This window comes from Mytilus galloprovincialis, chromosome 6, assembly GCF_965363235.1.
Source record: "Mytilus galloprovincialis chromosome 6, xbMytGall1.hap1.1, whole genome shotgun sequence".
Classification (NCBI taxonomy): Eukaryota; Metazoa; Mollusca; class Bivalvia; order Mytilida; family Mytilidae; genus Mytilus; species Mytilus galloprovincialis.
Window position 1 is genome coordinate 70,869,969 of NC_134843.1, and position 72,089 is coordinate 70,942,057.

Sequence of the window (72,089 nt, forward strand, 5' to 3'; positions counted from 1 at the left end):
TTTCTGTATACTTTGAACATACATATACTACGAATAAAGTGTATTTTCAGAATTCTATCTGCTATCATTTTCAAGTTTACTATCCACGGTGGTCACAGAGTTTATTAAATAGGGAGGGTCTGTATACTATATCAATGACCACCATGGATCGATTAGAAAACTTAGAATTGAAAGTAAATACACTTTATTTATATGATAGATGGGCCTTTTTCAAAAAATGTGGATTTTCTTGTACAATCAATATTTCTAAAAAAGTGTAAATATTTTTATCCAATTTTTAGATACACAATTTAGTTTTTGGTGTGTGTAACAAGTTCCAGCAAATTCAAGATGAAATTTAGCTAGAGAAATTGCTTTTGGTGGGTTTCAAAGGGTCCAAAAAACCCAAAATTGCTTGTACGAAATTAAAAAAACTAGTCTTTTTTAAATGCTGGTTTTAATACCAAGCGGAAATTATTAATTTTTTTTGTTATTATAAATATATAGGTATCACTGCAGGTATGTATACATAAATACAGGGAATTATTAGATTTTATTAGCATTTATTTTTACTTTTCATTTCGTACTTAAAAAAAAGTCAACTACATAACACAAATGAAATAGTGTTGCCAATAAACAACTGATTATATCCCTTGTAACTAAGGAAGTGCTCTCTACTAACTCTCCATCCTCTGATGACGTGCTTAAATTTACAGGATGACATCATGAAATCGTTTCATTGCAGATTAGTTTTGGTGAGTACAAATTACTCCGTAATTTTATTCTATGTCAACTTTGTAACGGCAAAAACATTGATAAATGTTTGCATAAATATTTTTTTTTTACATAAATCATTCAAAGTCTATAATACTGACTCTATTTCAATAAAAACCATTTATCTGGTAGTATTAGGGGCAAGAAAAACATCCGAAAACCACAAATAGGTCAACTACATAACGGTCAACTACATAACGCCTCGAACCGTTATGTAGTTGACAGAAAGCGTTATGTAGTTGACAATGCTGAATTAAATTCACTTAAGGTCACCTTGTCGGGCTAATCATCGAACCTTATACTGTGATTTAGCATCCATAATTTGAACTTGTTTATCTATTTGCTTTCTTAAAAAGAATATTTGTTTTAAAACATGTTATGGTGTTTCCAAAGGTAGCGTTTTATCGTATTTTGTATCCGGTAGCCTTTACCACAAGAATTGGTTGCTTGGTGGCTTTTATATACCGTGATTTTATAATGCCGTGAAATATACCTTTAAATAACTGTAACAGGTAGCATTTTATCGCATTTTGTATCCGGTAGCCCTGTACCACTAGAATTGGTTGCTTGGTGGCTTTTATATACCGTGATTTTATAATGCCGTGAAATATACCTTTAAATAACTATAACAGTTAACACCAATCGTCTGTGTGATTGATGTAGGCATCAGTTTGTAAATATAATGATTGTTTATTGATTTTCTGTCAATCAGTAATAAAGTTTATGTATGCGTTATTTCAGAATTCTCGCTACTTGAATTTAGGATAACTGCGTGTTAAATGTTTGCGTGTGTTTTACCAATCAGCGAAAATAATACACAGCGAAAATTTAACATGCCCATTTTGCCATTAAATCGCGAAATAAACCCGACGCGAAAAAAAACGGATATATATACGGTATATATAAAACACGGTTTAATTTTTCTGCATTGTTTTGATTAATGTAATGTAAAAATATCTTACCTTAATAAATGCATGATAAGAAACAAAAACCAATGTGAAATAGTAAATTCATCTTTTTCACAAAAATCTGTAATTTTTATTCTTTATCATTCCAGCTGTAATACAAACTAGCTACGACAGGTAAAATGGGTCTAACAGTGAAAGAAAGACAACAACGTTTTAGGGACAAATTAAAAGGAGACCCAGACAGATTAGAGGCATTCAGGGCAAAGGAAAGAAAGCGGTATCATGACTACAAAGAAATTGGTATGGTTAAACCTATAAACGAGATGTCTGAAAGATCGAAAAGAAGTAAAAGAAGGCGATGGAGGTTATCAAAGAAAAAAGAAAGACAACAAAAAAAAAGACCTTGAAAACGACCTAACTCCACCAGCATCACCAGCTCATATATATAGAAATGGAAATTCCACAACCACCCACATGTTCCCGTCAAAAAATCCAAAGTAAGAAAAAGAGAAACAGATATCAAGCAAAATGCTATAGAGATAAAGCTATATTAGAGAAAAAGTTGGAAAACACAAAAAGGACAGCTGAATTGTACAGACTACGTATACATAGAATGAAAACAGAGAGAAGAAATGCAGATTCTCCAAGATCAAAGACAAAAAAACTGCTCAGAAACACTGTAAAGTGAGAAAAGCTTTAAACTTTCATCATGCACTCCTCAAGCAGCTAAGCGAGAAGTACAAATTAAATTTAGCTAAAAGACACCTATCTGAAGCAATTGTGGGTAGAGTTATAAAAAAATACAAATTTGTTTCTGAAGCTAGACGTACAATTGGAGTACGAGGTGGAAAAGTTAGAAGACAAAAGAAAGGTTCAAAGTCTGTGAACATGAAGAAAGCAGTCAAAGAGTATTTTGAGCGTGACGACAATTCACGAATGTCGACAGGAATAAGACAAACAGTTACTAAAAACAAAGAGAAACGCCAAAAAAGATTCATGCTTGATACCCTTCAACATTTGTACAGGAAATTCAAAGCAGAGAGATATGAAACATGTAAAAGTATCAGTTTTACTACTTTCTGGAGACTGAAACCATTCTGGGTTAAATGTCCCACAGAAAAGGAACGAGAAACATGTTTATGTAAAACATGTGAAAACTTATCATATATGGCTAAAGAGCTTTACAGAAATGATGTGATATCAACAAAAGATATTTCTGTTCTAGTGGAACAGGTTGCATGTTCAACGGACAGTATGAATTGTATGTTTGGAAACTGTAAGATGTGCAAGGAAAAACAGATAGATCTCAAAGAGTTTGACCAAAACAAACTAGTAACTTGGACTCAATGGGTTACAGAAAAAGAAAAAAGAGAGATAAAAGGAGACATCAAAGATGTAACAATAACTAAAAGAAAAGAAGAAGAGATAACCGCAGGCGACTTACTTGACAAAGTCCATGATGAACTTTGGCTCAAGTATAGGAGACATTCGTTTATGATTGATAACCAAATGAACCATTACAAAAATGTTAAAGGGACATTGAAACCATCAGAATGTTTTTTGCACATTGATTTCGCTGAAAACTACATCGCAAAATTGGCAAGAGAAATTCAAAGTAAACACTTTGGTGCATCTCAGGTACAAATTTCTCTTCATACTGGGTATTTCGTTACAGGAACAATGACTTCTTTAAAGTCATTCTGTGGCGTGTCAGATTCCTTACAACATGATCCCATCTCAGTTTGGGCATACTTGAAACCAATATTGATGCAAATTAGATCTGAATATCCAGAGGTAGATACACTGCATTTTTACAGTGACGGGCCATCCTCCCAGTACAAGCAGAAGATGAACTTTTATTTATTTAGCACAGAAGTATTTGACCATGGCTTCAAGCAAGCATCATGGAATTTTCATGCTGCAGGCCATGGAAAGGAATTCCAGATGGAATAGGTGCATCCGTCAAAAGGTCGGCAGATCTAAAAGTGAAACATGGAGTAGATATTGTAAATGCAATTGATCTCTGTAAACAGATTTGGGAAGCTAACAGTTCTGTTAATGTTTATCTCATCAAAGAGAAGGACATTTTAGACATTGAGTCAAAAGTGAGGTCCAGCAACCTGAAAACAATACCAGGAACCATGAAGATCCACCAGTTATTTACAGAGAAGACGGGTAGTGTCAGGTATCGATCTGTAAGTTGTGAATGTTATGAAAAAGTTTGCGATGGCCATGACCTGCAATCATTCACCTTTTCCTCGATTTGTACTGAAAAAAACATTCGTTAATCGAACAAAGCAGATTGAAACGTCAGAAAATGAAACGAAACCCAAGGACGAACCTAAGAAAACAAGAATCGAAAATGATACTGTTGATGAGGACAGGACTGAAGGGAGAAGAAGAGAAGGCAAATACAGGAGATTTCTGAAATTATTGCAAGCATGTGAAACATTTGATGAACTGCAACTGAAGTGTGTTGAAATTCATGAGAAAATAGAAGAGGTGAGTGGGTCTGCAAGAAACAATGAACATTATTCGACAGATATTTTGTCCGTTGCATTTCTCCCAACAGATTACAAAACAAAGGAGGATGTACCCGTGACAGTGAGAGCAGATGGTGATTGCTTGCCAGCCTCTGGCAGTATGTTTGTATTTGGTAATGACAAACACCCATCAGAAATTCGAACCCGAATTATCATAGAACAGGTGATGAATGCAGAGTACTATCTAAATGAAGATAATCTTTTGAAAGGCTATGATAGAAGCAATTTCAAAACAGGCACATTGATAAAAGGATACACCATGTATTCAGAAGAATACATGCATGGCAATCACATCACAGACACAGTGATAAAGGAAATCTATTCTTAAGAAGTTCTAAAAATAACAAAAGAAAGAACATATATGGGCATATGGCAGATCCATAGTCTTTCTTCAGTCATTGGGATGATGATTGATTCTATCTATCCTGAGAAAGGCAATCCGTCAGTCAGAAAACATCTTTGTAGACATATATATCCAAGAGAGGTACGTTCATCAATGCCAGCCCAAATTATGTGGACCACAACTAGGCTTGATACGAATAACAATAACTGGGTGCCCAATCATTTCGTACCAGTCTTGCCAAAGAAATCGTCTGATCCTATCACATTTGAAAATGTTAGAATAAAAAATGCGTACAAAGAACTGTTGATTTCGAGATCTCAAAAGCAACAAAACAAAGATAGCAGCAGGATTGAAGACAATACAGTAACCATTGATGCCTGTATTGGAAGTCATGTGCTTGTATTGTATTATGGTCAAGCATATCCTGGTCTGGTTGAAAATGTTGACATGGAGTCCCAGATGGTTTTCGTAGAATGCATGCACACAGTTGGGAAAAAAATAACAACTGTTTTTCGTGGCCACGAAAGATGCGTGATAGAAACTGGTATGATATTGATGACATTATCAGAACAATTCCACCTCCTGAGGCTGTGAAAGGGAATGATTCACATTTGAAAGTCAATGATTCAGACTGGAGAGAAGTCATGGTATCGCTGGGTATAAAGGACTTTGTTTAATTGATCGATCATCTGAAGATAGACTCTTTTATTAACTTTTGTTGTTGTTTGAATATATGTTGTTATCAGTCGTCAGTTCCATTGTCAGAAGTTTCAAGTTTACTTTACTCTTGATAGTATTGTCCTGCATATGCTATATGTGTTTGCTATCTGACTCTTTTCAATGAAGGTCAATTTTTGTTCTTGTTAATCTGAGATTCGATTCGAGATGGAGTTCAAGGTTCATTGTTATTTTTTTTATTTTCTAGTCAATTAACAGCAAGAAATGCTATTTAGTCAACCACATAATGATGATGTCAACTACATAACACATATGTCAACTACATAACACTTGTCAAATGTTGGTGTTTGTGCCTTATACTACTTGATATAATCTATTGTTAAAATAGTTGTCAATATTACAATTGTCATTTATTTCAATTTTATGGTAATTCAATTATAAAAATATTATTTTGGTGCAATCTATACTGAGTTTTATAGTTGATTTACACAAGTTTTCTGACCCTTCCATTAAAAATCAGCATAATGTTAAAAATATGTTTCTAAAAAGTGTTATTTTAACTGTTTTGAAAAAAGTGTGATGGTTTTTATGGAAATATATATCAAGCAAAATGTAAATATTATTAAAAAAAATTAGGGACCGAAACTAAATCCATTATGTAGTTGACATTTGTCCCATACTTGTTTCTATTTTATTTTTTTAAATATGTTTGTAGTAGCATTTAAGATTGCATATTTTTATTTCAGGTTGTATTGTTGTTAATCTATTCAAATTCATTTATTAAAGTTGAAAATTGAATATTTTTTGTATTGTTATTTCACAACTGAAATATTCACATTTTTTGAAAATGACCCAGATACAGATAAGCGCTAAAATTATTCATGTGCACTTTTGATACCTTTTCTGAAATTCTCCAGTCATTAAATCTTTTACAAAATTCATTGATTACAAAAAAAGGAAGATCTGGTATGATTGACATGTTGACAACTCTCCACAAGAGAACAAAATGACACAGAAATTAACAACTATAGGTCATCGTTGCCTTCAACAACGAGCAAATACCATACCGCATACTCAGCTTTAAAAGGCACCGAGATGACAATGTAAAACAATTCAAACGAGAAAACTAGCGGCCTTCAACAACGAGCAATTACCATACCGCATACTCAGCTTTAAAAGGCACCGAAATGACAATGTAAAACAATTCAAACGAGAAAACTAGCGGCCTTATTTATGTACAAAAAATGAACGAAAAACAAATATGTAACACATAAACAAACGACAACCACTGAATTACAGGCTCCTCACTTAAATGTTCATAACATACTAAATATATATTCATATTGAAATTGATAGAAAACCACAAATTGGGAATTTTGGATCTAAAGGAGGAGGGATTAAAAAAAAAACATTTTCCTGTCCCCAATAACCTATGATTTATGATACTTTTGCTGAAATTCTCCAGTCATTCAATATTTCACAAAATTCTTCAAACAACACTTTACATACTTTAAACTACGCTCTGAATGCCCGCGATTTCGCGGGTGTGTTCTAGTAATGCTGAAAATTCCATTGATAAAAATTGGAATTATTTTTTAACCATTTTAAAAGAACTAGAGAGCAGATTTGTACCAACAAAAACTATGACACAAATAGGAAAAAAGAGAAATGTTTTCCCAATAGACAAAAAAAAAAACGAGAGAGTTAATTAGAAGGAAAAATATTCTATCCAAAAAAATTATAACTAAACAAGATCCAGAAACAAGAGCTGAATACAATAAAGTCAGAAACCAGGCCAAAACATCAGTCAATAAACAAAAGAAATTATTCGAAAAAGGATTATCTGAAAATGCCAAAAGAAACCCAAAGGCTATATTGAGCTACATAAAATCCAAATCAAAGACCAGGGAAGGTATAGGTGACCTACATGTAGATACAGAAGATGTAAAATCCGAAAAAAACAGATGACAATAAACAAAAGGCTGAGATACTACCAGAGTATTTTACAAGCGTATTCACTAATGAACCACAAGGCAATATTCCAGAGCCTAAGCATATTCCATTAGATAAAAAATAGAGGAATTAAATATTGGCACTGATTTGGTTTTGAAACACCTACAGAAAATAAAAACGGATAAATCACCTGGCCCTGATGATCTACACCCAAGACTGCTGTTTGAAGTCAAAGAAGGTATAGCTGAACCACTTGGCATCATTTTTAGCCAATCTTTAACACAAAAAGTAGTTCCAAAGGACTGGAAAGGCGCCCTAGTGAGTGCAATATTCAAAAAAGGGAATAAATCACAAGCTAAAAATTATAGACCAATAAGTCTCACATCAGTCGTCTGTAAAATAATGGAGAAAATTATAAGAGAACATATAATTAGTTACATAAAAGAAAATAAACTATTTTCAAACAAACAATACGGTTTTATCTCTGGGAGATCGACATCACTACAACTATTAGAGGTAATAGATAAATGGACAGAAGCTACTAGTATAGACAATGGCTATAAGATTGACTGCATATATACAGACTTCATGAAAGCCTTTGATACAGTACCCCACAGACGACTCGTTAAGAAAATCGAAAATTTTGGGATAACTAATCCATTCCTAGAGTGGATTACAGATTTTCTATCGTATAGAAAACAACGAGTATCAGTTAATGGGGAAACATCAGAGTGGAAAGATGTAACATCAGGAATTCCACAAGGCTCAGTATTAGGTCCCCTGTTATTTGTTCTATACATAAATGATTTGCCAGATTTCGTGACATCAGATGCCTACTTATTCGCGGATGACACAAAACTCTTCAGAATTATTGAAAGCAAATCAGATCAAATTATATTGCAAGATGATCTAAAAAATCTCGAGAAATGGAGTGATACATGGCTGTTGAAGTTCCATCCTGAAAAATGCAAACACATAAATATAAGTAGAGGGGTAAGAGAAGATAAGACAAGTTACAAACTATTAGGTCATGATATAAGCAAATGTATAGAAGAGAAATATATTGGAGTAGTAATTGATGAAGATTTAACCTTTGAAAGACACATATGCGAAAAAGTGAACAAAACAAAACATTAGTGCGAACACACTTAGACTATGCTAGTTCTGTATGGGCACCTTTTAAAAAGAAATCCATTGACAAAATCGAAAATGTACAAAAAAGGGCAACACGACAGATACCAGGATTCAATAAACTGAGCTACCCGGAAAAACTGAAAAAACTTAAGCTGCAAACATTGTCATATAGAAGGGTCCGGGGGGACATGATTGAGACATACAAGATACTTAATGGTAATTACGATCCAGAAACGAGTTCATTCCTTAAATTAATTTCAAGCACTGAAAATAGACATAGCACAAGAGTAAACAGTAATAAAATCATTCACCAACGATTCAAAACAAGTCTGAGGAAAAACAGTTTTTCTGTAAGAATAGCCAAATTATGGAACAGGTTACCGGATAAAGTAACTAAAGCGCCATCTATAAACTCATTCAAAAATAGACTAGATAGATACTGGGAATACGAAGAAATCTATTATTCTGATTATCAAGCTGAATCAACCGGAAGCAGCATCAGAAATAATGGAGACAATAATCAATTATATAAGTCTGGTGAAGAGGAACCCTGAGGATCCTGTACCGGAAAACATCATTAAGTAAATATAATGTCCGTGGGTCTATAATTTTTATATGTCGGTTATCAAACCAAAACTAATTATATATGCATATCTGACATATCTATAAATAGAAAATTAGGCGATGGCAAAACACCCGAGGCCCTCACGGTCCTCTGATGTAAAAAGGAAATAAAATCAGACCTTTTATTGTCAGTGATGATACATAAATAGACCCTCAAATCTGCACATATAGTCATTTAAGGCATAAAAAATGTTTAAATCAGTGTATCAGTTTGTATTCATGCACAATTACAGATTTTTTTCTCGATATAATGATCTATAATCTCAATATTTGGTTGAAGTTGTAGCAAGAGTTTTATGTCGATTAACACTATATATAGTAAATGCATTAATACGTTTCGTTTTATTTATATTCACCCAAATGTTAATTACTAGGGGAATGATAGATTATGTGGTCAACGTGTTGTTTTCGTGATTTCAATGATTGTACGTACTATTGTAAATGTCACACTTTTTCTTATTACTAGTATTTTAAATAATTTAGTAGGTCCAGTAAGACCCCTTTTTGGCCCCAAAATATAGCAGTTTTACAAAATTGTTAAAATGTAAACTTTTAGTTATTTATTGGACAGTAGAATGCTTCTGCTACATGAATACGGGCTGTTTTTGACAATACAATGCACATATATCGGGTACTAGCACCATTAAGTCATGCTAAATTACTGAAATCTTCACAATTCTAGCATTTTAGTTAAATTTAAGACGGTTTTCGTGTGAAACGAAAGTGGCCGCATTCGTGTTCATCCTTAATATTGAAAAGGTTAAGGATGAACACGGATGCGGCCACTTTCATTTTTGACAAAAACCATCTGAAAAGTGACATTTTCGGCATATTTGGTAGATTTGTCATATTTGAGTTTGAATCGGGTCGTTTTTAATGACTAAATCAGTTAAAATCTTTCACATAAATTAATTGATTCAAAGGAAATAGATCTTTCGTAAGATGAACCTGAAATTTGAGGCCAAAATCGGTCCTTATCGGACCTACTCCTTTGGCTCATGTCACGATGCTATGATTGTAAAGCAATACAAAAAATAGTTAGCTTATATATATATATATATATATGAGACTAAATTGACTTCATTTTACTATTTACATTTCATGGCAATTGTCTACTTAAACGTAGAAATCATACACTTAAATAGCAGTCTTATTTTAGAAAGAAACCGGCACAACTTTTATGATTATTTTGATATGACTTGATTTATTTAAAGTTTAAGATAGAGAAAAAATTATCGAAATTGACATATGAGTTGTTTTATTTCGTTCCTATTGTACCTAAAATAACATATTAGAAATTCTCCTTTATTCGAAGATATTTATTAGAATGTTGACATTGTAGAACAGTGAACATGATTATCCTTCCATATTTACTACTATACAGATACGCTGAAGTTAGGTTTCGAACTCAAAACCCCTGGAAAAGTAAGCTGCCTCTCTACTTAAGCTCAGTTGGTAGAGCGGTTGTTTGTTATGCCATGGGTCCACGTTCAAACCGATGCAGGTACATTAGAAGGATAAGCATGCGTTGTTGTTACATTTGATGTACAACTGATAAACCCATGGAAGAGTGTTTAGTTTATGATGGATTCAGTCATTATTTTTTACATAATATACATACTCTTGAGGTGCATGGTAGGTATACTACAGGCGCTCCACATATTTATAATACCCCCCCCCCCATTACCTGGGCCAGCGGAGTATACCCCTATCTTAGTTTTATAGAGCCATGGCTAACTGTTCCAGTGATCTATGGTTCCTACCTCAGTTGATACAGTGGTGGACAAATCATAATTGACTGTTGCACTTGTTTTTCTTGTGGTTAGTTTAGATTTGTAAATGAAATCAAGTGTTTGATTTTTTAATCTTTTATTTTGTATGTGGTCTAGCTAAAAATCGGAAGGTGTTGAATGTGCCTATTTTTGTTGAAAAGAGGGCAACAGATATCAGAGGAGCATTTATACCCATAAATCGTTTATAAACTCAAGACACCATGGCTTAAAAAGAAAAGACAAAAACAAACAATAGTACACAAAACACAACATAAAAAATTAAAGACTAAGCAACATGAACCCCACAAAAACAGGTTTGATCTCAGGTACTCCAGAAAGATAAGCAGATCCTGCTCCACATGTGGCACTAGTCGTGTTGCTCATGTTAGTACAAACCTAGTGACGAGTCTAATCTGGTAGTTCACATTCATGAAAAAGGGGCGGGATTGTAGTTACGACATTAGGAACATATCTGCTATCATCTGTGAAGGGAAATATCAAAACGGTCAACCAACTTGTGATGGCCTCCGTAAAATTTACGCAGGGATGATTTGAACTTCACCATTTAGAACTCTTGGTTGACTAGCTTCCTTGTGAGCAGCAACCCTCTATCAAAGATATCATGATAAGAAATATCAATTGGGAGATATACTCTGTATGCAGATGCTGCTACATAGAAATGGAAAGTTCACAATTGCAAACTTCTATGTCATTTGGTTTCTGGTGGACAGTTGGTTCCTCATTCCTTAGTAATCCTACCACATCTTCTTGTTTTAAAATAAATTGAAAACTTTTTTTCATTTGACAATTTATTGACATAAAAACAGTAATAAATATCAATATAAATAAGTTAATAAATATTATTCTTTATATTTACAATTACATAATTGGACGGACATTCATATTATAAACTACTGGCACAAAGCTTAAAAATATGTCTAATATCTAGCAGAGTCAACTAGTACCTTTCTGTTTTAAAAAATAAAACATGCAACTGCAGATAATTGCATGCATATATTTACCTACTACCTGAAAGTAAGCAAGACTGTATACAAATTTATATAGGTAAATAAATCAAAGACTGCAAAAACCTCATGGGTAGTCAAGGTCCACCCTCATCATAGACGAATAGCTCTTGTCTTCATTCTCATGAATATATATTCAAAGAAACAAAAAATATTGCAAGATATATAATACAGTTATTAATATTTCTTTTGCATAAATAAATCTAGTTAATGCTGTTGGTACTAATATATATTTTTCTATTGATTATTTCACAAAATTAAGCATAAATAATATATTTCTATCAAACGCTGTTTGAATATAAAGTGAATATAAATGTGAAATGAGGTCAGTTTTATTGAGAATCAGCCCCTATGTTCATCCTTAGCTTTATCTGTTTTTCTGTAATGATAACCCTTAATTTATAGACAGAAAAAAGGGGGGGGTGTTAAATATCAGAACAGAAAATAAAAGGGACTGTTCACAGATTTTTGTTATCAAGGTATTGTGTCTTCGGTTAGGATTTAAAAGGATAGACATGCAATATTAGGAGCATAAACTGCATTCTGAAGTTATGAAATTTAATTCTAAAGTTATGAAAATACATACCACATTGAGTAAAATAATTGATTAAAATAATAAAAGATTGACTTTTTTCTAGAATTTAAGCCACATTCATACTTATGTAAAGACTGTAGATTAATTTATTTCTGTGGCTTACCATTTTTAAGGGATTGCAAAAACAGCTAGATTTTGTTGTTTTTCCCAAACTCAACATACAAGACTAAATAACATGTACTTCATTCAACATTTAGATTTGTGGCTTATCTATCTTTATTCAAGAAATCCGTGAAAATTGGTATCCAACAATAATAATTAATCTATCTATATAATCAAAATGATCTCATTTACATAAGACTTAAAATACAGACTAAAACTTCTTTCGATCTTTTGGTGGAAATAAACAACAGATCTGACAAGTTTTCCATTAAATCAGTACTGTACTAAAAGAAATACAACTATCTAAATTTCTATCATGACAGAGACTAGAACTATAACATTACTGATGCTTTGGTGATATATTACATGATAAAATGAAAAATAAATTATTATATAACAAAAACAATAATCACAGTCTTGATTTAGCACAAAAACAGCACGTTAATTATATGACCATAAAACATGTAGGTTAATGCAAAAGATGCACTTTGGCACAACATATAAGATGATAGTCAATGACAAAAAAAATGTGAAATATACTCAAGAAACTAGACATCACTGAGATGGGAGCAATCTCTGTGGGCCTCTCTGTAAATAACATGTGGAAAAAATTGGTATCTTTACCATATGGACATGATAATGTCAACTGAAAGTCTGAAACCAGTTTTGACCTTGACTTTTGGCCTAGGAGTTTGAGCATACGTTATGACACACCCTCTGGTGTTAGTTCATATGTTTAGTGTAAACTTTAAAATCATAACAGTTCTCAAGATATAGAGCAGACACAATCTTAACCATTGGACATGGTGTTGTCAACTGAAACCAAAATTTTTGACCTTGACCTTTGACCTAGGAGTTTGTACATATGTTATGAGACATCCTGTGGTGTTGGTTTTTATACAGTTCAAGTATAAAGTATGGTTTCTCTAGATTTCTCTTCAAAGTGTCGTTGTACAAAACAAAGGAAGCGTGCTGGTGTATAACAATATTATAATGAATTATGTCATTAAAATGTGCCAAAGAAAAAGGCTTGAAATAGTTTTCCCAACATTACTTTAAGCACAAAAATTAACAAATATATGAAATATTAAGGCCTGCAAATAGTCAAAATATGTAATTAAGATATCCATGGGGCTACAGTGCCTGGAACTTGTGTGTAATTGCATCATATATGGGTAATTATAGGGCCACAGGCATAATGTAGAAAGACATCAATAGGACCAAAACATATTTAATTTAAGGCATCAAAAGGGTCAAAATCATATGTAATTGTGTCAACTATAAGTGCCAAAATTACTATTTATAATTTTGAGAAAAGTTTGACTAAAATATTCATTGAACAAACGAAAGAACAAGGTGAATGCAAAATAGCCTCCACTCCTAGAGTGGAATATAATTAACAGACTTATGAAATAGCTACACACAAAAATATAGTAACATGAAAATCTGGTGAAAATATCACATGACACAAATATGGCAGATTGATAAAAGTACAACAAATAAGATTGCAAAGATGAATAAAAACAACAAATAAATAATATGAAAGTATAACAATTTATAACCCTTTCACTAAACTATGAAATATCAACAAAATTTAACTTTTTCATTCAAATTGGCAAAATCAACAATAACCAATGCAGTCAGCTACTTTAAAACTTAATAAAATCTGAGAAATATATTAATCATTATATTTAGAGCACTTTATTTGGTCAGATACACAACCATTAGGTAAAAATAAGATAGAGCTAGTGCAGTTCGGTGATAAATTATTCCAGTAGGATAATTCTAATGATTGGGCCTTAAAAAAGATTATTTTTGTTTGTCTTAATCCTACCTACCCCAAAAATTGCATATCTTTGTTGCAAAAAAAATTTTTTTTTAAATTAAAAATATGCCCACCTACCTACCTGCTGTTTCAACCTTAGGGTAGGGTTTGGACAAAACCAAAATATTTTTAAGTGTGGCCTTACGAGATAAGATTGTAAGTGAAATTAATATCTTATAACTAATACTATTCACCAATATTCATGCAAATGGGATGGATGAATATAATGCTTTCCCAAATGAACATCCTATCCACTATAATTTGTTAACTTTAATCTATAGAGATCTGAGAACAATACCCCCTTAAAAAGATAGGGTGCATAGTAAGATTTCAAACATTTCCCTTGTGCAAGGTAGATTTAAAATTAACGCATTTTTTTGTTTTTTGTTCTTCATTTTCATGTTTGATTTAAAACGGATTTCATGCATGGTAGATTTACAAGTAATACATTATTTTTCAAATCAATTATAATAGATTTTTACCTATTAATACTAAAAAAAGTAATAATCAACAATTGTCACTGAGATTCTATATCCAAGTCAGGTCTGGATCAAAATATTTTAAGACAAACTAATCACATGACTGCTTAATAATACCACATGACAGACATGTGACAATCACAGTGATACAATATTAAAGCTATATATTTGTCAATATCAATGTTTTAGGACTAGGAATTCATAATACAATGATAAAAAGATTAAAACCACAAACCCTTGTACCTATTAATCAAAAACTTGAACTGAACAAAAAGAAAGAAAAAGGAAAATTTGTTAGGCACCAAAAACATATTATGCTCATCTCTACGTTCAAAAGAGGATATCTTGATTTTCTTTTATAGGAAAAAGTAATGGATATGCAGATTTGAAGCTTTTTGAAAAAATTAGAGACAAACATTTCATCAAATGAGCTGATTTCACAATTTTACTTACATATATTTATCTAGACCTATATTCACAAAAATTGAAGAAAAAAATTCCATAAATCTAATGAATAATCATTTAGCAATGAAAAAACTCCCTGGATTGTAAATTTATGAAATATAGAAACATCTGATATGATAATTGAGTTAACATTTGTTTGATCCAGTATATTGTAGTCGAGTAATCACCAGACTTTGTCTATCCAGTATTTTCTAGTCGAGTTATCACCAGTCTTTGGTTGATCCAGTATATTCTAGACTTTGTTTAATCAATTAATTACTATTCTGTTTTTGATCCAGTAATTACCATTCTGTCTTTGATCCAGTGATTACCATTTTGCTTTTGATCGAGTAATCTCTAGCTGATTTTGATCGAGTTATAATTACCAGTCTTTATTTGATCAGTATTCACTAGCGTTTGTTTGAATGAGTAATCGCTAGTCTTTTTATATTTTTTAGTGCAGTAAATCTATAGATTTGGAATATTTTGGTTATGAAATTAACAACAAAGACAAGCCTACATCTACCAATCCAGTAAACCTTTAATTAAAGACTTTTCTCTGCTTTCTAATTTCTTAACTTCTAATGTAAAACTGTCATTTGAACCTGAAATGACAAATTATAGTAGGTCTTTCAGTGTAATACAATAAATGAGGTTAAAATCAATAAGGCAGTGAACAACAATATCACTTATGTAACCTTTACATCCAGAGGTCAACCTATAGTCAAGGTTAGACGACACCTGTCAGATAAACAGAGGTCAACCTAAAGTAAAGGTTAGATGACACCTGTCAGATTAACAGTTAGGTCTCATTGATTATGAAATTCCATCTGAGACATCTCATTTCAAAGTTCACTAATAGTCTATTTTATTGTTAAATCTTCGGTTATTTCTCATTTGTACATATCAGTGATGTACAATTCAGTGGTTGTCGTTTGTTCATGTATATCATTATTACCATATAGCTGGTTATTTTTGCTGGTGTAATATTTCGCGATTTCATTCAATAAGGTATACAAATATTTTGAGGGTTATTACTTTGGCGGACTTAAAACTTTTATTAAGACCATGCATGTGCACTTTTAAATTGGCAGATTTATTTTGGCGATTTTGTTCAATTTGCAAAAATAAGTTAAAATTTACACCCCCTGAAAATAATCTCCTAAACGGTAATTGTTTTTCTTTTCTTGTTTTGTACATTACTTAGGCCATTATTTTTTCGGTTTAAATTATTTTTACATCCATTATTTCAGGCCCTTTAATAGCTTACTATGTGCAGTGTTCATTTGGAGACTTTGGTAAAAAAAGGTTTGCAAAGTCATTTTTTATTTTCTTTCAAGTGGAAGGCCGTCGTACATAGCTAGTAACCAAGTCGAAAGTCCAACTGCAAAAGTGGAAGGTCGCGGAAGTCAGACAACCGCTAATTTGAAACCCCTGCCTCCAAATTGAAAAGATACGAAAATTTTGTCTTCTAATTTGAAATTGCCGCCAACAGCGCAGCAACTTAATGCAACGGAAATATTTCATTCAGATATAGTAAACCAGTCGATCATGTGATACGAAGTGAAAAATAAGTGGGAAATTTGAAAAAATTACGAAAAAAAATATAGCGACGTGCTTGCGTTGGATAGCACTGTGGTCAGCGCAATAGAACAGCGGGAAATTGTGATAGCGCTGAAAACGGCCTTGGGAAAACACTGATGTGGTATGGATTTTGCTCAATGTTGAAGGTAGTACAGTGACCTATAGTTGTTTTAACTTCAATGCCATTTGGTTTCTGGTGGAGAGTTGTCTTATTGGCAACCAAACCACATCTAATTTTTGTATTTGTGCAAAGCTTTAGTGAAACATATGAGTACTTTTGCTTACAATGTTCAACCCTTCTAGAAAGATGCTTTATACTTGATATATGAATTGGATATTAAAGTAATTAATTTTCTTATTAATATTTGTACATGAGATCAGCATTTATTGATGATATTGAGTTAATAATACTCAGTAAAAGTATATGTTCTCCTTTCTATATTATACCTGAACTGCAAATCTTTTTCAGTTTCTGCAGAAAATCGAAGAAGGTCTCATTTAATGCAGAATGTCCCTAGAAAAAAATAATTCTTTATAAAATTTTAGTAAAAACAGTACATTACCATGATTACATAGCAATTATAAAAGTGTACTTTTTTCTATTGATTTTGCTAATAAAGTATTTACACTTTTGGTATTTAGCTGTATTTTGCCTCTGATTGACCTTAGATCTACTCCAAATCACCTTTTTGAAGTCAAGCAACAATCACGTTTTAATTGTGTTGTCAAATGTTGTGAATTATGAAGTCAAAGTTTATGGGAATCTTTGTGATTTTACATAATTGCAGACAAATTTGCATACAAGTGTAAATACCTCTATTAAAGACATTTGTACATACATTATACATTTCAGGGGCCGTATGCATAAAACATCTTAACTTAAGTATTCCTTAAACTTAGATTTCACTAAGAATTTCCTTAGTTAAGTAAAATTCTTAAGTGGTATGCATAAACTTACTTAAGTCTTCACTTAACTAAGGCATACTTAAATCGGAACCTTTCTCTAATTACCGTATGATATATACTAGCTCATCACATGTACTCACCCGTGTAAAAGTTTGTTATGATTATTTAAATTTGTTGATCAATGCATGCTTTTATTTTAAAGAGCTGGGGTTAAATTGATATTGGTATACATGTAAAACAATTCAATAGAACCATAACATAGTATAATGATCAACAATTGGCGCATATAAGACAAAGCTTTTTAAGGTTGATGTTTTGACGGATGAGCATTGGAGGAGAATATTTCGGTAATCCAAGACTTTCCTCTTCTAAATCTTTAATCATCTTTTAATAGGTGTAATATTTTCTGGATACAACAATATGTTTTAAACTCTAACAATACATGATCAAGGTTTCAGTGGCGTAGCACAAGACTAAGAGTATCATTGTAAGCAAATCATTTTACAAAACAAATCATTATACACTTTTTTCAATAAAATGTTTACTATAATAGTTCAGCTTATTATGCGCTGACATCTCTCTTTCCAGACCCCTTGCTTACATTTGCTTATGGTTTGAAAAAATCTATTTTGATGTGAAATTCACATTTTTATCACTTCCCTTTTACAACAAAAAAGGGTGAGGGTAGAATTTTTTTCCAGGAATCCATATACAAACTAGGGCATTTTTCAAAAGTCCTACAATCTTTACTAAACCAAATTATTACAGTAAGTATATTCTCAACATATTAACGTACTTAGCAATATTTTCGATGCCGCAATATATCTCATTGAATATATAAGGAAATATAAAAAGATAATTTGATACGAGTAAGCCGGGTATCATAAATAACTTATATGATCTTATATAAATTTCGAATTCCATAGGGGTGTAGGAGTGTGGACTTCTGACTGCCGTAACAGTGGTTCCATAAACAATTAACTTATTGTTTAAACAAAATGGAGGTCCATGTCCACATCCGCCTCCCTTTTTTATGAAAGAAAATCTACCCTGGGTAGGTCTTAAAACTTTTTGATTTTGTTCCTGTAAAGTGAAAAAAAAAATAGGGTATGCCCTACATCTTTAAAATAAAACTAAATTGAAAATTCAAATGATCCCCCACCCCCCCCCCAAAAAAAAACAACCCACAAACACATGATATAAAAAATGTGGCTTTGCATGCCCTCTCTTCATTCCTTAATTTTGTTTTAACTTACGGTTACAAATGATCCCCCAGCGGTTCATTAAAAAAAAATTAAAACGTGCACGTAGAACCATGAATTACATGAGTATAAAACTGAGTACTTTGCGGTATAACACGAGATATGGGAAATTGTATATAACTACCCACTGTTATCTCTTGATTTGTTGATTATACGTGATTTGAAGAAAATTACGATGATCGTTAATATTTAGCAATACATGAACGAATAATTAGTATTTCATTACTGATATAGTTATTAATCAATTTAATTGTAGGTAACCTATTAATGTTCTGCAAAAAACGCATACTTTCGATTGATCTTTAACTATTTTTGAAAATTTAAGGAAGCTCTATAGGTACCTTAGACTTAAGTGTTATCTTAGGCGTTTCCTTAGTATAAGGAGTTTTATGCATACCACTTAAGTTTTGTGGGCGTGACTTAAAACAACTAAGATTTTACTTAGGAAATACTTAGTTTAAGATTTTTTATGCATACCACTTAGATAAAAAGGGCGGAGTTTCTTTAACTTAAGTGTTTACTAAGGAAAATCTTAACTTAAGTAGCTTTATGCATACGGGCCCAGATCCTTTATTTCAGTAAGCATCCAGATTGAAACTTAAAATTTCTTCTCCAATAGCCATTTATTTCCATATGATATAAAACATAAAAGATTATCAGTAAGCTTTGTACCTCAGGTTCCTCATCCCAGCTGTCCCAATCAGAACTCTCGTTCTCACTATCACTGTCAGCTGGAGATTTATTACCTCCCCTGTCACTATGCTGACTGAGGGCGCTGAGTCTCCCTGATGGTAAACTACCACTGTTGTTACTCAAGTTTAAAGTCAAACATTCAGGAAAAGTACCAGGACTGTTTGCTGAAATAAAATAATTTTATCTATATTAAGATGTTACATAAAATGTTAACAGTTTTTGCTCATTAAATATGAAATAGTAGTTTCTTTTTTGTACATGTCAGTCTGATTAGGTTTTGCAGTCATAAAAATTTCAACACTCAGAATTCAACCAATTAAAATACTGGTATTGGATTTGGTGTTACGAGCACAATTTGTACTCCCAAGTACTGAGTAAATTTTGATGACTGAGTGTCCATGTCTTGTTGTTTAGCTCTATATACACAGGGGTATAGACAACCACCTTTTCAATTTTAATCATTTTACAATTAAATAGTTTTTGATTTAAGGTCTTAGTTTACATAATTTGTAACAAATCCCATTGTAACTGCAGTTTAATTTTTGGGATCCTTCTGAAATATTTATATAATATTTGGTTCTAGAAAGGAAATCATGTTTCAAACTTGAAAAGATTTTCAGACTTGCCAAACTTGCTGGAGTTGTTAAATATTCAACTATCATGAGCACTTGTCATGATAACAGACTGTTTTCTGTCTTTTAGAGTATGAAAAAACGTTCAGATTTTTTTGTGCTGCTTTAATTTTCTGGATAATTTAAAAGAAACATTAAGTAACTTCCTAAGATTAAAAATCTACAGGTTTAAAGTATTGTATTCACCCATAATAGCTGTGTCTTCACCGTCCCACTCATCAATACAGTCAGGACTACCAGACATTGGGATATCATTAGATAACAGGTTAAAGTCATCATCCTGTCGTGGGGAATGCTCCATGTTAAAATACACATTCTGTAATAAAAAAAAAAAAAAAACATTAAATAACTGTTAATGTAATGAAATGTTACATGACATAAATATAATTGTTCATGCCTTGAGGATCTACAGCTGCATGCCTCTTCTTTATATTATATGTAAACAACACAAAAGAAAACTAATACACAATATTTAAGATAATTTACTACATGTTTTACATTATAACTCTGAGGCTACAAAAACACATTCTACTAATCATCAATAATCTGTCGAAGGATGTCAAAGGGTGACATGAATGTATTCTCACAAACAATGAAAAACATATCAGTATATCAGTAGTTTTATTTATATAATCAATGGCAACAACTATTCATTGTTTAAAGCAATGTTTTATTTTGACCAAAGCTTTAGTTAAAAGCTACAGTTTGAAGGTTTGATTGATTGGTTGATTTTTTGCATGCAGAGTAGGAAATATTTAATGCATTTTCAGTATGAGTTTGTGTATTGTCCACTGAATTCTATTTTTTGTCCTGCTTAAAAGGGAGTTTGGTATAATTTACCTTATATTCATAAAGTGAAGATAATTGTATACTTACATCACTGACTCTAGAACATATAGCCACCAGTATAATCCTAAGATGTCTGGTAGGATTAATGACTTTACACAGAACTAAATAAGCTGAGAGTATCTTTTGTACCATATGTAGGTCTGCAGTCTTCAAATAAAAAAATTAACAAATTTTATATAGTAGAAAAAAGTAGGAACTCCATACATAAATATAATATCTTTAGTACAGTTATCAGGTTGAGAGGTAGTGGATTTTGTTGCAATTTAGCCAAGGACATTAAAATAGTAAAATATGGTTCTTTTCTTCTAAGCCACATATTTTCAAGACCATCAAAAAAGTTTGGTCCACCAAGATCCAGAATAATTTCAAGCATATAAAAAAGAATTACTTGTTTTGAATAGTCACTTCTACCTATAAAACAATCTTAATAGGCACTTCTACCTATAAAACAATCTTAAGGTGGGGAGTCCAGTAGTCCTACACATAATACTATAACTTTCTAGGATTATCTCTGTCGTTTTCTTCTAATGTATCAAGTTTTGTCAATATCAATCAAGGCAACTGGATAGAATGACAGAGAGGCTGATAGACATACAGGGTGGTTCCTTTATAACCCAAAACTCAGGGTATATTTACCTTCATTGTAATAATAGCTGCTAGTTCCTTCAGTGTCAGATGAATACACTTTAGACAACCTTGCATCTGTTGTTGATCAGTCAGACCACTCACAAAATCTGTTATCTTTGAACCCAAGGTATTCAAACTGTAAAAATAAAAAAATCGTGTTTAATTCTGACTTCCACAGAGATGTCATAAAAATAACTTCATAAGAAAGATTTTAAAGCTTCTTTGCAGAAAAGTCTTATTTCTGGAATATTCTTGCTACCTTAATATAAAGAATAAGCTTCATCCAAAATAAATTCTAGCAAGTGAATAGAAAAATACAAATACCTGGAGTGGATCTAGAATTTAAAAAAAAAGGGGGAATGGGGGCTTGCAAGCCAACAAGTGATACTTATAAAAGTATTATTCATTTCTTAATGTGGCATATAAATATTTGCATATGCCCAGAGTAAATTATGTTTCCATACATGTAGATCTTTTGATTTCGATCCTTTCTTCTTCAAAATAAAAATTCACTGATGATATTGACATGTTTATTTTACATTCAACATGTTCAAGGTATCCTTGATTGTACCTGATATTCATATGATGAAGACATAATCTTTCAATCAGTTTAATTGAGGTCTGGAGCTGGCATGTCAGTTAACTGCTAGTAGTCTGTTGTTATTTATGTATTATTGTCATTTTATTTATTTTCTTTTGTTACATCTTTTGACATCAGACTCGGACTTCTCTTGAACTGAATTTTAATGTGTGTATTGTTATTCTTTTACTTTTCTACATTGGCTAGAGGTATAGGGGGAGGGTTGAGATCTCATAAACATGTTTAACCCCGCCGCAATTTTGCGCCTGTCCCAAGTCAGGAGCCTCTGGCCTTTGTTAGTCTTGTATGATTTTAAATTTTAGTTTCTTGTGTATAATTCGGAGTTTAGTATGACGTCCATTATCACTGTACTATTATGCATATTTTAGGGGCCAGCTGAAGGACACCTACGGGTGCGGGAATTCTCGCTACATTGAAGACCCATTGGTTGCCTTCGTCTGTTGTTTGCTCTATGGTCGGGTGGTTGTCGCTTTGACATATTCACCATTTCCTTTCTCAATTTTATTTTTATGTTATTCAATAGAATTATCTATTTTTCTGATTGAACATTTTCATAGTTGTAGATTTATTCAGAGTTTTGGAGACCATCATGTACAGAACTGTCATAATTTATCATTAAACTGATCAGTGAAATTTCTCATCCCACATTGCTTTTAGTTTTATTTATGCATTATTGAGACAAACTTTATGTTTGTATGAGCATAGCGAGGGAGAACATAATCATTTATCACATATATTAAGCTCCATAAGTCTCACAAATCACTTTAAGGCTCACATACATGTACATAAGTTTTATCTATCTTTAAAAGGTAGAAATCCTGTAAAACTCACCAATCACACATAGTTTTACAGACATGATTATTATCTATAAATAGTCCAGTATAATGTGCAATAACAGGTAACATAAGGGAGGAACTCTCTACAGGTAAACTCAGAAGGAATGGCTTGATCCCATGGTGGACCTCTGTCACAAAAAACTTCTCTACCTGTTTGGCACACTGTAGTTTTGTCTCTGGTTTCACCAGACAACAGCTGAAAATACACATACATATTTTTATTATATACTTAGTAGTAAATACAGATAAATTGTATGTGTAATACAATAAATGGCAAGCATGCTGTATCAGCCACCCGTGATGATATCGATATCAGCACGGTTGCAAAAGCTTTATCACACCTTTAAACTGTATGATGTCACGTCATCGATTGCAGTCACTGGCAAAGGCTTTATCGAAACCCTAATCTGTATGACGTCATGCCAAACCTATAATCTGTATGACGTCATTTCAATACTCCTTATCTGTATGACGTCTTGTCACAAAAAAACATCTACGTGAGGTATATGTATATAATAAAGTGTATATGATATGGCTTTTTCAATATCACACAACGTATCAACCCTCAACCAATATAATCCCTCGAGCAGAGCTCTTGGGATTATATTGGTGTCTCGGGTTGATACGGATGCGATATTGAAAAAGCCATATGATATTCTCTATGTATTATACAGACATAGTCGTATTCAGTCTTATCGTGCTATATTACTTATACTACAACATATGGTTACAACAGAAAGATGACTAATGACATTTTTTTAAGTTAACATGTTTCCTTTAAGAATCATCTAATGTCTAAAATACTGTAGATAAAAAATTCATACTTATGTTTGTTCAAGGTTATTGTTGTTTTTTTGACATTGTTTAACATCTCACAGCCTGAATACTACTGTTGCCCTATTTATTCACCCCTTATTTTATTGATTTTGTAATTACATTGTATCATAGATCAAATTTATTTGTTCAGTGTATGTTCATTAGTATTAACATGTCTTTTGATTGAGTTAAGCCATTTCAATTGATATTTTATTGTGTTTTTTCTATGTTGGGATGTTACAGTTTAGTTTCAGATAATGGTGAAGGTTTGTACCTATCAAAATGTTTAATCCTGCTGCATTGTTTGCACCTGTCCTATACCAGCAACCTAATGTAAAATAGTTGTCTTTTGTTTATGTAGTTCCTAAGTGTTTCTTGTTTCTCCTTTTTTATATAGATTAGACTAGATTAGATAGATTATCTGGGCCTTTTATAGCTGACTATGCGGTATGGGCTTTGCTCATTGTTGAAGGCAGTACGGTGACCTATAGTTGTTAATGTCTGTGTCATTTTGGTCTCTTGTGGACAGTTGTCTCATTGGCAATCATACCACATCTTCTTTTTTATATAGACTGTTGGTTTTCCCATTTGAATGGTTTTACTCTGGTCATTTTTGGCACACTTAATGACTTTATAGCTTGCTGTTTGGTGTGAGCCAAGGCTCTGTGTTGAAGACCAAACTTTGACCTTTAATGGTTTACTTTTACAAATTGTGACTTGGATGGAGAGTTGTCTCATTGGCACTCATATCACATCTAATATCTAAAAACAATATCATATTTCAGTGTCGTAGGCAGATTCAGACTTTTTCTTTTTCAGGGGGAAAAAAATCACGTTTTCAATTGAAAATTGAATGGCCTCTTCTGTATTGGGCTGATAAAAGAAATTGTTATTTGTTGTCAATAAAAAGTTGTCATTTCTAAGTATAACTTTAATAGAGTCATATGGTTTTCTGATAGTTTTCTGTTAATGGTGAATTCCACTTCATTCCTAGCAAAATTCAGAACCGTGCCACATCTATATCTGTCAGTCCCAAGTCAGGAATCTGTAATTCAGTGGTTGTCATTGGTGGCTGTCTGTCTTTTTTTATTATTGTTTTGTCATAAATCAGGCAGTTGCTTTTGTTTTGTTTTACATTTTGTCATAGTGAGGCCTTTTAAAGCTGGCTATACTGTATGTATTTTGTTCATTGTTGAAGTCCATAAATAGCCTATAGCTGCTTAAATCCACTTTATTTAGACTGTTAGATAGTTGTGTCATTGGCAATCATACACTATCCTTTTTTTATACTGTTTATTGAGATTTACATTAGTTGACTTTACCTGAGGTATCCTTCAAAAGGTGAGGAGAAGAGTCGTATATCTGCTCCCTGTAGTAACTCTTTGGAAATTCTAGTATTAGGGTGAGAAAAACAAAACAGTAACTTCCAGAAAGACAACAGGGTAGCTATCTGACTAAATCTCTGAAAATAAAAATTAATATTTGATTTTGACAAGACATGTATAAGGTAAAAATAATTGATCACTTTTTACTAACTTGTTAAATAAGTGTTACAAGTCTTTTTAATGGATTTTTGAAATAGGCTACTTTTGATTTCAAATATCCTGCTAATAAGTGATTATTTAATTGAATCATTGAAAGCAAATAATTCATAACATTGAATTAATTTTCAAGGGAGAGAATTTGCTATTAAATTGTTGAAAGTAATTATTTGATTAAATGGGAACAATATTTTGCTTTGGATTGTTGATGGTAATTTGCTTGATTAACTTGTTGATGAGTGAAACATTTGTGAACTAACCTGGTCATTTGGAATGTTGAAGTAACTGTGAGCTGCTATAATGGTGCTTGCAGATACCACTGATAATCTGTCAAACACTGGTCGTTGTAATAATATGTCAATGTAGGGGAGGTAACTCTGTATATTTACTGTAACACTGGAGACTATTTTGGAAATAACTCTTTTACACATGTCATGGTCCTACAAAATATTCATAATAAATAAATGCTATACATTTGTACTCATCGATAAAGAATTCACACAAATCATTTATTTAATAGACCACTTTCGAGTTCATCCGTCACCGGAAAAAACTCGTCAATTATACACGCCTTTATGACGTCATTTACCAGATCGAGGGGCTCGCCTGTATCCCTGCACTATTTACGTTCATCAAGCGTCTTAGTGATCGTCACTGTGAAGGATAAACTAGAAATAATGGTTGTTCTGTAGGTACTTATTGCCAATTCCCTAATGACAGCAGTGCTGGTTGTCAATTTTGAGAATTCAATTTGCCGAATAATTCGTACAATATAGAATTATAGTTTTCCAACCACTCGCTCAACATTGGAATGGAAGTGACGACGCCCCTAAACGCACAAATGACGGTGATAAAGGCGCGTATAATTAACGAGTTTTTTCCGGTGACGGATGAACTCGAAAGTGGTCTATAGATACAGAACGTATTGATTATAGTTCATCATAGAGGGTGGTTAAGGGATATTTTCATGCAACGTGTTTTGACATTTTCATTTCACTACAGCCATGAAAAAGGTTCTTTATTCATTGTGTTTCATGAAATCTGTAAAAAAATCAAAGTGCAAGAAATTTTTTATTGTTCGTCCATCCTGAAATAGCAATTTATTTTGCATTCTTTTGTGCAGATACCCCCCTTTACACCACTCATTATATAGTCAATAATCATTCTTCTGAAGAAGATATATAATGTAAATGATTATGATAAAGCAATTTTGTAAAGCTAACAATTTGCTCCTAAAATTCGCTTTAAATATGCATGGTCATGATGGTTACCAATGACAAACCAAGAATTATTTTCACTTTTTTAATATAACAAAGTTTAATCATTCTTCCAAGATAACACAAAAGTTTATAAACTTTCTCTCTACTAATCACTTGTAATCAAATTATTCAAAAATATTGGGTATACACTCAAACTTTGTTAACTAGAAAAGTTTGTATCAATTTCTTGAGCAAAAACATTTGTCATTGGATGTGAATGATATCCATATCACCATATCAAACATTTTTGGAGTGATTTGACAGATATCGTATTCTATAAATATATAAATTAAAACTAGTATTTTCAACTCAATTTACACTTTAATAAAATTGAGAATGGAAATGGGGAATGTGCCAAAGAGACAACAACCCGACACTAGAAAAAAACAACAGCAGAAGGTCACCAACAGGTCTTCAATGTAGCGAATACTTTAAGTAATCTAATAATTTTAATCTAAAGCTAATACATTTTTCTGGAACAATTTGCCATCAGGCATAAAACAATCTTCTTGAAACAAAGACAATAATCTATCACCTCCCAAGTTTCTGTGATAATTGAATTAGATTGTGACATACAGTAACAGATTAAAATAACAAGGGAGACAACTTATTTGCTATACTGCATCAAGGGAGATAATTTATCTGCCATGCATTAAGTGGTTTCTGTATCAAGGGAGATAACTTACCTGCCATGCATTAGGAGGTTTCTGTAACAAGGGAAGTACCTTGGGTGCTATAAACAGTTTCGTATAAAAAACTAGGGGTTATTCCCCGACTAAAAATAACCATGGTGGGAAACCCCTGTTTATTTACTCAATTGGTGAAAAAGTATCATGTTTTTTGTATTTGATTGTAAAAATTAGTTAATTAGCTTTGAATTAAAACAGGTTGAATGATTGAAATAATTTTAAAAATTATATTAACTTTACATGTTTAGAGGGGAGACAACACTGTAAACAACCTGTTTTTTTGGCAGTGAAAATTGAAAACTTATTTGCAGCCACTGTAGCTCTTTTCGGAGCAGGAAACCGTACCCTGAAACAAGATTTTTTTGAAAGGCCAGGTAAAAACCTACAAATTTCATACAGTTTTGATTATGTAAAATGTGCATGAATCATGTCTTCATGGGTGTGCACATGACCAGGTTTCAAGTTTTTTATGTTCAAATTAGACCTTTTTTCCCCCATGTTCATTGGATGGAATATTTTTAATATATTAAAAGTACACATTATTTTTATTGCATTATAAACTAGAGAACATTCTGATTCCAGTGATATCTAGTTTTATACAAGTATCTTTATTAATCAGTCCACCACTAAGGGTCACTTATGCATGGTCCCTCAAAATGTGACGTCATAGAAAAAAACTGTTGATTGCACCCTTAAAGGGACAAATATATATTATAGTGATGTTTTCGCATAGAAATGTGTACGTGAATGGAGTTAAACAATTCTGAAAAATATTGTACGGCACGTATACTTTAATTTAAAAGCATCAGTTTGGTATATTTAATGCAAATATTACAGATTTGTACATAGCAACCAGAAATAAGAAAACCAGACTCTGCGCGAATATTGAAGTTTTTTTCAACTTTTTGTGACGTCATATTTTATTCAATCTCTCATATATTTGGAACCAAAAGTTGCACATGCAAAGTGTAGATTTTTTCTACTTTGACCTGTATTTCTGATCAGTGTGACATAAATTTTAATTCATTATAATATATATTTGGTACTTTTTAAAGTCATAAAGGTACAAGTGCCATCCCTAAGAAAAGCACTATTTCCATATTTTTCTCAACTCAGCTATAACTTAGTTCACATAATACTAGGGACAAAATATATTTAAAGTAACTTTAGTCATGCTTATTTCAAAGTTTTTATTCTATTTATTCAAAAGAAACCCTATTTTATGATTTACTTTCTTTGTAAAACTGATGAAAATGAGATACAGGAAATGTTTGGAGTTTGCTGGTTAAACTGTTTGCCACTGGCCAATATGCCAGTACTACGCGACATGAAAAAAGAGCTGTATTTTCACTATTCGTGGTCACAATCCTTAAAGTCAGACATCATTTTAATCGGTATAGTGTACAGATTCAGAAAAGCTAAGAAATTTTAATATATCGCATATAAAGTTTTGCCTTAAGGGTGCTATAAACAGTTTCGTATAAAAAACTAGGGGTTATTCCCCGACTAAAAATAACCATGGTGGGAAACCCCTGTTTATTTACTCAATTGGTGAAAAAGTATCATGTTTTTTGTATTTGATTGTAAAAATTAGTTAATTAGCTTTGAATTAAAACAGGTTGAATGATTGAAATAATTTTAAAAATTATATTAACTTTACATGTTTAGAGGGGAGACAACACTGTAAACAACCTGTTTTTTTGGCAGTGAAAATTGAAAACTTATTTGCAGCCACTGTAGCTCTTTTCGGAGCAGGAAACCGTACCCTGAAACAAGATTTTTTTGAAAGGCCAGGTAAAAACCTACAAATTTCATACAGTTTTGATTATGTAAAATGTGCATGGATCATGTCTTCATGGGTGTGCACATGACCAGGTTTCAAGTTTTTTATGTTCAAATTAGACCTTTTTTCCCCCATGTTCATTGGATGGAATATTTTTAATAGATTAAAAGTACACATTATTTTTATTTCATTATAAACTAGAGAACATTCTGATTCCAGTGATATCTAGTTTTATACAAGTATCTTTATTAATCAGTCCACCACTAAGGGTCACTTATGCATGGTCCCTCAAAATGTGACGTCATAGAAAAAAACTGTTGATTGCACCCTTGTCACAATGCACTACTGTTTCCTATAACAAGGGAGGCTACTTACCTGCCATGCATTAGGAGGTTTCTGTAACAAGGGAAGTAACTTGTCACAATGCACTACTGACTCCTATAACAAGGGAGGCTACTTACCTGCCATGCATTAGGAGGTTTCTGTAACAAAGGAAGTAACTTGACACAATGCACTACTGATTCCTTTAACATGACAGAAGCAGCATATGTCAACAGGCAAGTTTTCTTTGGCAAATAAGCTTTCCATATGTTTTCTAAAATATTGATGTCATACCATCGTATCACCTCTGCTAAACATGGTAAAACCTGGAAAAAGCATCATATGGATATTTTTATGTACTGACTATGGCTTGAATATATAGTGATTTTACCACGGGTTGGCCCTTTATGACAAATATTTTACCCTGTAAAATACCCTGTAAAATATCGGCATAAAGGGACAACCCGTGGTAAAATCACGAAATATTCAAGCCCCCATTAATTATTTCGATTCTAATAGGCCAAATAAGGCAATTCTTTTTGATCAAAGTTCTCTAGGTGGAGGCAAATATTTGCCGTTGCCATAAATAAACGCACTTTAACCCTTTACTTCATGGATATTTTTTTTTTAAATACTTGATTCGCATAGGATTTTTTCAGTAAAAAAATCATCAGGTTTAAAGTGTTAATGCATTGTGAAAACTAATATTTCATCAATGAAATTCAAGTCAGATATTCTCATGAATCTCCTTTTCATATTGGATACAATTTTTTTTAAGTCTGATGCAGACATTTTGGAGACATAGCGTTTCAACTGAGGTACTACACAGGCGTCAAAAGGTGTCATTATGGAGTAAAGGGTTAAACTGAATTATTGACATGCTTAAACTATTTACAATGACGTATTTAGATAGTTTTGGCTGAATTTAAATGATAGTTTACTTATAAATCTTAAATATATAAAAAATTTTGACTTATACCACATTTTAGCATTGTTTGTTTATGTTTCCTTGTTGTGATGATTTTCGGTTTCTCAAGTGTGTATTTTCCTGTAAAATGCTTATATTCTTGCGTCAACGTTCTATGGCGTTGGGTACCTCATTCATAAAAAAGCATATGACTTGGGAGTATAATCGGAACAGCCCTGGCAATATATATTCATATTTTACCACGGGTGTATACTCAAAGTGTTTGAAGGACATCCTAGAATAACTAGTTTAGACATACATGCAAGTCCCAGTTGTTTTAGACTAACCTGTTTAGACATCCGTTTGAGTTCCCACTGATTGTCTGACATACACTGCAATGTCTGATGAAGAATTGTTATTAAGATATTGCTGAGAAAATCCACATCTACCACATGTACATCTTTTTTTAGGAGTTCTTCAATCTTAGAATTATTCTGTTGACTGTAAAAAAAGATTTTGTTTTATAAACTTCACAAAAACTACATTCACAAAATACATACGTGTTGCATCAAACTATTCAGAAGTAATTTAGCATACTCAGTGGAGTGTTGAATTAACAGATCGTTAAAAGGGAGTATTGATTGTTCTATGAAAATCAATTATCAAGACTTTTTTCAATTTCGAAATAAATATATTTGAAACATTTTTTTTTTACAAAATTTCAATTTTTCCCTTATGAGTGAATCTTATACTTGGTATCAAGTTTAAATTTTATGTTAATTTCAAGCATGATGGGTATAAAACTGTTGGTACTAAACATTTAAACCAAATCTATTTTTACTCTATACAAGCTTAACTTGGAAATTCAAAATCTGCTTAAATATTTTTTTTAATGAACCACATGTATAACTCTACTTATGCAGACAAAACTCATGATTTAGCCGTAGTCTTTTTTGTATATTTATTTATTTCAAAGTCTTAATGAAATAAATTGACAGAACTAACCTATTTTTGAGTAATTTCTCCACCTCCTCTAAAGATGTACTATGCATATAATGCTGACAATTCTTTTGATTTTTCTGTAAAAAAACCAAAAAGGTTATACAAACATTTAAGTGGGTTCTACACTGTTCTCCAAGCTCTCAAGTCAGTCTTAGTCAAGAAATATATAGGTATAATCATAAACCCTCACCAATGTATTCAATTTTAAACTGGTGTTGTCAGCTCTTTTGTGGATAAGAAGATGCATATTCGTTTGAAAAAGGTAAATAATGGCCAATCAACATGTTATTTTCTGTGCCCATGTTTTGTTTTATCTTTTTAGACCCTGTAGATTTCAATTTCTTCTGTATTTTACAATCAGTGTGATCTTTTCATTAATTATATCTTATCTAGACGAAACCTTATTTATCATCTTTTTCACTTAATCCAGTTCCTTTATTTCAGTTTATATTTCATCTATATCTAACCTTTGAATTCAATCTTTCTGGAAATTTTCTTTTCTTTTCATTTCACCTAGCTTTTACCTTATGTCTTTTGTGCACCTTTACTTTTTATTTCACCTTTAAATTACCTTTTTATTTGATCTTTCTGGCACCTGTATTTTTTATTTATTTCACCTGTAATTTAACTTTTTATTTGATCTTTCGGGCACCTGTATTTCTTTTAAAAATTTCACCCATATTGTACCTTTTTATTTGATCTTTCTAGCACCTGTATTTGCATCAGTATTGAGTATGTTGTATCAAGCTGGCTTGGTCCATTATGGAACACTTCCTCTGACCCATGATTACAAGAGGATTCTATAGGCGTACTGGACCCATTAACATTATAAGGAGATTCTAAACTCTCAGACAGGGAATGAGTATGTCTACAATGAAATAAATAAATAATTGATAGGTTTTACTTTTAAGAACAATTAATTTCTAATAAACTAATTTACGAACCCTCATTTACAATTGTCATCTACCTTTATAAGTGCTTTATAAATCTCATCTATAAATGCTGTTAATCCACTATTGTCTAAATTTAAGGACTTGCCTTTACCAAGTCAACATTATGACAGTTGTTTTCTATTTGTTTTATGTGTTTGAGATTTTGATTTTGCTATTTGATAAGGGACTTTCTGTTATGAAGTTTACTTGGTGTTCAGTATTTTTGTTATTTTACTGTTTTTATGATGTTTATATATATTTTTTTAATCTCTATTCTTCTGTTCAAACAAAACCTGAATACAACACTATTGACAAATTACATTTCTTAGGTCAAACTTTGTAAGACAAAATAAGTCAATTTTACATTTGATCTTTATTAATAAACAAATGATTTGATAAGACTGACCTATGAGACCTCTCCACTGTACCATTCTGATGCTGTGATCCATACTGGAAAAACAAGATATCATTTCTTTAATAAAATTACAGACAAAGCATAAGTATGTTCAGGTAATGACATAATTGTCATAAAGACAGACACATCTACAAGAATAAGAATAAAAGGACAAATAAAAGTCCCCAAAACACTACACAGAATATATATGGCAATGTATGGTTTTTGGTGCAACGAAGCGCAATGGAGGTCTTTTTCTTGGGCATATTTCTGTCAATAAAACAGACAATTGTAATAAGTACATGTCAACAAATCACCACATATAGAGGCCAAGGTACACAAGCAATATATGTATGTATTACTATCTTTATTTTACCTTTTTCTTCTATCAATTTCTAAAGAAGTAAAAGATTTTTATATCTTTAAAAAAACACTTAAATTAGAAAAAGTGATTGGTTATAATTTAAAGACACATGATGATACACAAATTTTCCAATGGATAAGGAATAAACTTTTTCACAAGAATCCACCAAATAGGAAATATTCTTCAAGATTATAAAACACTTATGTTTTAAATCATCTTAATTATCTGTACAGCATAAAGCAGCAAGTGAATGCAGTGAGGCACATCTATGCCATTGGAACACAAAGTGGTGAATGAAAATGCTTCAAACTAGATTCAAATTGGAGACATATCAACAATAGCATTTCATTGTTACAGCCATTCGTATTGGGTGACATGCTGATTTTACAACAAGTTTATTTCATCAACCATTAAATTTTGGCCAAAAAGTATATACTTATTCCTAGCCTAAATAAATAAGTATCAAGGTAAAAAGATTAATAATATCTTTTACATAGACTATATAGGTATGTTTTGGACTTAAACAGTGCTAAACAAAAGATCTCTGAATTAAACCAGGCCTAAAACGACAATTGCTTATAACTATTTTAGGGTATTTAGGGCAGACAGAGAGGCAGTAAACACAACTTAATTTTAGATTTACCTTACCAATCAAGTCTAATTAGACGGCTACTGACATTAACACCCAAGTTTGATTTACAGCTATTGACATTATAAAACAATTGTATTAAGAATACTGTACATAATTGAATGTAATATATCCTTTTGATTGCAATGAAGCATGCAGCATAAACCATTCATGTATCTACCAAATTTCTTGCAAGTGGTCCATTCTGTTAAGTTTTCTTCAAGAAGTTTTAATGTTTTAAGATCATTCAGGATATGAACTCATCAAGAAAAAAATATCTTTATATGCTAAATTTCAACTGAAAACAATTGTATCAGAGAGTTGATTGATTGATGGTGTTTAATGCCACTTTCAACACTTATGTCTATCTGGCATGGCAGCCAGTTTTATTGACGGAGGAAGTCTAGTGCCTTGTAAGAACCATAAGACTTTCTGCAATGAAGGGGCCTAGACTTTCTCAATCAAAGGGGATTAGACCCATTGTGACAAATTTGGTTACAATATGAATGGTTTATGCTTGAAAGACACTTTGAGAAAATATTGAGAAGTGAAGATTGAAGACTTCTTTTCTTTTCATGCCAGAAACATCCATGCATGGTAGTGTTACCTGTCTCAAACTATAAAGTCTTCTTTTGTGCTGTCAGTAGTATATAAACAGATAAGGATTATTTTTAGATACAAATTTCAAATCCATGTGGTTTTTACATAATATTACAGTTAGTTTATACAATATATTACAGTTAAAGAGTATTTTAAAAACTGTCTTTATCTAGGTTGACCTCCATTTAAGTAAATGTATAAAAAAATAAAAATGTCTTAAACTCTAATCAAAGAAAAGTAAATTGTACATATATGTGATAGGGTAAGACTGCATTGTAAGTTCCATTTATTTTTTTGATTCAAGCATCACTGATGAGTCTATATAGCTACACATTTCAACTCCATGTGGTCTTTATATAACATCATATTTGAAGAGTGGAAACGTTATTTTAGAAACTGCCTTTGGTAAAGTTTTCTTTCATAATAACATATCAATAAAAAGAAAAATTTCTAACAACCCTCAAAGTGCAGTAGGAACAGCCTACATTTGAGAGTTCAATTTACCTTATATCTCTATAAAAAAAAACATTTTAAACAATAATCCCAAGTTTTCTTACAAAGAGAAAGAGGAGATATTTTCAATACTGGTATCATATTTGGAATTGACTTAAAATTATTTATCTACTGGTAGTCTGGTACACCTTTTTTTTTAAATTCTGGATCAATGAATTGACCTATTCAACTAAACATTTTCACTTAAACTCAATCAAAAATCAAAATATCTACATATATCTAACTACAAATAATATGTTAAAAATAATCTGTGTATCGTGAAGTCTACAGATTAAATTTTTCCCCCATATATAATTACAACATATTATAAAAAATGAACTAAAATCTTAAAAACAGGGAACATGTATCTTGTATCTCGTATCCTTTCTAAAATATGACTATACACATTCTTGAAATAGATGTAAACGAGTAGGTCCGGTAAGGACTCATTTTGGCCTCAAATTTCAGTTTCATCTGACGAAAGATTTTGACCACTTTTTAAAGACTTAAGTGTCTATTTCACTTGATTTAACTAGTATAAGTGAAAGATTTTAACTGATTTAGTCATTAAAAAAGATCCGATTCAAGCTCAAATATGAAAAATCTCTCAAATATGCCAAAAAACGTCACTTTTCAGATGGTTTTTGTCAAAAATGAAAGTGGTCGCATCCGTGTTCATCCACAACCTTTATATATGTTATGTATTATCATAAAATACAACTTACATTTCAATATTAAGGATGAACACAAATGCGGCCACTTTCGTTTTACAAGGAAACCGTCTAAAATTTAACTAAAATGATAGAATTTTGAAGATTTCAGTAATTTAGCATGACTTAATGGTGCTACAACCCGATATATGTGCATTGTATTGTCAAAAACAGCCCATATTTATGTAGCAGAAGCATTCTACTGTCCAATAAATAACTAAAAGTTTACATTTTAACAATTTTGTAAAACTGTTATATTTTGGGGCCAAAAAGGGGTCTTACCGGACCTACTCCTTTATCTGAAAATAAAATAAAATCTGGCATTCAAAATATCTTTACTCGTCATTTTCTGTAAGCAATAAAATGTTTGCTTAAAAAGTCATATCTTGTTGCTTTAGAAGATTCCAGACTTAAACGAATCACATGATCACTAAAGCAGTTTTTGATGTAATTGTCATGCTTAAAGGGTTAGAAGTGAGGAGTGTACAAATATTTTTTTCCCCCACAGTTTTACACAATGATTGGCTTTCAATAACAATACAAAAGGATGACCTTTTCAATGACATCTAGTTTAAGAGATTCTAGGATCAAAGATAAATTGAAGCCATGCTTATCACTAATATCATGTGCATTCTATACAAACATGATTTTTTATTCATCTTTGTTGAATTATATTTACTGGAGATTAAATTTAAAGTTCAACTTTCCATAGGTACATGCAAAATCATTCACCTTAAAATTCTTAGACAAAAAAAATATTTCCTTAGGTATATATCATTATATATACAATTAGAAGAAACAAATTTCAAGATGAAACAAAAGCTGAGAGTAATTATATCACACTTTTTCTGCTCACAAGCAAGCAGAAATCTGAAAGCCTGTTCTCATAGGACCACAGCATGTACCAAAATTCCATTCTCAATTTTACTCATACATTTGTAAATCCATCATTCTGACAAGGCCTAATCCATACATCCTCATAGAACTGACAGCCTTGCCACAGCAGTCATGTAAACAAAGCATTAAGAAAACATCATTCTGTTAACAAGCCAAAATCTGAGAGCCTTCCCTCAAAGGAATGACAGTCCTGCCAAAGCATGCATGTACTCAAAGCATTCAATAGCTTCATCTCATTAACAAGCCAAAATCTGAGAGCCTATCATTATAATACAGACAGTCCTGCCAAAGTATGCATGAACTCAAAGCATTTAAAAAACCTCACTCTATAAACAAGCCAAAATCTGAGAGCCTGTTCGCATAGTACTGATGACAACCTTGCCACTGCATGCATGTTCTCAAGAAATTCAAAAGTGGTGTTCGTTTCAAGTACATCTTTAAATTTCAGGAAAATCTGCATACAAATACATGTTTCGGATATCAGAATGTGAGTTCTTATTTTTACATTTAATTGAAACAAGTCGCAATATTCCCATTAATAAAAATCGCGCAATAATTTCAGAATTTACAGTAAGAAAAGAAAACATTTTAAAGTGAGGCAAGGCCGTTTTGAACTATAATAACATTCTACTGTAGTTTAAAGGGACTAAGTATAAGTTTTCCAAAACAAAACTTGAAAACAAATTTTAAGAAATATATATTAAGAGAGTTTACAAGATTTTTGAGATTATGTTACCACAGGGCCAGAAAACTGATGAGAGAAATCAATTCAAACTGATGACATCATAGAGTAATCATGTATCATCCTTTTGTTGATACAAAATAAATAATACAGTGCAAAAAGGTGAAAGTAAAAACAGCAGGAGCTAAATGTAGGTGTGGACTATACTTACAAACATAGATTTTTCTGATTTAGAATACTGAAGTTTCCTTGAAATACTCTGAAAACATTCTCACAAAATTCAACTTTTTTTCTACACACTTTAAAAAAATGAAACTTACAAAAAAAAACAAGATAAAATGTATTATTTCTTTCACTGTACCTTTCTCGTTTATACTGGGATCATTAATCTATGCAGCTGACATAATATCAGACAATAACTTTTAAATACACGGAACTTTGTGCTATATGGAGTTCAATTAATTAGTATATAGGTAATTTCAGAGGCATGCATCTATCTATATGTGCTCAGAATATAAGATATTATGATTTCAGTTGAAAAAGAAAATACCACCACTGGTTTACATAAAACAATCTTCTATGAAAAAATATCCAATGAGTCCAAAATGCAAATGGTTTTACTTGGTTTGTTATAAAATAAAAACCCCAAAAAACAAGAATAAAAACAATTCATAAATTAAGTCTATCATGTTTTAATTGATTCATCAAATTATCATAAGTTATAAGATGAATCATTTTATTGTAGGTGTTTAATGCCAATTTCAGCCATCTTAGCTATTTAATGGTTGCCAGTTTCTGATACTATTGGTTGAGGAAGCCAAAGGACCTGGAGAGAGCTATGACTTGCATGAAAACTGGCAATCAAACACACATTGCCACAAGATTCAGATTCTGATTCAATATTTTATTATAGTCTCACCACATACAAACAAAAAATGAGATTGACATACATATATTTAAACCTTAAAACATTTGCATTGCATGTACCAATCTTAAAAAGATTTATGAGAGACTTTTAAGATATATTATATACATATATACATATAAACATATTTTTACACATTTATAATTAAAAAACACAATATACATTTTTACTAAATGATAGTAAAACATTTGTTTCTTTAAGAGCTAGTGAAATAAAATACTATTTCTTCTTAATTAAATATTGTTGCAGGTTTTGGCAACTATAGCAGCAACATTGTCGTTACTAAATAAAAATATAAACAAGTATGGTTTAAACTCACAACCTCAGTGCTGACAGGCTTGTGACCAATAAAGATAAAGTTGATGTGATGAACTTCTTAGACCACACAGTCAACTAGACCCTATTTAGGTTATTAGAAATTGTAAGTCAAATTTTATTCATTTGACTTTTAGCATTATATAATATAGTTTAGTGTATAAAAACTAATCTGATTCATGATGCATTAGTAGAGAAAAGAAACTTACCTCTTGACCTGCATCTATGGTGTGTGACTTATATAGCATGTGTGATCCATTGCCTGTTATACCATCACCTCTACTAGAAATGGAAATACAACTTTAGCTGCATATATAAAGACAATAAAACAAGAATGTGTCCCAAGTACACGGATGCCCCATCTATGTTCTATGTTCAGTGGACCATGAAAATGGGTTGAAATTTCTAATTTGGCATTACAATTGGAAAGATTACATCACAGGGAACATGTGTACTAAGTTTCAAGTTGATTGGACTTCAACTTCATCAAAAACTACCTTGACCAAAAACTTTAACCTGAAGCTGGACAGACAGACAGACAGACAAACAAACGAACGCACAGACAAGAAAACAGAATGCCCATAAATGGGGCATAAAAGTAATTTTAATGACAAGAAAGACTATACTCTTTTTAATCACCTAGATTAGAGCATTTCTTATACAGTGCATATTTTTGTTACAACTAATCATTTAAAGAATTAAAGAGATTAAGAAACGAACAATAACAGGATTGTAAGACTTGCAATTACTGAAGTATTATCTGAGGCTTGACTGAGTTAGACATTACAAAGGTCTTATCTGAGGCTTGACTGAGTAAGACATTACAAAAGGTCTTATCAGAGGCTTGACTGAGTTAGACATTACAAAAGGTCTTATCAGAGGCTTGACTGAGTTAGACATTACAAAAGGTCTTATCAGAGGCTTGACTGAGTTAGACATTACAAAAGGTCTTATCAGAGGCTTGACTGAGTTAGACATTACAAAAGGTCTTATCAGAGGCTTGACTGAGACATTACAAAAGGTCTTATCAGAGGCTTGACTGAGTTAGACATTACAAAAGGTCTTATCAGAGGCTTGACTGAGTTAGACATTACAAAAGGTCTTATCAGAGGCTTGACTGAGTTAGACATTACAAAAGGTCTTATCAGAGGCTTGACTGAGTTAGACATTACAAAAGGTCTTATCAGAGGCTTGACTGAGTAAGACATAACAAAAGGTTTTATCAGAGGCTTGACTGAGTTAGAAATTACAAAAGGTCTTATCAGAGGCTTGACTGAGTTAGACATTACAAAAGGTCTTATCAGAGGCTTGACTGAGTTAGACATTACAAAAGGTCTTATCAGAGGCTTGACTGAGTTAGACATTACAAAAGGTCTTATCAGAGGCTTGACTGAGTTAGACATTACAAAAGGTCTTATCAGAGGCTTGACTGAGTTAGACATTACAAAAGGTCTTATCAGAGGCTTGACTGAGTTAGACATTACAAAAGGTCTTATCAGAGGCTTGACTGAGTTAGACATTACAAAAGGTCTTTTCAGAGGCTTGACTGAGTTAGACATTACAAAAGGTCTTATCAGAGGCTTGACTGAGTAAGACATAACAAAAGGTCTTATCAGAGGCTTGACTGAGTTAGACATTACAAAAGGTCTTATCAGAGGCTTGACTGAGTTAGACATTACAAAAGGTCTTATCAGAGGCTTGACTGAGTTAGACATTACAAAAGGTCTTATCAGAGGCTTGACTAAGTTAGACATAACAAAAGGTCTTATCAGAGGCTTGACTGAGTTTAACATTACAAAAGGTCTTATCAGAGGCTTGACTGAGTTAGACATTACAAAAGGTCTTATCAGAGGCTTGACTGAGTTAGACATTACAAAAGGTCTTATCAGAGGCTTGACTGAGTTAGACATTACAAAAGGTCTTATCAGAGGCTTGACTGAGTTAGACATTACAAAAGGTCTTATCAGAGGCTTGACTGAGTAAGACATAACAAAAGGTCTTATCAGAGGCTTGACTGAGTTAGACATTACAAAAGGTCTTATCAGAGGCTTGACTGAGTTAGACATTACAAAAGGTCTTATCAGAGGCTTGACTGAGTTAGACATTACAAAAGGTCTTATCAGAGGCTTGACTAAGTTAGACATAACAAAAGGTCTTATCAGAGGCTTGACTGAGTTTAACATTACAAAAGGTCTTATCAGAGGCTTGACTGAGTTAGACATTACAAAAGGTCTTATCAGAGGCTTGACTGAGTTAGACATTACAAAAGGTCTTATCAGAGGCTTGACTGAGTTAGGCATTACAAAAGGTCTTATCTGAGTGTCTGATACTGCCATTTGGGTCATATAGCTCCAAACATTTCTGCATATTTATACATCCATGTCTTTTAAATGTTTAAATTTATACATCCATGTCTTTTAAATGTTTAAATTTATACATCCATGTCTTTTAAATGATTAGGTTTGATAATTCCGAATGAATATAAATCAAGAAATGCTCTTCTGACACACACACATTTTTTTCAGTCATAAGTTGCTCTTTTCCCATCTTTATAACTTTTAAAAACATGACTTAGAAAAAAGAAGGGCATAAAAAGGGACATGTGCACAAGTTTGGATGAGATTAGTCCATAGCAATCATGGGATATTAACAAACAACAAAACAATTTATCATCAAAGAAAATTTGCCCTTGATCTTGATGTTCTATGTCAAAATGCTATATGGCCACAATGTGTATGTCAGATCAATTGAAAACAAAACAAAAATAATGGAGGTTTGTTCTGTACATAAGACTGACTTAACCCCACCCCATTTTGTTTGTCATACTTTCTGGAACATGTGTGGTTTTTTTTGTGTTCGTCTTCTTTTGGACCTATAATTCTTTTTTGGAATTTGTGTTGGTCAACGGAAATCTTCTACTTTATATGATAAGCAATGTAAATTAAAAGTTACCCATCAGCCTCTATTTCGGTAGTTTGATACTTTTCAATATACCCTGCACCTGCAGGACCAAATGTATAAAGCCAGTGGTTTTTCAACAGATACTTCAAAATCAACTCATAAGCAAACAGTCTCCCTTCTCTACTTTCCCAAGCTTGTAACAAGGGTAAACCTAAAAATATATAAAAATGTAGAGAAAACATGCTTACCTCACTAACTTCCCATGATTTTTTACAGAAATAAAACTCAAATACATGTACAATCAATGCAAAGCTTACTTCTCTACACTTTATAGCTCATAACTGTGATCATATTTAAGTTGGAAAATCCTTCAAAAATATAGTAGAGCAAAGTTAATATAAGAAAGAAAAGAATTAATACATCCATATAGGTTTATAGAAAAAATTGCTGTAAGATTTTCTTTCCATATACAAGATATTATACAAACACATAATTAATATTATTCATGTTCCCTTGTTTCATTTGTTTGTATTTTTTGTTGTTATTGAGAGTGCTTTTGAAATGAAATCTCGTATTATGTAAATGAAATCTCTTATTATGTTAAGAACTTAAAGACTTGATTTATAGTGTGTCTTTCTATGTTGTGATGTTACACTATTGTTTCAGATAAGGGTGAAGGTTGGTACCTATTAAAACTTTGAACCCGCTGCATTTGTTTGCACCTGTCCTTGGTCAGGAATCCTATGTTCAGTAGTTGCCGTTTTTTTATGTGGTTCATAAGTGTTTCTTGTTTTTTATATAGATTAGATCGTTGGTTTTCCCATTTAAATGGTTTTACACTTGTCATTTTTGGGACCCTTTATAACTTGCTGTTCTGTGTGAGCCCAGGCTCCGTGATGAAGACCTTACTTTGACCTCTCAAGGTTTACTTTTACAAATTGTGACTTTGATGGAGAGTTGTTTTCATTGGCACTCATACCACATCATCTTATATCTATTGAACAACACACAAAATTAGACTTCATTAGTGGTACTGGTCTTTCTAAGAATTTTTTTGTTGAACTGTCAGTAAACTCACCATTTGCAGAGTTAACAGATGGTATAGTGGATCCCTGAGATAACAAACTATGGTGGGGGTCATGTGGTATTGTTAGGTGGGTTATATCTGGTTCCCAGTCCTGGATCAAACTCTGAAGAACCAGTTTAACTAACACAACACAATGACTACTCTTGGCAACTGCAAAATATATATCAGAGGTATTATTTCATGTATTGTATGAATCTTAATTAGCAGTGTATTTGCTATGAAGACAAGTTACTTAATGAAATAGAAAAAAAGAATGTGTCCATAGTACATGCATGCCTCATCCACACTATCATTTTCTATGTTCAGTGGACCTTGAAATTGTGATAAAAACTCTAATTTGGCACTTAAATTAGAAAGATCATATCATCATAGGGAACATGTGTACTAGGTTTCAAGTTGATTGGACAAAAAACTTTAACCAATAACTTTAACCTGAAGCGGGACAAACAGACGTTTAAACAAACGAACAGAAGGTGGAAAGGACGCACAGACCAAAAAACATTATGTCCATAAATAGGGCATAAAAAACATATAATTTCCATAAATGGGGCAAAATAAAATACATACACAAATAGGCTTTGATTGTTAGGTCATCACACTTACCTAAATATTTGAATATATTACTAGCTGCCTGTCTGACTGTGGAGGCATGATGAGATAGATATAAGAGGAATGTTGATACATATTGAGACCATCTTGATAACAGCACTTTCAATGGCAAAACCTGCAAGAAGGAAAATAAACTAACGTCGATCATGTTTAAGAATAAATACTTACAGTTGAAAAATAAACAAATTTTGGACGATTTCTGGTCTGATTTTAGCAGGGTTCATACACCTTTTTAGTTCCATTTTTCCACGACTTTTCCATGACTTTTCAAGGATGTTTTATGAAATTTCCATACCCCAAAACTATAGACCAAAAAGTCATCCCTAATGCTATAAACATGCTTTTGTGTCCTTTCCATGCAACTAAATAGACAATCTTTTTAACATCCAATAATGACACAATTGCACTGAAACACAATGAGAAATACCAACATATCTATGAATGACAATACTGAGTTAAGTTTGCTAACAATGATGTAGACCTACTTGTTATCAAAGATTCTATGAAAGAGTATGACCAACACACTCATTTGAATGTCCCCTTTGGTATATGTGCTCTGCCTCTTTTTACAGTATAAAAGAATATATACAAATTTTGAAATATTTCAATGAACAAAGTATTAGAAAAGGTTATTTGGCATAATCCTCTTGACTGGTTGGACTTTCATCAAACAGATAATACATTGTAGACAAAAAACTATCACCTTCCTACTTAGAGGCATCATTGCCATTTCAGAAGTGACATTTGTCTACTATCCAGAAACATATTCTTAAATACTGAGACGATATCCTCACAACTTTTGTATGAAAAATTGCTCTTTACTATATGTAGGACTCTTATCATTTCAGCTCCTCTATCCATACATTATCATTAAAAGAGTTTTTCAACGGCTGTTTAGTAGCAATAACTTCGTTTTCGAATATTCCGATAGCTGGTTTCTTATTTCAATACTGTTAAAGCAAATTGTACTATGAAGGGAACCAGATGCGGTTGCATATTTTTATAAACAATTTTGAAGAAACGAATTTTAAATTCTCATTTTACACTTACCACAACTGGGGCCTTATTTCTAGCATTCGAAAAAGAAACAGTTTCAACATAAAACTACGGGGATCATTTAATTTTAGATGTTTGAAGACATGCAATAAAGATTACAGTGCAAATAATCATTTTCCATGACTATTCAAGGACTTGTCACTAAAATATAGCTTTCCATGACTTTTAAAGGCCTTTCCCCCCCCCCCCCCCTCTAAATAAAAATCCATGACTTTTCCAGGATTCCATGCCCCGTACGAACCCTGCTTTAGGAATAACAGGCAACATGAGCTATCTTTCTGCAACAGTAATATACATTCAAGTGGTCTATGACATGAAGTTTGTGTGAGTTTCCAAAGAAGATGAATTGCACTATCAAAAGGAATATATATTGAGGACTTCTCATGAAATTGTTTGTTTCCCTGTTCATGAAGTTAGTTTATGAATACCATCCATTTCATTTTTTTATTCATAACTTTCGTATATTTCGTATTTTTCAATCATTAAATTGTCCAGATTTCTTTGCAATAAATAAATTTGTTCAACTTTAGGTCTGGGTTTCATTTTGATTTTATTAAGGAAGCTTAAAATTAGTCTCAGTACATATTGCATGAGTGAGAAGATTGTATGATATGATTAAAGAGGGGACTTTGTCTCGGAAGTTTATGGCCTAGACACATTTACTTTCAGTATAAAGAGACTGAAGTTTTGATGAACTAAATGTGTTCTCCATATACCTGCAATCAGAATAAACAAACTGACTATGAAATTTTGTGTGCGCTCTCTATACTTGCAATCAGAATAAACAAACTTACTATAACATTTTATGTGTACTCTCTATACTTACTTTTAGTATAAACAAACTGACATTTAAGAAGCCTTCTGCAGCATAGTCATCTAATAATTCTATTGGTAAGATCTGAAAATATATATAGGATATATGTAAGGTCTTGTATATTTTTCATCCTTGACTAGATATCAACATTTTTGGAATCTAAAAAAGTAAATCACAATTTGTTTTCAAAAGAAAAAGAAAAAGTAAATGATTTTTTTTTTTTTATGATCATATTATAATTATACACACTAGGATGAGATATTAATTCATATAATTTTTTTCTATAAATCAACAGGGCTTTGTGATTTTATCGTACTACAATATACATTGCAACCTTTCTACTAATATTAATAAGTTCATTCAAAATAGGATTTTACTTTTCCTCCCTTATCTACTGTAGTCAATAATAACTTGATCAAACCATTTTGTTTTGTTTCTCAATAATCTTATTTGATTGTTCTCTTCACTTCTTAGTTGACTTTCAACTATGACCTCATATTTTTCTGGACACAAGTTAAATAATTACTTACAACCAGAAACAACAAAAGTTATCAAGAAAAAATATTCTTCAAATAATGATTTGCCTTTGAAAAACAAGTTTTAAATTGCCAGTATGTCTGGCTGGTTATTTATAAACACAAGTTGTACGGTATGATCTGACAATAGAGTTACTTACAACTGTATGTACTTGGTCTGAGACCAAGACATCATTTCTCAGTAGAGTCAGTACTTGTTCAAATGTTGACAATGCTTCCTGCAATAAATAAACAAAAATTAGAAAATTTTAACATTATACAAAAAAAAAAGAACATTTTAAAATTATGATCAGAAAAATTAAATTTGTTACAACTGAAAAGATTCTTAAATCAAAGTGAACCATAGTTTTCTTCGTTAGGATTATCTGAATAAATAAACAGTGGTCATGGCTTTTATAGCAACATAATGTTATGAATCAAAACACTTATGATGCCACTATTCAAAAATTTCAATTTAAGGTTCAATTTCCCGTCACATATATTTATTCCTTTAGAAGTTGTAGCATCCTCATAAATTACCTGCATGAAGCAAAAACATTTTTAAAAATACTTTCAGATTGATTGATTATATTTTTAACGCCAATTCAAGCAAATTATCTATATCATGGCGGCCAGCTATTAAATGGAGAAAGCCAGAGTACCTTGATGGAACCACCGACCTTCTTCAGGAAAAATAGGAGTCCTAGCCAATGAATATTGGTATGGGGCCAATTTTACCTTTCCACAAGTAGAGTTTAAACTTGCAATATCAGTGATCACGGTAGAAGAATAAATTTGACCATTTAGCAGGGTTGGCAAAGTATTACCCACCCGGGAATTCCCGGGCGGGAAAACCCGGGTTTTCCCGGGCTGGGCAATACTCCCAGAAATGGGTAATAGTGGGCATTACTGGGCAATATGATTTTTTAAGCTTATTTTAACACAAAATAGTAAAGACTTGTTATAGTTTCATAGTATAACAGCTAAATATATACTTTTTATACAGATAACCATTGACAGTAATTTCTAGAAAATTCAATTTCATTCTCTTCTCTATTAATTTTATATGTAGGCAGAATACAAGATTTGCACATTTAAAGATACCTTTTTTTCAAATTACCAAGTATTGTTTCAATAATCCAAACTTTGAAAAATGCATTTTATTGCAGTGTTTAAGTTGAATTGTTAATTTTAATTGTTATACATTCATATTGCTAAATAAACACCCTACAGGCAAATGACAGGGTCATGCCATTAACACTTATAAAATTGAAAGGACTGATTATTGTTACATAAACAAATCTGTGTTCTAATCTGAATAATTACTTATTAATTAGTGACAGTACATATACATTATTTAAATGTGATGTTTCTTTAATACATGTAATTGTTAATTCTTAATAGGAGCTATATTCATTTGAAAAAAAACAATTATTCATTTGCTTTCTATTTACAGTTTGCCAATCTAGACAAATGCTAAACAAACAAAATAGGGTATAAATATCTTATTCAATGTATTGCATTTGTGTTTATCACTGAATCCTCTTTAAAATTCAGACAAATATTTTATATTACCCAGTATTACCCACTAAAACCCAGTAAAACCCGGGTTTTCCCAGTATTTCCCACTGGGCTGGGCAATACTCATAAAACCCTGGTTTTTGCCAACCCTGCCATTTAGTCATTAGAACCCATTATAAAAAATAAAATTCAAATTAGACTTCATAACTTATGTCATATAGTTACTGTTTTTATTATGAGCTGTGGGTTAGGCCACCCTTAACAAATTGTTTGTTTGGCATTGCCGACTCACACCATCAGCAGGTGGGTAGGTAGGTAGGGATTTTTTTTTTTTTTTTTTACATCATTAAAAACTTTATATATCACAACCATGATGACTCTAGATCACAGCCAAAAGCAGTGCAGCATTGTTGTGTGTACAAACTTATGGTTTCTTTGTTAGGGGTTAATGTCACATTCTACAACACATGGATAATTTCATGTCAAACATTCAGTTTTTTTGGAGGAGTAAACCAAAGTACCCAGCAGAAACATATCTGTGGTAGGGAACTGACATTAACCATGTAACATGTTAGACATGAAAATTGATTCTTAATTGTGGGACTGTCCATTGAATAGAGGCTTAATGTCACATCTTGAAATTGCCTTCAGTTTGGTAAACTTATCATATTTTAATCAGTTTGACCACTACAGTTCCTTGTACAAATAGATGATTTAAAGCTTTGATTGTTTGCTTGTTTGATGGGATTAAAAGTAACTTTTTACACCATATGGGCAAGTTCATTACAGTCAGTTTTATTGGTGGACGAAAGCGTAGTGCACAGAGGAACCTTATTATAAATGTCATGACAATCTAACCTTAATTTTGTGAATGCATACATGCACTTATCCATAGAGGTGATAAGACTAGCATTGATACATGCAAATTTTGCGGAACTACCAAATGGTCAAAGCCACTACAGCCCCTGATCAGCTTTGAGAATAGCAAAATATTACAAATTTAGAAGGTTGGCACAAGAACAGCCATGAATGCCTCACCCTGGCAGGGTGTTTATACTGCATTTGTAATAACCGCAGTAAAAGTATGATAATTTCAAAATATAAATATGCTGTAGGACAGACAATTTTTACAGATAATTTAAAATAAATTTTAAGGTTGTTATGATTGTTTGATTCACAGGGTTCTGGACATGCATGACATAAATACCGTTAAATTCATGAGCCCTTGGTTTGCTTAAAACAATGGAACACTACCAGTAGATACAGTTATAAATATGTTGCCGTCAGATATCTTTTGTTTTAAGAATTGTCTTATTCATGTTAAGAAGAAAGAGAGGGGTTTGGTTCATAAATTCTTGACACACAAAAGAGGCTAGTCTTTGAAATATGTATGTTTTGTACCAGGCTAACCTCTACTGGTACAAAACTACTATAAACCTGTAAATCTGGGACCATATTGGTCTTTTAGCTTTGGTGCTTTCATGCAGGTACACCTTTCAGCCATCAAGCCAATGCATCATCATCTTGAATAGATATAAGAAGATGTGGTATGAGTGTCAACGAGACAACTCTCCATCCAAGTCACAACTTGTAAAAGTAAACAATTATAGGTCAAAGAATACATTGTTTTGGAATTAACATGGCAACATGCTTTGTTATCTGGTTCAAGGAAAATTTGTCAATGATAGATTTCACATATTTAAGAGATCTTTCAGAGGTTAAAGCCACAGATGTTTGTTCTGTCATGTCTGGGTGAAAAACTTATATTTCCTGATGTGAGGATGCAAAGCAGACACCAACAAATTACAGTGTCACTGTCTGCTTTACCAAAGACGACATTTGAGTTCTCTAAAAGGCCTTTCAGAACATCCACCCATGTTTCATCTAAAGAATAGGTGAACATCTTATTTTTTAATAAAATGTTCCTCTCCCTTGACTAAAGCATAAGTGGATGCTAACCACTGCCTGTCTTTTTGACATTTTTTGCAGACTTTTATCGAATCTATGTCATTCAAACGCTTGCTCTGAATACAGTGTACAACAAGCACTTTAAAGATCATGATTTTAAATAAGTAAAGCCCGGAAACAAACTCCGCGGATATGATCAAAATTCCGGCGGTTTTCCGATTTTTTTAATACAAAAAAAATACAAATTTTGAAACACCAATAAAATTATTCGGGCGGCAAGTTTTTCAGTGGGTCGGGCGGCAATGCCAAACAAAAGAAATTTTATTTTAGGCCTTAGATAGGAATGTCAAGACTACAAATTAAATTTGGTCATACATACCTTCATGTCAGCAGAGGATATGTATCCTGAAATAGCTTTAGCTGCATTCTCTCTGATGGTAAGCTGTGGGTTGGACAGGAGTGTAAAAACAACATCAATTATTTGACTAGATATATATTCTGGAGGCGGACATTTCTGAAAAAAAATAAAAAAAAATAACCCAACATTGAAAACCTTATTAAAGTTTAAAGACAGTAAAATAATTTCTGTCTTTTCTCTCCTACAACTTATGCCAGGGATTAAATTTTTTACTCGTTGATCTCTGCATGATAAATATTGAACAATCATAATGCTTGTTTGTGCTTTGTTATTCATTATCTTTTGGCTTGATAATCTCTATTTTACCTTCATAACTATTTTTTCAATAACAAAATATATTTTTATTGCTTTAAGGCTAGATTGATTTATTTCCAATTAATTTTTGCATCAATTTTCCAATAGTACATTTTAACATTCATCAAGCAAGAAGCTTATCTAAGATGACCCTGACCTTGTATTCCTCTTCCAATCCAAAGTTGACATCTGTTTTGTTTTGGTAGTGATGTACCATAGCATTTATACCTAGAAAATAAAGAAACACACATTTTGTTTAGTCAATTTCTACACAATTCAAAAAAGAAGTTGCAGTTCTGAAACCACTGACTAAATAGTGTATAATAACTCATCTATTCTATGCTGCTAATTAAACATGAGGTAATTCTGTTATTTCAACACAATGAAAAAAATAGAGTATTTGCAAACAGGAATCAGATGTTTGCGAGATCAAAACAAGTATGAAAAGTGTGATCTCTTTCTTTTTGTGCAGCATGTACATATGAAAAAATAACAATCATGAATGCAATAATTAACACCAGTTGAACTTTTCAAAAATATCAACATACATATTGAAAATTAATTATCCCAAAGAAATTAACGTTTTTCTATTCAAAACATTCAAAGTTTCACCTTTCTTTTAAATGTCATGCATATACATTTTTTTTCTAAAACAATTCCCTTTGTTTTATGAACTATTTTCTTGATTGTTAAAAAATTGTCCTATTTTACACCAAGGAATAATGATACAGCATACCGGTATATCCTTACCCATGATTGCACCTTCTTTGGCTTGCCAGGAACTTTTGGGACACTTACAGATCTGAAATTATAACAAAAATAGACGTTAATCTGGTAAATTACAATTTAAATCACTAGAAATAAGAACATAAATGAAGTTAAAAGTAATTTGTAAACTTTTACGGTATTGGTTATTTGAATGGAGGTTTTTTCTTGTGGAATTTAAAAGGATTTCTGATGGTGACCAAAAAGTATCAATTATTTGGTTGATTTAATAGTTACACAGTACATATTCTTGTTACATTAGAAGATAGAGAATATGAACCCAATTAAACATACAATCTCTTTGCTATCTTACTAGTTTCACTACATAGTTGCTATTTTAAACAATTGTATGACAATGATAATCTTAATGACCAAACTTACTGTGACAAGCTGATTAAAGAGTTCTTCTTGGTACTGGAGTGGCAGGTACGGTGTAATGTGACCCAAGTGTTTAGAACAAGAATTTCTGATAGCTGACCACACATCTGTTAATGACATCTGTATCAACACCTAAAAACAGAGATGCACATATCATTTAATTTGAGATGCATTTCATAAGCATTACATGTCCTGCAAATTTCAAAATCTTAATATGATAGTGATCAAAATTTTATGAAAATGGAACTTCTCTTGATCCGTTGTGAAAAAAACCTGATGCAGGATCAGTTCAATATTATTAGTTTAAGTCAATTAGGATTTATTCACTAAACCACAGTGATCTAAAATTTTATTATTTCACCAACATTATTTCTTTTTCTGATCACAAGATGTAGAAATTCCCTTTGAATTGTTAGCCTATTTTTAAATGTATATATTTTTAATTTGACAGTGACCAACCTAATTTAAATTTTATATTCACATCTTATCACTTTGGCAGATACTTTAACTGTTGATGTAAAAAATTGTCAAATCTTACCAACACCAATAAATTCACATCATATCATTTATGCATTTCTATATTTTTACAACACAGATTTTTTCCTTAATTTTGGACATTTATTTAACTTTGCTGTATACAGTATTCAACCATTGATATGATTTGAAATTTTCAATCCTCTTACCAATATTGTGGCACAGGATAAACATGTTTTGAGATTCTCCCTGTTTTCTTTTAACCAATCCATGATGTGAACCACAGCTCTGTTTCTGACAACAGGCATGTTTGTTACTGCAATGGAAAACAAGTTGTAAATTATGTTTCAATCTAATCTATTACAGATTTAATCAAATGATATTCTAAATGCTAATGGTAAAAGTCAATAAATAAAATATTCATACAAGCCAGACAAATTTTGTGACATGTTGAAAATGTGTTTTGTTAATACATTATACAACCAAACACAGAAAATGGTGGAAAGTTTAAAAATTAATACACAATGCAAGTCAAACATATCAAACTAATTCTTTTTAAACTCATTTATATTTGAAAAAAAAGCTAATGAAAAATATAAATTCAAAGTTAATTGAAAAAACATATGATGAGTTCTATAAATTAATTCAATTGGAAAAGTAACGGATGAAGAATTGTTAATAATTAATTGTATAGGCCCAGTAGTCACCCCTGGACATTTTGGAATCATGGTTATGTATCAATGTTATATTACTTAGATGTTATACTATCTGAAGTGATTTTCCTCTAGATTATGTTAAGGATGTGATGCTATAATTTTTAGAAACAGAGTGGTATTTCAAAATATCCTGTTTACCTGGATGCTATATGAACTTGTTGGGAGAATATGAGAACGGTGAAGACAAATATAATTAACATAAAAACCCTACACAAAATCGTAATCGCAATTCCCTAATAAGTTTATATAGGAGAGGTTAAAATACTAAACAAAGCTTTTTTCTGTAAACTGATTGTAAATTTCATACTTCAGAATAAATATGTATGTCCCGTTTATAATATATTACAAATGCACTATAAAAAAAATCTAACTACATGTACAATGTATATATCTTGTAATGATATTCTACTTATGGCTAAAATATGTTTTAAGCAGTAAAATATCAAATGCTCTATGTACGAGAATTTGTTTATAGTCATTAAAGACAAAAATAAGCTCTAAAACACTGAAGTAAAATAATTGTACTGGTATTAAAACACTACCGCTTTCCCTTAAAACACAGTATTTTTAAGACATTAAAATAACATGTATATGTACATGTATCAGTAAAAAGTACAAAATGTAAAAAATACATTAGTATTATAACTGAACTACAGGCATCTGCTGGTTTATCAGTGAAATATTAAGCACGCATGTTTAGTTAATTTCTCTCTCTGTCTACTTACATCTACCACCTCTACCTTAAAAAAAATCATGTTATTTTTTTTAAATTGATGAGTAAGCAAAATTTCTCAGGGTTTATGAAGAAATGAGACATTTCAAAAGTATGCAGTATTGTATCTACACTGCCTAAAAGTTACAAGTGTTTCTTTGACCACAAGCTCACTTGCTCAGGGCAATTAAAAATGAAGGGCTGATAAAAAGTTTATGAAAAAAGGAGTTACAAGCCTGACCCAAGTCACAAGCTTGTAGTTCAAATGTTTTCATTGGTTATTGTTTGCCTTATTGGTTTTCATTGGTTGTTTTGTGCCTCATTGGTTTTCATTGGTTGTTGTGTGCCTTATTGGTTTTCATTGGTTGTTGTGTGCCTTATTGGTTTTCATTGGTTGTTTTGTGCCTTATTGGTTTTCATTGGTTGTTGAGTGCCTTATTGGTTTTCATTGGTTGTTGTGTGCCTTATTGGTTTTCATTGGTTGTTATGTGTCTTATTGGTTTTCATTGGTTGTTGTGTGCCTTATTGGTTTTCATTGGTTGTTGTGTGCCTTATTGGTTTTCATTGGTTGTTGTGTGCCTTATTGGTTTTCATTGGTTGTTTTGTGCCTTATTGGTTTTCATTGGTTGTTGTGTGCCTTATTGGTTTTCATTGGTTGTGTGTCTTATTGGTTTCCATTTTGTTTTTTAGAAAGATTCAGGCTGTTGTTTTTATTCTTTAAAACAGTTTCACATTTTGCAATGACATGTGCCTTAATATCCTTATATATACGGTACATTTTATATGGGTTTTCTTCACTGTTGAAGGCTGTAAACCATGAACAGTAACATTTAGTTGTTTACATCTTTGTGATTTGGTCCCTGATTAAAAGCTGACTCATTGGCAATCAGAACACTTTTTATTTCAATATAAGAGAAACATATATAGAAATATTTGTTTTTGTACCAATCAGCCATTCTTCAGGAAAACTACATGAAATGTGTCTAAATCTGCACTAGTGATAAGTTTTACGGCTATGAAAAAATAAATGTTGGTTTCCCTGTACATAGAACTGTAAGATATTTTTTTCTTTGTTCTTTTATTGCTGTTGTAGTTTAGGGAGGATCAATAAACATATTCATATATTCATATTCAATAGTATTTTTAAAGTCAATATGACTAACCTTGCTTCAATGTGTATTCAAAAGCCTTTAAAAGCGATTCTGTGATCTTCTGATGTATCAACCTGAAGATAAAAAAGCAAACAAAATCAACCATAATCCATTATCTTCATTTATTTGTTCCTTAATCTTATAGCACAAGCTTAGGGCAATATCCTTAAAATTGGGTTTCTTATATATACCTGAGATTCTACATAAGTCAAGTAAAATGATTATTGTCATGATTGTTATTCTTCAAGCAAAAATTATATTCCATACACAAAAAAAAAAAAAAGTTTTGCACATTGAAATTCATGTTCAAATTAATCCCATTCAGGATGTGAAAAGTAAATTAAACATACACATGTCAAAATATCAAATACACAGAGCCGTTTTTACTGTTGCATCTGCATTTAACCTACAGCTTTGAATATTTGCAGTTAAGAATCTTTACTTGGCAGCAATCACAAATTAAATAATCAGAGCAAATATACATACACATATAAAATAACAATCAGGAGATATCATCACACCCTTAATGTTGTTTTTTTTCTAAACCATTATCATGTACATGTATTAGCTTCAAATTGTATCAGTATATAAAGTATACAACAGTTCTTGTGGAACATAGAACAGAAAACTATTTTCATATGAAAGTGATAAAAATGTTCATAAAGAATGTGTGAGGCATACAAAGACGTGCTGAAAACCTCTACAATGTCTTTAAAAGATTTTTTCAAGGAGCTATGACATAATAGTGAATTTTACCACTGAATCAAACTGTCAATTAGATCATTGATAAAAGCTTTCTGTTGTCCATCACTGGCTTCTAGGGTAACTCCAGTACATGACATTCTTCGAACACGACGTCCACCAGTTTCCTGATTGGACTCTGACCAACCAAACCTGCGCTCTAACAAGTAGCAAGTAAACTTATTCAGTAAATTTTGCGTTTTACATAATACTTCAATACTGACATCTTGGTATGGATTTCCTTCAAGTGAAGACAAAGTAAATTTAAGATCAAAGTCTGATGCATTTCTGTTATGAATTGAGGACAGGGAACGCAACTGTTTATGAATAAGCTTAAGTGACTCTAGCTCAGTAGCAGGTGAGGATGTTGTAAACAATGTTGCTAAAATTTCCGGTAGTATTTCTTCAGGATTTTCCATGGGAATTCTTGTGTTGTCTTCTTATGATCTAATGGAAAATCTTTGCTGAAAAAGATATTGCATTATATTATAACAAAATTAGTTAGAACATGTAGAAGTTGAATGTTTAGATAATATTGAGTTTCTTAGTTTTATTTATTGCTTAAGAAATTAGGAAAATTCTAATTTTTTAACAGTCACCATGGTTAAGCTTTAGTGATTATAATAGTTGGATTAGTATGCCGTGGATCATAAATTTGTTAAGTGTTAAACATGTTAAAGGAAAAATATTCCATGAATCGATTGTAGGTATTTTTTTGCATTAAGTTATTTTAAAGTAACAAAAAGCATCTGAAGTTGAGACTGACATGACATAAAGAAAATTTGCTAGCCAAGGTGTCTGATAAAAACAAATTTTATTATTACTATTCAAATTGTTGGGTTTTTTTTTGCATCACCTCACTACTTCTAAAAAGTGAATCATATATAAGAGGGTAGTAATGGGGGTACCTTCATGCCAAGTGACGTAAACGGTAATTTTTAATGTATGACGATAACATGTACACTTTCTTTTAGACAATAACAAAATTGAATGATTTTGAAAAATCATGTTAAACTTTTTCCCAAAATAACAGTAATGATAATTATTTCAGACCTCTGATGAATCACGATAAGGATATTTTGACAAATCACGGTAAAATGTTAACCAATTTGACGCTAACAGTAGCCAAAATTGACCGTTTGACGCCCGACAGTAAAGGGCATTACTACCCTCATATAAAGTTGCAACCAATTTTGTATATTTTCAATGGTTATTCCTGTGAAAATTTCTGACTGTTTGTCCTACATTCTTAGCACACTGCCTTGTAGTCCAGAAGTCCCAGTGGAAACCAGCAATTTTGCTTCCTCAAGCATTTTCAAGTGAAAATATGAAAATAACTTATAAAAAAACCGGAATATTCAGTTTTACTTGTACAACAAAATGTTTATTTTGGGTACCGAGGTCTTTATTTGACTAGGTGTCAATTTGACTCAAAATGACTATACCGAGTGCCGATTTGACCAGGTCAGGCAGGTGCCGATTTAACCGATTGAGCTCATTTTTTAGGCAATGACAGATTCCTTTAAGACAAATACTTTCTCAAATTCAAGCTGCAAACACATACCACAGTTTCTCTTCCAATAACTGAAAATTTAGCAAAAGTCATAATCGTCCTGTTGCAACTTGCATTTTCATTCAACTTGAAACAAAAATATTTATTCCACCATATTGTTTATAGTGCGTCATTTCCGGTATCTAATGCATTATAATTTTAAACATTTCTACGGTTAGGATATGTAAAAAATGCGAATATTACGAAATATCAAAAACAAGGCCTGTGACATGATCAGACAGGGATAATATAGTGACAATCAAAGGTCCAAATTGTCCAAACCTAAATAAATTATGCTCTAAATTTGATTTAAAAAAAAGTGTGACATTTTTTATGTTCTATTATGATCCAAACCTGACACTACTAGTCTCAGTCCAAACAAGAGATATATGCCTCTGTCGAATCCAGATGAATATTAATGATTTCCCAGACACCATGCATGGTCACATCAACATAAGTATTTGATAAAAAAAAAAAGAAAAAAGCACAAAATAACACATACATTTACACTGCAAACATTAATGAGACAGAGTTCATTAAACCCAGCAATATGGATTCCATCTGAAACAAAATGTTTACACAATAATAGAAATATAATAAAGTGGGAAAGCTCATAAGTCAATTGTTCAATAATCATGAGTGCATTCTGTGTATTATCAGTTATTTTAAAAGTTTATTAATTATAAAAAAAAAAAAAAATGATGACTATATTTTCGTCGCTTAAATTGTTTTCATCTAAAAGTTTACTAAAGTTCTTATGTGTCCATATATAGTGTCTAAAAGCGTTTACAATGCATCTTCTATATCATACCGTCTTATGTCGTAACGACAAATCAATCCACTTCCCTTTTCACCACGAATGTGACCTATCGGATTAGACTATTTACCGGGTTTGTAATATCAGGAGCAACACGACGGGTGCCACATGTGGAGCAGGATCTGCTTACCATTCCAGTTTTTGGTGGGGTTCGTGTTGCTTATTCTTTAGTTTTCTATGTTGTGTCTTTCGTACTATTATTTGTCTGTTTGTCTTTTTATTTTTTTAGTCATGTCGTTATCAGTTTATTTTCGATATATGAGTTTGACTGTCCCCCTGGTATCTTTCGCACCTCTTCTACACACATTCAGATATTGTTGGTGTATATTCGGATTCGATATTTAAAATTAAGAATGGAAATGGGGAATGTGTCAAAGAGACAACCCGACCATAGAACAGACAACAGCAGAAGGTTTACAATTCCAAAAATATACTTTTGGACAGGATAATTTTCTATAGTCCTTCCCCTCGGGTTTTTCTTAAAAAAAAACCGATATTTTTTGTTCTGCCCTGTTTAACCTGATATTGATTCATAATTTTAGATCGTTATAGCATGTGGAACACTGTTGAATTTGAGTAAATCTGTCCTGGTTGTAAATCTTAAAAATGATATACTAGTATATGCAAAGATTCTTGAAAGTTTGTTTTCCACGTCTCAGTTGATATAGGATCTTAATATTGTGTATTTGTGTGCTGTCCTTTGTATTTGAAGCATTTATTTAAGCTTACAAAAGAGAATAACTGTCGGAACGCTAATCAGATGCATTTAAATTGGTGGAATACACGTTATTACTCTGTATTTTTTCCTTTTAGTCGTAAGATGAACTACTTCAGTATAGCTGTCATTGACCCAGTGCAGATAAAAAAAAAACCAGCAAGAATCTCTCAAACTGCAAGAACAAATTAAGCAAATATGGGAGACAGTATAACGAATTTCAGCTCTTCGAAACATCTACTGTGTAGTGGTGGAAATACATATAAAGCACAAAAAAGGGGGACGCTAATCAGGATTTATTTTGTCAAACTGGAATGAAAAGAATGGTAACGAGACAATTGAAACTTATTGTTATATATATTTAGTAAATGACAGATGCATGTTAAATTATACCAAACAAGTGTAGACTGTCAATAGTAGAAAGACAATCAAACTGTAAAAATACTACAAGCATCCATCGGCCAATAGAAGAATTCATTTTTTTCATTAAAGCAGCTGTACACTGGAATGAATGAGAGAGAGAGAAAATGTCACACGTATAGAATAAAAATTCGAAAGTTTTAAGGCAGCATTAACCGACCACAAGCGCGACTAAGCGAGCTGTCCGTTCCATTGCATAAAGGTCCTATGGAGTCTGCTCCTTATCGAAACACATACTATAAGTAAGCAGTGGCGGATCCAGCCATTTTAAAAAGGGGGGGTTCCCAACCCAGAGTAAAAAAGGGGGGGGGGGTTCCAACTATATGCTCCCATTCAAATACATTGATCGGCCAAAAAAAAAAGGGGGGGTTCCAACACCCGGACCCCCCCCCCCCCCCCTGGATTCGCCACTGGTAATTAAGGCTCTTTATTGTTTTTTTTGTCCATAAAACGTCTATTGTTGTCGCAATATCTACCGTAATGATGGAGATACAATAAAGACATATCAAGCAAGAACATAAGGATTTACATCATTTTATTGTTGTGGTTGAGATTGTTTTCTTTTGAATGAATAAGTTGCTAGTACCGGTATTATGTGAAGTTTGTTTTGAAGGTATTAAATATTTGAAGTGATTTCTTATTGATTTATGACCTTATTAATTAAATCAATTTACCCCGATTTTATCCCTCTCAATTAAGTAACCGTTCATAGATAAAAAATATATTTTTTTTTAAAATTAATATTATCTCGTTTAATCCACTATAAAAATCCGTATTATACAAATAACAGTGTTAAAATGTTGATATTTTTACACTTCACTGAATATCAGTGAACTCATTTATATATTCTTTTGTTTAATTTATGGGCCATATATGTATGGTATTATGTTGTAGAATTACAATGAAATATAAAGGATTATCACAGTAAGCACCGCTTATTTCATCGCGTTTAGTTTTCTCGAAAAATACTCAAATAAGGGTAATTTTATCGGAAACTGAACAAGAAAATTAAAAAAATTGTAAACGAGTGAATTGCAAAGGAAAACAAAATAAACTTGATTCTTTTTTGAAAATATAATTGCAAACTATAAAATGTTAAAATACCACAAATTATGTTATTTTATTATTTTTATAATCCTTTGATCTAACTCAAATTTAATTACACTGTATGCGTTTCTAATGAAGGTAAACTGAAGGAACATATACCAACAAAGTCCAATCCATGAACTTAGCACCCTTATTGGACTTTTGCATTGCTAAGAATTAACCACAAATACACCTCACATGGAAAGGTGATTTTGACAGTGGCAAAGAGTGTGCAGTGGGTAAGTAGATGTAAGCGGTAGTGAGTGAATGTGGAGTGAGTGTGAGAGAGAGTAATGAGTGAGAGAGAGAGTAATGAGTGAGAGAGAGAGTAATGAGTGAGAGTAATGAGTGAGAGAGAGTAATGAGTAATGCGTGAGAGAGAGTAATGAGTGAGAGAGAGTAGTGAGTGAGAGAGAGTAGTGAGTGAATGTGTGTGTGTGTGAGAGAATGTGTATGTGTGTGTGAGAGAGAGAGAGAGAGAGAGAGAGAGAGAGAGAGAGAGAGAGAGAGAGAGAGAGATGAGTGAACGTGTGAGAAGAGAGAGTAGTGAGTGAATGTGAGAAGAGAGAGAGTAGTGAGTGTGTGTCTGATTTGAGTCAGACTGTGTGTGTGAGAGTGTGCGAGGATGAGTAAGAATAGACGTGAATGAGTGGGATTGGATGAGAATGAACATGTGACAGACTTGAAGTGAATTACTATAAAATTGAGAATGGAAATGGGGAATGTGTCAAAGAGACAACAACCCGACCAAATAAAAAACAACAGCAGAGGGTCACCAATGTAGCGAGAAATTCCCGCACCCGGAGGCGTGCATATTGCATATTGCATGTGTGCATTACTGATACAGAGTGCATGAAGTAAACTTGATGTGTAAAGGATCAACGATTAGTGCTTGAATGAGTATTAGAGCCTAATGGAACGAGAACAATTTAGAGTAAATCTTCATTGAGCGAACACGTCAATGATGAAGGGAGTGTTTGCATGAATCGAAGAAATCATTTGTATGAGTGAACAAATGAAAGATCGTGTGGGAGAATGATTGAGTAAGAACGTGAATGATTTAGGTATTGTCTGTTAATAAATGATCACACAGGTAGGGTATATAAACCAGACACTGGTAGGTTGATAAATGAATGAGTCAGAGTGTTGGGGTGTGGTGAGTGAGCAAAGGCATGATGGTTCTACAGAATATTGGCATAATAGGCAAACTATTCAATGGTCATTTGAAATATACTGAACGGCAAAGGAAACGCCGCAGTAATTTAAGGCAAACATAATGGAAGAATAAATGCTATATTTTTTATTGAATGGGCGTATAAATACCCTTGTTATTTAACAAATAAGCATCATTTCAGTTCATTTTACTATTCATTGATACACCTTTTCACTACCATCATGACCATATCACAGATTTATTTAATCCTGGTCCGCTATTAGCGTTTAGTATGTGGACGGTAATTTTGTACTGTTTGTTGCATTGTGGCGTTCACGGAGACGTTTGGTGGTGCGTACATTGCAGTTAAATGCATTTGCACCGACTTGAAGTCATTGTCCAGCATTCAAACGTCCTATTGCCTGTTCTCTTTATCGTGGGTTAACTCTTGGCATCAGTACTGCATCAAAAAGATTATGATGACACAAAAACTTCGTACCTCTAAAATATCCTATAGAAGCACGGATTCAACGTGCATCTCACCATCATGAAATGTGACTACAAAACGTGTCACACGGACCTATCCAGACCACTATTAGAACGACAGAATTAATGAATGCAGTCAGCCATAACGGAGATTTAACATAATCTTAGCATCATTTGAAGGTAATTTACCTAAATCAAAAGGAAATAGATATGTTTTTCACTGCATTAAAAAATTTAGGCTTTCGAAAAAAAACGACGTTTCTTTTGCCGTTCAGTATATGTATGGTAATATAAAATCATTTCATACTTAAGATTATACTGTTTCCTCTTCTTTATTTTCTACATTTTTGTTTTTTTATGACACTTATAATGTCTCCAAGAGATAAATTAAGAGAAATGTCAATTTAAAAACTGTTTGCCATTTTGTACCCTTATGATAATGTTAATTAATCAGATTGAGGAGAATGGATGACATGCAATTAAGGTTTTACCAAGGTACTGTAATTTTAGAATTCAAACATATAATATAACAATAACAAAAATTAGGGTTATTAGCAAACACGATCGCGAGGTACGACGTTTTTTTTAAATTTTGAATTAGAGGTAAAAATGTAGAAGCAGCTGAAAGCCAGTCATTTCATGCATTTTATTTAAAAATAATTGGGGAAATTTAAGAAACGAAAAAAAACCCTCAGTGAACAATCATTGAAACCTCATACACCATCCCAAAACGTACATCAGTCCAAAAGTCACAACCTTTCGCAAAGTGACGTTCGTCAAATAGTTAAAAAAAAAAAATCAAAATTTATTACTATACATTTATTTTCAATGACAATCTGTTACTGAGGAGTATTAAAATATACAATTACAATACAATGCTGGTGCATATGATAAAAATGAACATGTTAACAATTATTTTTTTGAACAATAGATAATTATTATATATTGCGTGAAATGTGTATATATTCAATATTTTCACACGTTAGAAATACTTTAAATTTATTTATACTAATCTTGCTTTAAAACAGGAATAAAAGAGATCCGTCTTAGTTTCCCCCTGTTTCGTTTCTTCAAACAGGAAAAGACCACTATATTCTAAATTGTTCATTCGAATATCATATTTTAATCTCAAACATTGCATGTTATATAATGTCAATTTTATTTAATTTTTCACTTGTGAATATCTTTGGGGAAAATTAGTCATATTCAAAATGTAAAAATGTTTGCAAATTTCAGGGTTTCTATTGTTTTCAAACTGGAAGCTTAACTTTGTCTCAGGAAATTGTTTCCTCGTAGATAGTAAAGGAAACCTTGCAGATTTGTTGTTTTTAACAATTAAGGAATGACTTTATTATATTTTTCTGTCTATGAAGAAATAACATAAAAAAATTGGTGCACACTGAATAACGCGCGTATACTATAGCGGGTTATTTAACAGTGTACACCACAGTTTTTATGTTATTTCGAATAGACAAAAAAAATATTACAGTCATTTCTTATAATTTAATTTTAAATTCCATTTTAAATCGTAGAAAACCATGAAAAAACGTTGATGACGTCACAGTCACAAGACTAAATTATGTTTATGTGCTGATTATAAAATAACGTCAGCCAATCAGAAGACGCGTTCATCCAAAATGAAATTATTGACTTTTAAATAAATTTAAAGACATTCATATTTTATGATTAATTTTCCACAAAAAGCAGTGGTTAAATACAGAAATAACATATACCAGGAAACATTAGTTATTTGTATATCTGTTATTCATGTAATAGCTTGCTGTTCGCGGGATAAAATTATAATATATGTTTTAAAGTAATGTATTAATATGGTATATCGATGTTCTGTATAGAAGCACACATTATCTATTCATCGTCATCGTCGTAATCAGGAATCTGTAGAAATATTGTTGCATTTCCACAAGCAGTTACATGTCCGTTCTGATTTTTCATGCTAATCACCAAAGAATTATAGCCCTAAAATATAATAATGAAATACACACTCTTACTTCAAATTAAATTGAATGCAGTGATATTCTTAAATTCAATATCGAAATATTATTGAGTAAGCAAAATACACAAGTAAAAACAATTTCGACATTGTGACGCATCCATGTTTTTAATGTTTATTGCATTGATATTTTATTTTGTGTTGCTTTGGCGTTAACCAAAATGAATGAATGAATGAATCAATCAATCAATTGATCCACAAATCAATCAATTATTCTAACCAATCAATCAATCAACGACTTCAAAATATATTAAAGATACACACGTGATTTGTTAGGAAATAAGTATTATTGATGTTTACTTTTAGTAATTTTAATTACGAAACAGGTTCGGTGATTCGGATAAATGACACTTAAAGTGCTATCAAACACGTGTGCTACAGAAATATTTTATGCTTACAAATGGTATCTCCTTCATGTCTGTGAATTCAGTGCTGCCCACAATTTTTTCTGAAAATATACAATTACAAACAGATACCGAAAAAGGACAATAGTTTGGTAATGTGAAATATTCAAAATACATGTAAGAAAAACGTCTATACAATCAAGTAATTGATTTACTAACTTACTGAGTATCATCATATATAAAGACAAATAAAAAGAGGTTAAGATAATCAAGATACATTTTGAGTTTTTTTTTGTTTCATAAATTTTTAATTATAAGGTAAATATTAATTATCCTTTATAATAATAATAAAAATTCTTTTTAATCTTATTAATATTACTACTTGTTGTAAAGGGGGCACATTGTCTTCCGCTTTGAACTTGTCTACATAACACTCACCAGTTGAACAGACAGTGGTTATGGCATCCTAACTAATGGGATGGAATCTTGATTTGTGCACATATTTTAAAAGTTTAATCAAGACATAAAATTTCAATCAAGCCTTCAAATTGTTTACTATCAGTTGATGAAAGACGAGAAAAACATACCTCCTTTTTGGAATGGACATTTAGTTGGTGTCTGTTTTGTATTGACATCTGATGCCTTTAGATATTCTTCTACATCTTCACACTTAATTCGACTAGAAATCCCAGTAGCCTCTCTCCACGGAGTGCTCATGTCGAGGCGTGAGTACCATTTAAGAGAGTAAATACCATTTGTGAATTCTTCATCTTAAATTTGATAAAAGAATAATGAGCATGTGTTAACGATACATTTAGCTGTCAAAAAATTCACCCATTACCTGTAGCATGACAAGAACAGACAGTTACTATGAAGGACGAAATAGACGGGCAATACTTTGAACAATGCAGATCGAGGGTTGTATTTCAACATGCAAGGTAACGTTCGTGTTACCATCAGCCGTGCAATCATAAAATCAACTGCAACTATGTGAAATGTTACCTTTTCAATAATTTTTAAGAAAGTCATATACACCACCGTCATTCATAATATCTTTGATGATTTTTTTATGAGACTAACCTTCTTGGATGCATGTACAATGTAACGTGTATAGTAAAAGCTAGCAGTTTGAACTCTTATTTGAGAAGTGTGTCAAGATTTTATTGCGTAGTAAGACAGCTTCTTTGCGGTGGAGATGAATATTATATTGTTGGTGACAAATAATTACATTGTGGAATAATGAATAGCACTTTTTGGTGAATAACATGTTGTTTATAAATAATAATTATGAATAGCACTGTTTTGGTGAATAAAAAGTTCTTAATGAATAACAATTATGAATAGCACTGTTTTGGTGAATAAAAAGTTCTTAATGAATAACAATTATGAATAGCACTGTTTTGGTGAATAAAAAGTTGTTTATGAATTAACAATTATGAATAGCACTGTTTTGGTGAATAAAAAGTTGTTCATGAATAACAATTATGAATTGCAATCTTTTTGTGAATAACATGTTATTGGTGATTAAAATGTACATTGTTGGCATATGGAAAACATTATGTAAGTTAATGATTATAACAGTTTTGGCTAATATATACATAGGCGGATCCAGGGGGGGGGGCAAAATTTGGTTGATTATATAGGGAATCATTGAAGCATGATTGGAGCGGGCCCCCTCTTAGGTCAGTCAGCGCCCCCCCCCCCCCCATAGGAAAAGTTCTGGATCCCCACTGATATAGCATTGTGTGGTTGAATAATATTTTATTCAAATTATTTTAGAGGTATAGGTGGATGTACGTGTAGTACGATCACTGGTTAAATGTTAAATAAAATCTTACCATCATGATATACGAAAGGAGTTAAAGGTTGCGTTAAACACTAAAAAGCAATCAATCAAACATTATTTTTTCGCATAAATGCTTTACAAATGAGTGGTGTAGGACTTCATAGTGCATGGATTCTTGCCATTGGAGTCGGTTTGTTTGAGAAATATATAAGCCGTTTGAGGGTGAATAATCCGAAATAAAATATAATCCTTCACACGATTGAGGTATAGTTTATTTATATTGTCTTACTTTTTATCGTTCTTATATGTCTATGTAACCTGAGTAACAATATGGTACCATTGAAAACCTCTATCGATTGAATATTTATGTAAATTTCAATTTATACTTACTAAATGTAAAATCAAAGTAAAGTGACAGAACGTCTCCAGATTTCGGAGATATTGGACTCCATGTTACATTTATTTTGGAATCAGCTGCAAAATACAGTTACAACATTAAAAAACAAAACAATAATAAAAAAAAAAAAAAAAAAAAAACTCAACTACACATGAAATCGACTAATTGTGGGAAAATTTCGGCTACAAAGCTGTTCAGAATCTAACTTTTAAAGAAGAGAATGTAAAAATAAAATGACTTTATCATACAAAAGACTCCATACATTTTAATTATGTAGTACAACTCTTTTACTCTGATCATACCACATCTCCTTATTTTATATAACCATAAATGTTTTGGTTTTGCTCATTGTTGAAGGCCGTATAGAGCCCTATATATAGTTGTTTACATCCTCGTCCGGTTTGTCCCTGGTGTGTTAGTGTCTCATTTGCAATCACATCACATCTCATTTGTATGAGTATTCTGAATGATGAAGGTTGTTATTAACGACATTGACTATCCGTGAGGGTCTTGAACGGTCGGTGTGTGAAAATAATATTTCTATATATTAATGTTAAACATGTCACGTGGTCTTACGTGGTCCACAAGATATAGCGTGGCCAGATTTCGGTTCAGTGGTACCAGTTTTGTCGTCAGCGTGGTCAGTTTTGTGGTCAGAATTTATAATGCTATGTTGTTCCATTTCCTTGACAAGTCCAGCTTCCGCTAACGCCGTAATAAGTCCAGTAATTAGACAACACACAAGAACGAAACTTTTCAACATTTTGCTCTGGAAGGGTAAAACATGTATTATTCTCTGGAAGGGTAAAACATGTATTATTTTAAATGATATAATGGCTATACACATCATCATAAAGTTGGTAGTTGAGAACTTATTTGTTTTAAAAACAAAGATTTGTTATTGGTGATTTTGAATAATTAAATTAATTATCATAAATCGTAAGATATACCGCTATTACAATGTAATAACGCTGTTGAAATATAGTTTGTATCTAATGTATCATGAGTATTGGAAAAAGTATGTAAATAAATGTTCGAATGCATTGCTTAAAGTTTGTTTTTCACATTTACAAATATAAAAATTATGGTACACGGAACAAATTCCTAGAACATAATTTGTTGTTTTAAAGTGCACAATAAACACATGATCCTTAACAACGCGATTATTCCACAACTTCATTTCGACAATTGCCAGATGGTTTTCCAGACTAAACTGATATTTCTATTCCAACTGACATTTACGGCATTGAATAGTCATATATTTTAAAATCATGCCGGTATCTTTTACAGCTGATCATATTACGGTAATATATTTGGTCATTGTTAAGCCGTTTCGAGTAAATTTATAATTGTCCGTCCAGAGCACCTGAGATAATTCCCAGTTTTTGGTGGGGTTCGTCACGATTTTTTAGTCTTTAGTGTTCTAAGTTGTGTCTTGTGTACTATTGTTTGTTTGTTTGTCTATTTTAACCATGGCGTTGTCAGTTTGTTTTCTATCTATAAGTTTGAATGTCCTTCTGGTATCTTTCACCTCTCTGGTACATTTTATTCATCGTAAAAAAATACTTCAAGTTACCGACGGAAGAAAAGAAGAAAAATCAGAAGAAAGACTGATGATTATATTTGACTACTAAATATTTACTTACGATTTTGATGTCTACAAATGTCGTCTTATGATTTGGATTTCCCACTTCCTTGTGCAAGTTCTTTACTTTTAGTGTTCAATACAATATTACGTAAAGTAATAGTAGACAAGGAAGTTCTATTGTATAGAAGTTTCATGGATGAATGGCCAGATGATACGTAGGAAATATTATAGAATAAAAGAAATTTTAAATATTAGTTTATAAAACTATCCTATATTTTACAGGTAACTAAAATAAGGACATAACGTTAGAACTCGGAAAGAAAGAAAACCCAAGAGAAGACGTTACCAAGTTGAAAAGCCTGTGTCTGATCCATTTCTCCTTTTTTGCAATAAAGTATTATTGAAATAGAAAACTAAAGTTAAAATTAAGTGTAATAATTTCAAACACCCTTTAATCACACTTTTCAGATGATTTGTCTCAAAACAAACACGTTTTCAAGCTAAGAATAATTTGCACTTGAAGTTATCTTCATTTAGAAATATCAGTACACTTCAAAAACATAAAGACCTGAACATAAACTGAAGAAAACATGGAAAGATATGGCGAAAATGAGCATCCCACTCTATCATTAAAATGAAAATCTAAAATCATCATTAAAATGCAGAACTAAAATCCTCATTACGATGAAGAACTAAAATTATTATTAAAATGAAGAACTACAATTATCATGGAGATGAAGAACTATACAGTCATCATGAAGATGAAGAACTACAGTCATCATAAGGACGAAGATCTAAAATCATCATTAAGATGAATTACGATGAAGGACTAAAATTGTCATTAAAATGAAGAACTACAGTCATCATGAAGATGAAGAACTACAATCATCAAAAAGATGAAAAACTACAATCACCATGATGATGAAGAACTATAATCATCATTAAGACGAAGAACTAAAATCATGATGAAGATGAAGAACTAAAATCAGCATTAAGATGAAGGTTTATAATAATAATCTTTTATTCGTAAGCAATACAGCTTATAGAATATAAATATTACAAATATTCAATTACATCAGTGAAATATATTTACATTTAAATTTAAACAATTAGACAAAAAATCATATAAGTAGGTATACCCATATAACAGTACAGCAGAGTATGATAAAACATAACACATATTAAGCATTTATAATGATTAAATTAAATACGTGCCTTCTCGGCCAGAAATAAAAACTTCCCTAAATTGTTAAGTTCCTTTACATTATGAACAGATAGTAGTTGTATGAGTTTAAAATTAGAAGGTTTTCTCCAATAATAAGGTTTGATAAATTTCTTTCGAAGTTCATTATACTTTTCACATACTAAAATAAAATGATATTCATCCTCAATTAATTGTTTATCACACATATTACAAAGTCTATGATGTCTCTCGATATTATAAAATCGACCAGTTTCTATATTCAAACAGTGAGCAGATATGCGATATTTACAAATAAATGGTTTATAAATATAATTTACAGCATGATCTAAATAAAATTGTAACATGTTGGGGTCAAATACATATCTATACAACATACATTTTGGCGAGTCTTCAAAAAATGAGTTCATTTCACTATGAAATCTACCCTTTACTCTATCTTTGAATTCACTTAAAAACAAATTCACATTTTTTACACCCTGATATAACCAAATATCCTGGAACCCATACATGTATAATATGTCTCTAATTCGACAGGCCCAGTTATATTTGTCGTTTGGTTTTTTATTACATCTCTCGAGCATTTCTTCATAACAACATTTAAGAATACAGTTATCAGTACATAATAGCTTTAACCAATATTTTAACATTCGACAATATCTTTCTATAAACATAGGGTATCGTCCCAACTCACAATAAACCATATAATTAACAGTAGATGCTTTCACCTTTAATATACGTTTTAAGAATTTCATTTGAACTTGTTCGATATCATCACATTTGTGATTTCCCCAAACTTCACAACTATAATTCAAAATACTTGCTACATACGTGTCAAACAATGACAGCATAGTTTCAAAATTAAAACAGTCATCCTGCAATTTACTATACAGGCTAAATAATGCTTTACGACCTTGGTTTGCTAATGATTTTTGAGTGTATGTAAAATAACCATTATATCTAAATAAAATACCCAGATATACAAATTCATCACACATATCTATTGAATTTCCATTTAAATACCATCTCTCATTTGCTTTAACTTGTCCTCTGTTTCTGAATACAACAATTTTTGTTTTTAAACAATTAATAAATAAATTGTACTTATTAGAATAGACATTTAAACAATTAATCATCTTTTGTAAATCTTCAATATTTTCACTAAACAATACTGTGTCATCTGCATACATAAGTAAATACAGGTTCAACATTTTTAACTCATAAGGTTGACATCCTTGACTAATAAGCTCTATTTCCATGTCATTTACGTACAATGAATATAAAAATGGGGATAATGATTCCCCCTGCATTAAACCAACATTACTATTAAAGAAATCTGAGAAGCTACCATCAAATTTTACACAACATTTAAGTTTTGAATACATAGATTTTAATACATTTAATAGTTTACCAGTAATAGGTTGCATTTCTGTAAATATTGACAACGTATTTTCCCATAGGAACTCCCTTTACGGCTAAAACTGTACCACTTTTACCATGAAGTTTTGAAAAAATCATATCCTAGAATGGAAAGTTCACATGTACTACTATTTTTTTCAAAGGTCAAAATATAGGACTGTGCGGCATATTTTGAACATTTATAGCCCAGAACGTCCAATAGTTTAAACTAACACTAAATTTCTTAACTACCCCTGCCTCCACTGTAGGGTTACTACAGATTTCAATATAAAAAAATATTCACATATATATATTCACATGTATAAATTGTTCAAATAAGGCCTTTGAAAATAGTGGAATTAATTACTTTTGGAGTGTCAAAAACTCGTTGGAAGTACTTGATAAATTGCATGCATATATTGGTGATTTTGAATCTGTTCAAAGTTTTGATTTTTCTACCCTATATACCACTTTGCCTCATATTCTTATTAAGAAAAAATTCACATCCCTAATTAACTGGGCATTTAAAAAGTCGGAATGCGAGTACATATGTTCAAACTCTTTTAGATCATTTTTTAGTAGCAATAAACAAAAGAACTATGTCAATTGGACATGCTTTGATACTATTTATGCACTTGAATTTTTACTTGATAACATTTTTGTTCGCTTTGGAGATTCCGTATATCGTCAAGTTATTGGAATTCCAATGGGGACTAACTGTGCACCACTTATTGCGGACCTGTTTTTGTATTGTTATGAGTTACAATTTATGACTAAAATTAGCAAAGACCCATCAAAACAACATTTGATACAAAAATTTAACAATACTTTTAGATATTTGGATGATATATTGGCTCTAAATAATGACGACTTCAGTATGTATACTAAAGAAATTTATCCTGTAGAACTTACTTTAAATAAAGCTAATGATAACAATGACCACTGCCCTTTCCTCGATCTTGATATCTATATCATAAACGGGAAGCTTAATACAAAAATTTATGATAAAAGAGATGATTTTTCATTTCCTATTGTTAATTATCCATTTTTAGATGGTGACGTTCCCTTGTCACCATCTTATGGTGTTTATATATCTCAACTTGTACGATTCGCTCGTGTATGTAACAATGTATTAGATTTTAGCGAGAGAAATTTATGTATTACTGAAAAATTATTACACCAGGGTTTTCGATATCACAAACTGGTCAAAACATTTACTAAATTTTATCACCGGTATAAGGAAATAATTCGTAAATATAACTCAACATGCAGACATCTTATACGTTCAGGTATTTCACATCCAAAATTTTATGGAAATATTCTTTATAAAGCACAAAAATGTCAGTATTCTCCTCAGAAACTAACAAAACCTTTAAATAGACTTATTAAAAGGGGATATAGTTACGATACTGTTGTCAGGTCATTAAAGATTGCATATTTTGGCTTTAACATTGATTCACTGATAGGGTCTTTGCATCGGAACTAAACACATTTATTTCTAAAAAAACAGTTGTTGGCATGACACGGGTTATGTTCTTCTCATATATTTTATGATAGTATGATACTAAACCCCTAACGGGAGGGATTGTACCTGATATTCATATGATGAAGACATAATCTTTCAATCAGTTTAATTGAGGTCTGGAGCTGGCATGTCAGTTAACTGCTAGTAGTCTGTTGTTATTTATGTATTATTGTCATTTTATTTATTTTCTTTTGTTACATCTTTTGACATCAGACTCGGACTTCTCTTGAACTGAATTTTAATGTGCGTATTGTTATTCTTTTACTTTTCTACATTGGCTAGAGGTATAGGGGGAGGGTTGAGATCTCATAAACATGTTTAACCCCGCCGCAATTTTGCGCCTGTCCCAAGTCAGGAGCCTCTGGCCTTTGTTAGTCTTGTATGATTTTAAATTTTAGTTTCTTGTGTATAATTCGGAGTTTAGTATGACGTCCATTATCACTGTACTATTATGCATATTTTAGGGGCCAACTGAAGGACACCTACGGGTGTGGGAATTCTCGCTACATTGAAGACCCATTGGTTGCCTTCGGCTGTTGTTTGCTCTATGGTCGGGTGGTTGTCGCTTTGACATATTCACCATTTCCTTTCTCAATTTTATTACTGGTAACATTCTAAGTTATGTCTCTATGAGATGCAACCTACAGATCAGTACTGGTTACCAGTATGTAAACAAAATTAATTATCTATGAAGATATTAAAAATCTCCCCAAAAGAGGTATGGTTTGAGAAACAGCTGTATTTACAAAGTGCATCCTATAATCATCATTAAGACGAAGGATTACAATCATCATGAAGATGAAGAAATACAGTCACCATGAAGATGAAGTACTAAAATCATTTTTAAGACGAAGTACTATACAATCTTCATTTAGATGAAGAACTGCAAATTATAAAGATGTATAATCGAAATAAAAGCACTATTCCTTATCATGTTTTGTCGAGTGTGAAAAAGGTATAATGTATTTGAATCAATACACAATTTTATTTCTTTCTAAATTATTGGATAAATGAACAGATAGTTTACACTTCAAAGTGTTATTACTTCATTGTTGTTTAAGTGTAAAATAGCAAAGTAAGCAATAAACAATACATTACTTATGTTAATCAATACAGTTGATAAAA

The 72,089-nt window shown here is 31.8% G+C and overlaps 2 protein-coding genes across 3 annotated transcripts; both read right to left on the minus strand.

Annotated features, from left to right (window-relative positions):
* Positions 1–15,180: 15,180 nt before the first annotated feature.
* On the minus strand, positions 15,181–56,170 carry LOC143081016 (uncharacterized). The gene is made up of 29 exons (XM_076257249.1): positions 56,050–56,170; positions 54,501–54,949; positions 53,757–53,818; positions 51,375–51,481; positions 50,695–50,823; positions 50,299–50,350; positions 49,706–49,776; positions 49,216–49,350; positions 45,569–45,646; positions 44,905–44,976; positions 43,017–43,137; positions 42,405–42,563; positions 41,378–41,537; positions 37,397–37,442; positions 34,412–34,441; positions 32,825–32,868; positions 32,174–32,354; positions 31,490–31,563; positions 30,832–30,985; positions 29,718–29,903; positions 25,786–25,965; positions 25,307–25,446; positions 23,164–23,364; positions 21,741–21,867; positions 21,132–21,251; positions 20,442–20,571; positions 19,603–19,787; positions 17,210–17,276; positions 15,181–15,783 (listed from the first exon to the last, which is right to left on the minus strand). The coding sequence occupies exons 2-29, from the start codon at positions 54,902–54,904 to the stop codon at positions 15,701–15,703; spliced, it is 3,498 nt and encodes a 1,165-aa protein (XP_076113364.1). The 5' UTR covers positions 54,905–54,949; positions 56,050–56,170; the 3' UTR covers positions 15,181–15,700.
* Positions 56,171–62,517: 6,347 nt separating this feature from the next.
* Positions 62,518–66,983, minus strand: LOC143080224 (uncharacterized). Of its 2 annotated transcripts, XM_076255952.1 has the most exons (6): positions 66,899–66,983; positions 65,829–66,021; positions 65,246–65,329; positions 63,657–63,839; positions 63,124–63,173; positions 62,518–62,691 (listed from the first exon to the last, which is right to left on the minus strand). In XM_076255952.1, exons 2-6 carry the CDS (start codon positions 66,013–66,015, stop codon positions 62,581–62,583), a joined length of 615 nt encoding a protein of 204 aa, XP_076112067.1. In that variant the 5' UTR covers positions 66,016–66,021; positions 66,899–66,983; the 3' UTR covers positions 62,518–62,580. The 2 variants fall into 2 exon arrangements, with proteins under 2 accessions (XP_076112067.1, XP_076112068.1); XM_076255953.1 differs by lacking the exon at positions 65,246–65,329.
* Positions 66,984–72,089: the final 5,106 nt, after the last annotated feature.

Coding starts and splice junctions, on each gene's coding strand:
- LOC143081016 (XM_076257249.1), bottom strand. CDS start 54,904: ATGGAAAATCCTGAAGAAATACTACCGGAAATTTTAGCAACATTGTTT. Junction 53,819..54,500: donor ATTGACAGTTTGATTCAGTG/GTAAAATTCACT, acceptor TTTTATCTTCAG/GTTGATACATCAGAAGATCA. Junction 37,443..41,377: donor ACCGAAATAGAGGCTGATGG/GTAACTTTTAAT, acceptor ATGTTTTCAGAG/TATTTCAAGGAAACTTCAGT.
- LOC143080224 (XM_076255952.1), bottom strand. CDS start 66,015: ATGTTGAAAAGTTTCGTTCTTGTGTGTTGTCTAATTACTGGACTTATT. Junction 63,174..63,656: donor ATGTCCATTCCAAAAAGGAG/GTATGTTTTTCT, acceptor GTATATTTTCAG/AAAAAATTGTGGGCAGCACT. Junction 62,692..63,123: donor ACATGAAGGAGATACCATTT/GTAAGCATAAAA, acceptor ATTATATTTTAG/GGCTATAATTCTTTGGTGAT.